Source organism: Oncorhynchus tshawytscha, unplaced genomic scaffold (genome assembly GCF_018296145.1).
Source record: "Oncorhynchus tshawytscha isolate Ot180627B unplaced genomic scaffold, Otsh_v2.0 Un_contig_3241_pilon_pilon, whole genome shotgun sequence".
Classification (NCBI taxonomy): Eukaryota; Metazoa; Chordata; class Actinopteri; order Salmoniformes; family Salmonidae; genus Oncorhynchus; species Oncorhynchus tshawytscha.
The window spans coordinates 240,344-312,432 of NW_024609699.1; the positions used below are offsets into that span (position 1 = coordinate 240,344).

Sequence of the window (72,089 nt, forward strand, 5' to 3'; positions counted from 1 at the left end):
GCTACGCTGAACACATCCCAGTCCGCGTGATCAAAACAATTTTGAAGCGTGGTTTTCAATTGGTCAGACCAGCATTGAATAGTCCTTGCCATGGGTGCTTCCTGTTTGAGTTTCTGCCTGTAGGAGGGGAGGAGCGAGATGGAATCGTGGTCCGATTTGCCGAATGGAGGGTGGGGAGGGTCTTATATGCATGCTGGAAGCATGATTGTGATTGAGGGTTTTAGCAGTGTGAGTACAACAATCAAAATGTTGATAGAATTCCGGGAGCCTTTTCCTAAAATTTGCTTTGTTAAAATCCCCAGCAACAATAAATGCAGCCTCAGGATATGTGGTTTCCAGTTTGCATAAAGTCCAGTTAAGTTCTTTGAGGGCCGTCGTGATATCGGCTTGAGGGAGTACATATAGACTGCTGTGGCTATTATTGACAAAAAGTATCTTGGGAGATAGTACGGTCGGTATTTGATTGTGAGATATTCTAGGTCGGGTGAACCGAAGTACTTGAGTTCCTGTATGTTAACAGTTGCACTGTAGGTCGTTAATCATAAAACATAAAACATATACCTCCACCAATTTTCTTCCCGGTTTATTCCTGTCGGCGCGATGTACTGAGTACCCAACTGGCTCAGTACTCAGTACATCTCGGGAGAGCCATTTCCGTGAAGCAGTGTATGTTTCAATCCCTGGTGTCTCTCTGAAAAGCAACTCTCGCCTTGAGCTCATCAACTTTGTTATCCAGAGATCGGACATTAGCGAATAAAATACTTGGGAGAGGTGGGTGGTGTGCATGCTTCCTAAGTCGGACCAGATGACCGCCCCAAGTACATCTCCTTTAAGTCTTTACTGAAGACTCATCTCTTCAGTGGGTCATATGATTGAGTGTAGTCTGGCCCAGGAGTGGGAAGGTGAACGGAAAGGCTCTGGAGCAACGAACCGCCCTTGCTGTCTCTGCCTGGCCGGTTCCCCTCTTTCCACTGGGATTCTCTGCCTCTAACCCTATTACAGGGGCTGAGTCACTGGCTTACTGGGGCTCTCTCATGCCGTCCCTGGAAGGGGTGCATCACCTGAGTGGGTTGATTCACTGATGTGGTCATCCTGTCTGGGTTGGCGCCCCCCCTTGGGCTGTGCCATGGCAGAGATCTTTGTGGGCTATACTCAGCCTTGTCTCAGGATGGTAAGTTGGTAGTTGAAGATATCCATCTAGTGGTGTGGGGGCTGTGCTTTGGCAAAGTGGGTGGGGTTATATCCTTCCTGTTTGGCCCTGTCCGGGGGTGTCCTCGGATGGGGCCACAGTGTCTCCTGACCCCTCCTGTCTCAGCCTCCAGTATTTATGCTGCAGTAGTTTATGTGTCGGGGGCTACGGTCAGTTTGTTATATCTGGAGTACTTCTGTCCTATTCGGTGTCCTGTGTGAATCTAAGTGTGCGTTCTCTAATTCTCTCCTTCTCTCTTTCTTTCTTTCTCTCGGAGGACCTGAGCCCTAGGACCATGCCCCAGGACTACCTGACATGATGACTCCTTGCTGTCCCCAGTCCACCTGGCCGTGCTGCTGCTCCAGTTTCAACTGCTCTGCCTTATTATTATTGGACCATGCTGGTCATTTATGAACATCTTGGCCATGTTCTGTTATAATCCTGGTCATAATGCTGGAAGGTCTAGTGTGTTACCGCCGCTCTAATATCCAATAGTTATTTCCGGCTGTATGTAATGACACACCTGCATTGCTTGCTGTTTGGGGTTTTAGGCTGGGTTTCTGTACAGCACTTTGAGATATCAGCTGACTTAAAAAGGGCATTATAAATACATTTTATTTAATTTTGTTTGAATTCCTGAGTTATTAACGTAAAAAATAGCACATAAACAAACAAAATACTGCAGAGTTTCCAAAGAGCTAGAGCTGCCATCTCCGTCGGCGCCATCATGCTTGTTGTATGGTCAGGTGTGGTCAGCTCCGTCAGCGCCATCATGCAGTTGTGTGGTCAGGTGTGGTCAGCACTGTCGGCGCCATCATGCAGTTGTGTGGTCAGGTGTGGTCAGCGCTGTCGGCGCCATCATGCATTTGTGTGGTCAGGTGTGGTCAGCGCTGTCGGCGCCATCATGCAGTTGTGTGGTCAGGTGTGGTCAGCTCCGTCAGCGCCATCATGCAGTTGTGTGGTCAGGTGTGGTCAGCTCCGTCGGCGCCATCATGCAGTTGTGTGGTCAGGTATGGTCAGCTCTGTCAGCGCCTTCATGCAGTTGTGTGGTCAGGTGTGGTCAGCTCCGTCAGCGCCATCATGCTTGTTGTGTGGTCAGGTGTGGTCAGCTCCGTCGGCGCCATCATAAAGTTGTGTGGTCAGGTGTGGTCAGCGCTGTCGGTGCCATCATGCTTGTTGTGTGGTCAGGTGTGGTCAGCTCCGTCTGCGCCATCATGCAGTTGTGTGATCAGGTGTGGTCAGCGCTGTCGGCGCCATCATGCAGTTGTGTGGTCAGGTGTGGTCAGCTCTGTCGGCGCCATCATGCAGTTGTGTAGTCAGGTGTGGTCAGCTCTGTCAGCGCCATCATGCAGTTGTGTGGTCAGGTGTGGTCAGCTCTGTTGGCGCCATCCTGCAGTTGTGTGGTCAGGTGTGGTCAGCTCTGTCAGCGCCATCATGCAGTTGTGTGGTCAGGTGTGGTCAGCGCTGTCGGCGCCATTATGCAGTTGTGTGGTCAGGTGTGGTCAGCTCTGTCAGCGCCATCATGCAGTTGTGTGGTCAGGTGTGGTCAGCTCTGTCAGCGCCATCATGCAGTTGTGTTTTCAGGTGTGGTCAGCGCTGTCGGCGCCATCATGCAGTTGTGTGGTCAGGTGTGGTCAGCTCTGTCGGCGCCATCATGCAGTTGTGTGGTCAGGTGTGGTCAGCTCTGTCGGCGCCATCATGCAGTTGTGTGGTCAGATGTGGTCAGCTCTGTCGGCGACTTCATGCAGTTGTGTGGTCAGGTGTGGTCAGCTCTGTCGGCGCCATCATGCAGTTGTGTGGTCAGGTGTGGTCAGCTCCGTCGGTGCCATCATGCAGTTGTGTGGTCAGGTGTGGTCAGCTCTGTCAGCGCCATCATGCAGTTGTGTGGTCAGGTGTGGTCAGCGCTGTCGGCGCCATTATGCAGTTGTGTGGTCAGGTGTGGTCAGCGCTGTCGGCGCCATTATGCAGTTGTGTGGTCAGGTGTGGTCAGCTCTGTCAGCGCCATCATGCAGTTGTGTGGTCAGGTGTGGTCAGCTCTGTCAGCGCCATCATGCAGTTGTGTGGTCAGGTGTGGTCAGCTCTGTCGGCGCCATCATGCAGTTGTGTGGTCAGATGTGGTCAGCTCTGTCGGCGCCATTATGCAGTTGTGTGGTCAGGTGTGGTCAGCTCTGTCAGCGCCATCATGCAGTTGTGTGGTCAGGTGTGGTCAGCTCCGTCGGCGCCATCATGCAGTTGTGTGGTCAGGTGTGGTCAGCTCTGTCAGCGCCATCATGCAGTTGTGTGGTCAGGTGTGGTCAGCTCCGTCAGCGCCATCATGCAGTTGTGTGGTCAGGTGTGGTCAGCGCTGTCAGCGCCATCATGCAGTTGTGTGGTCCGGTGTGGTCAGCGCTGTCAGCTCCATCATGCAGTTGTGTGGTCAGGTGTGGTCAGCTCCGTCGGCGCCATCATGCAGTTGTGTGGTCAGGTGTGGTCAGCTCCGTCGGCGCCATCATGCAGTTGTGTGGTCAGCGCTGTCGGCGCCATCATGCAGTTGTGTGGTCAGATGTGGTCAGCGCTGTTGGCGCCATCATGCAGTTGTGTGGTCAGGTGTGGTTAGTCATGTTGGCGCCATCATGCAGTTGTGTAGTCAGGTGTGGTCAGCTCTGTCAGCGCCATCATGCAGTTGTGTGGTCAGGTGTGGTCAGCTCCGTCGGCGCCATCTTGCAGTTGTGTGGTCAGGTGTGGTCAGCACTGTCGGCGCCATCATGCAGTTGTGTGGTCAGGTGTGGTTAGTCATGTTGGCGCCATCATGCTTGTTGTGTGGTCAGGTGTGGTCAGCTCCGTCGGCGCCATCATGCTTGTTGTGTGGTCAGGTGTGGTCAGCTCCGTCGGCACCATCATGCAGTTGTGTGGTCAGGTGTGGTCAGCGCTGTCAGCGCCATCATGCAGTTGTGTGGTCAGGTGTGGTCAGCGCTGTCAGCGCCATCATGCAGTTGTGTGGTCAGGTGTGGTCAGCGCTGTCAGCGCCATCATGCAGTTGTGTGGTCAGGTGCGGCAAAGAAGGACATAGGCAAATTGCGGTTTGTCCAAATCAAAGCAACACGTATTGCACATAGATATACACCTGCATTGCTTGCTGTTTGGGGTTTTAGGCTGGGTTTCTGTACAGCACTTTGAGATATCAGCTGATGTACGAAGGGCTATATAAATAAATTTGATTTGATTTGATTTGAGATATACACTGAGGGTAAATGTCAATGGCATGCATGCCAATCTCTCCTGGCTCAAAGTTGAGGAGAGACTGACTGCATCACTATTGGTCTTTGTACAAGTTGTTGATGTGTTGAAGGTACCAAACTCTCTGTTCAAACAGTTCGGACGATCATCAGTATAACACAAAACATCCAACCAGAGGCCTCTTCACAGTCCCCAGGTCCAGAACAGAGGCTGGGAAACGCACAGTATTAAATAGAACCAGGACTACATGGAACTCTCTGCCATCCCAGGTAACTCAAGCTAGCAATAATACCAAACAAAAAAAACAGGTAAAAGAACATCTTACGTCACGACAGGGATTATGAAGAGACACATAGACATTTTGTATTGTATTATGTGTGTGATACATGGTTGGGATACGACTGTGATATGTGGTTGTCTCGCTTAGCTATCTTGAGATGACTGCAGTAGCTGTGGGTCGCTCTGGATGGGAGTGTCTGCTGAATGGATAAATGGTCATGTAAATGTAGTGCTATGTATATTTATATGTATTATGTATTTTATTTGTTGTGTTGTGTCCTGTTTGGACCACAGGAAGAGTAGCCTCGGCAGCAGCTACATAATTGTGGATCCTAATAAATAGTAAATACTAAACCTTACAACACAGGCTAGGACCAGGGCTATCTCTCTGCTAACACTGCTTAGGTTAGTTATGCAACCAACCAACCACATTATGCACAGAACCTCTTTTCTACACTAAGGGCTCTTTTCAATATGTAAAGCTGAAGCATTACAGGTTCTGCAATATAAATGTAAAGGTCATTTACGACTTAGTCAGCTATTTTGTTGTTGTGTTGTTGGCTTCAGAGTTAGGGTTAGAGGTTAAGGTACGCATTTGTTGTAGCATTACTATTCATTCATGTTCTACAACTAATAAATGGTTACCCAAGTTGAGGTTGTGTTCCCAGCTATGTAGTTGTGGTGGAACAGCAGCAGCTGATATTGAACAATAGCTGTCAAAGCTCATCATACTGCAGCTTTTGGGCCCTAAGCCAACAGTACTGCACCGTATAGGGAATGGGCCCTGGCCAACAGTACTGCACTGTATAGGGAATGGGCCCTGGCCAACAGTACTGCACTGTATAGGGAATGGGCCCTGGTCAACAGTACCTCACTGTATAGGGAATGGGCCCTGGCCAACAGTACTGCACTGTATAGGGAATGGGCCCTGGCCAACAGTACTGCACTGTATAGGGAATGGGCCCTGGTCAACAGTACTGCACTGTATAGGGAATGGGCCCTGGTCAACAGTACTGCACTGTATAGGGAATGGGCCCTGCTCAACAGTACTGCACTGTATAGGGAATGGGCCCTGGTCAACAGTCCTCAAATCAAATCAAATCAAATTCATTTATATAGCTATGTGGGGTGGCCAGTCCTCTTCTGGCTGTGCCGGGTGGAGATTATAACAGAACATGGCCAAGATGTTCAAATGTTCATAAATGACCAGCATGGTCCAATAATAATAAGGCAGAACAGTTGAAACTCGAGCAGCAGCACGGCCAGGTGGACTGGGGACAGCAAGGAGTCATCATGTCAGGTAGTCCTGAGGCATGGTACTAGGGCTCAGGTCCTCCGGGAGAGAGAAAGAAAGAGAGAAAGAGAGAAAGAGAGAATTAGAGAGAGCACACTTAAATTCACACAGGACACCGAATAGGACAGGAGAAGTACTCCAGATATAACAAACTGACCCTAGCCCCCCGACACATAAACTACTGCAGCATAAATACTGGAGGCTGAGACAGGAGGGGTCAGGAGACACTGTAGCCCCATCCGAGGACACCCCCGGACAGGGCCAAACAGGAAGGATATAACCCCACCCACTTGCCAAAGCACAGCCCCCACACCACTAGAGGGATATCTTCAACCACCAACTTACCATCCTGAGACAAGGCTGAGTATAGCCCACAAAGATCTCCGCCATAGCACAACCCAAGGGGGGGCGCCAACCCAGACAGGATGACCACATCAGTGAATCAACCGACTCAGGTGACGCACCCCTTCCAGGGACGGCATGAGAGAGCCCCAGTAAGCCAGTGACTCAGCCTCTGTAATAGGGTTAGAGGCAGAGAATCCCAGTGGAAAGAGGGGAACTGGCCAGGCAGAGACAGCAAGGGTGGTTCGTTGCTCCAGAGCCTTTCCGTTCACCTTCCCACTCCTGGGCCAGACTACACTCAATCATATGACCCACTGAAGAGATGAGTCTTCAGTAAAGACTTAAAGGTTGAGACCGAGTTTGCGTCTCTGACATGGGTAGGCAGACCGTTCCATAAAAATGGAGCTCTATAGGAGAAAGCCCTGCCTCCAGCTGTTTGCTTAGAAATTCTAGGGACAATTAGGTCTCCTGCGTCTTGTGACCGTAGCGTACGTGTAGGTATGTACGGCAGGACCAAATCAGAGAGATAGGTAGGAGCAAGCCCATGTAATGCTTTGTAGGTTAGCAGTAAAACCTTGAAATCAGCCCTTGCTTTGACAGGAAGCCAGTGTAGGGAGGCTAGCACTGGAGTAATATGATCACATTTTTGGTTCTAGTCAGGATTCTAGCAGCCGTATTTAGCACTAACTGAAGTTTATTTAGTGCTTTATCCGGGTAGCCGGAAAGTAGAGCATTGCAGTAGTCTAACCTAGAAGTGACAAAAGCATGGATTAATTTTTCTGCATCATTTTTGGACAGAAAGTTTCTGATTTTTGCAATGTTACGTAGATGGAAAAAAGCTGTCCTTGAAATGGTCTTGATATGTTCTTCAAAAGAGAGATCAGGGTCCAGAGTAAAGCAGAGGTCCTTCACAGTTTTATTTGAGACGACTGTACAACCCTTAAGATTTAATTGTCAGATTCAACAGAAGATCTCTTTGTTTCTTGGGACCTAGAACAAGCATCTCTGTTTTGTCCGAGTTTAAAAGTAGAAAGTTTGCAGCCATCCACTTCCTTGTCTGAAAAACATGCTTTTAGCAAGGGCAATTTTGGGGCTTCACCATGTTTCATTGAAATGTACAGCTGTGTAAATTTAACCTTGCGTGATACTTTAGATGCAGTCACAAGAAATGATCTCCCTGGTATACAGAAAATACCCGAGCCCTGAAGCAAGCTTCCAGAAAATACCTGAGCCCTGAAGCAAGCTTCCAGAAAATACCCGAGCCCTGAAGCAGGCTTCCAGAAAATACCCGAGCCCTGAAGCAAGCTTCCAGAAAATAACCAAGCCCTGAAGCAAGCTTCCAGAAAATACCCGAGCCCTGAAGCAAGCTTCCAGAAAATAACCAAGCCCTGAAGCAAGCTTCCAGAAAATACCCGAGCCCTGAAGCAAGCTTCCCAGAAAATACCCGAGCCCTGAAGCAAGCTTCCAAAAATAGTTTTATTTTTAATTTTTATTTCACCTTTATTTAACCAGGTAGGCTAGTTGAGAACAAGTTCTCATTTGCAACTGCGACCTGGCCAAGACAACAACAAAGACAACAACACAGAGTTACACATGGAGTAAACAACAAACAATAAACAAGTCAATAACATAGTAGAAAAAAATAATCTATATACATTGTGTGCAAAAGGCATGAGGAGGTAGGCAATAAATAGGCCATAGGAGTGAATAATTACAATTTAGCAGATTAACACTGGAGTGATAAATGATCAGATGAACATGTGCAGGTAGAGATATTGGTGTGCAAAAGAGCAGAAAAGTAAATAAAATAAAAGCAGTATGGGGATGAGGTAGGTAAATTAGGTGGGCTATATAACGATGGACTATGTACAGCTGCAGCGATCGGTTAGCTGCTCAGATAGCAGATGTTTAAAGTTGGTGAGGAAGATAAAAGTCTCCAACTTCAGAGATTTTTGCAATTCGTTCCAGTCGCAGGCAGCAGAGAACTGGAAGGAAAGGCGGCCAAATTAGGTTTTGGCTTTAGGGATGATCAGTGAGATACACCTGCTGGAGTGCGTGCTACGGGTGGGTGATGCCATCGTGACCAGTGAACTGAGATAAGGCGGAGCTTTACCTAGCATGGACTTGTAGATGACCTGGAGCCAGTGGTTCTGGTGACGAACATGTAGCGAGGGCCAGCCAACTAGAGCATACAGGTCGCAGTGGTGGGTGGTATCAGGTGCTTTAGTAGCAAAACAGATGGCACTGTGATAAACTGCATCCAGTTTTCTGAGTAGAGTATTGGAAGCTATTTTGTAGATGACATCACCGAAGTCGAGGATCAGTAGGATAGTCAGTTTTACTAGGGTAAGTTTTGCAGCGTGAGTGAAGGAGGCTTTGTTGTGAAATAGAAAGCCGACTCTAGATTTGATTTTGGATTGGAGATGTTTGATATGAGTCTGGAAGGAGAGTTTGCAGTCTAGCCAGACACCTAGGTACTTATAGATTTCCACATATTCTAGGTCGGAACCATCCAGGGTGGTGATGCTAGTCGGGCGTGCGGGTGCAGGCAGCGAACGGTTGAAAAGCATGCATTTGGTTTTACTAGCGTTTAAGAGCAGTTGGAGGCCACGGAAGGAGTGTTGTATGGCATTGAAGCTCGTTTGGAGGTTAGATAGCACAGTGTCCAAGGATGGGCCGGGAGTATATAGAATGGTGTCGTCTGCGTAGAGGTGGATCAGGGAATCGCCCGCAGCAAGATCAACATCATTGATATATACAGAGAAAAGAGTAGGCCCGAGAATTGAACCCTGTGGCACCCCCATAGAGACTGCCAGAGGACCGGACAGCATGCCCTCCGATTTGACACACTGAACTCTGTCTGCAAAGTAGTTGGTGAATTGGGTGAGGCGGGTTGCAGGAGAGTATTTAGATGTTGGGGTATAGCTAAATAGTTTAAAAGATATGCAAAGAAAAATATGTAAAAAACGATATATACAAGGGACACGACAGGACAAAGACGTCTGACTGCTACGCCATCTTGGATTGATGCCTGAGCCCTGGAGCAGGCTTCCAGAAAATACCCGAGCCCTGAAGCAAGCTTCCAGAAAATTAGACTTGTGTGTAAAGACAGTACCCTCACTGCTGCTCGATCAGCCCACTTTTCCAACCTGATTAAGGTGAATAACAACAATACCCAAACTTTTTGTCATACTGTTGCAAATCTAACTGAAAAGCAGCTTTCCCCAAGTGAGGATGGCCTTCACTTCAGCAGTGATGAATTAATTAACTTCTTTAAAAAAAGATCATGACCATTAGAAAGCAAATTATGGACTCCTCTTTGAATGTGTATTTCTCCATAATTCAGTTGTCCTGAGTCTGCACAACTGCCAGGACCTCAGTTCAATGGAGACTCTCTAGTTTTTAAAATCCTTTTAATCCTGTATCTCTCAACATATTCACGAAATTAGTCATGATCTCTAAACCTTCCAGCTGCCTACTGGACCCTATTCCAACTAAACTACTGAAAGAGCTACTTCCTGCGCTTGATCCTCCTATGTTGAACATAATAAATGGCTCCCTATCCTTCGGATGTGTACCAAACTCACTAAAATTGTAATAAAGCCTCTCTTGAAAAAGCCTAAGCTTGACCTGGCAAATGTTTTAAAATATCGGCCTATATTGAATCTCCCATTCCTCTAAAAATGTTAATAAAACACTGTTGCTCAGCAACTCACTGCCTTCCTGAAGACAAATAATGTATATGAAATGCTCCAACTCACTGCCTTCCTGAAGACAAATAATGTATATGAAATGCTCCAGTCTGGTTTTAGACCCCATCATAGTACTGAGACCACACTCGTGAAGATGGTAAATTACCTTTTAATGGCATCAGACCAAGGCTCTCTGCATCTGTCTTTATGCTCCTAGAGCTTAGTGACACTTTAGACCCCATCAATCACAACATTCTTTTGGAGAGATTGGAATCCCTAATTGGTCTACACGGACATGTTCTTGCCTGGTTTAGATCTTATCTGTCGGAAAGATATCAGTTCATCTCTGTGGATGGTTTTTCCTCTGACAAATCCATTGTAAGTTTTGGTGTTCCTCAAGGTTTCATTTTAGGGCCGCTATTGTTTTCACTATATATTCTACCTCTTGGTGATGTAATTTGGAAACACAATGTCAACTTCCACTTCACTGCTATGCGGATGGAAGTCTGCATTTCAGACATAAGGACAAAAGAGGGAAGCAAATTCTATGTCCCAAGAAATAGGAATCTGCCAATTAATGTTGATGGTTGTATAGTCATCTCAAATAAAAATGTGAAGGACCTTGGCGTTACTCTGGACCATGATCTCTCTTTTGACGGGCATATCAAACATATTTCAAGGGCAGGTCATCTTCGTTGCAAAAATTATAATTTTTTTGTCCAAAAGTGAATCAGAAAAGCTAATCCATGCTTGTCACTTCAAGATTAAACTACTGCAATGCTCTACTCTTCGGCTACACAGATAAAGCACTAAATAAACTTCAGATATTGCTAAATACGGCTGCACGAATCTTTATTTTATTTCTTTATTTTTTTATTTCACCTTTATTTAACCAGGTAGGTAAGAACAAGTTCTCATTTACAATTGCGACCTGGCCAAGATAAAGCAAAGCAGTTCGACACATACAACGACACAGAGTTACACATGGAGTAAAACAAACATACAGTCAATAATACAGTATAAACAAGACTATATACGATGTGAGCAAATGAGGTGAGAGAAGCGAGATAAAGGCAAAAAAAAGGCCATGGTGGCAAAGTAAATACAATATAGCAAGTAAAACACTGGAATGGTAGATTTGCAGTGGAAGAATGTGCAAAGTAGAAATAAAAATAATGGGGTGCAAAGGAACAAAATAAATAAAATAAATACAGTTGGGAAAGAGGTAGGTGTTTGGGCTAAATTATAGGTGGGCTATGTACAGGTGCAGTAATCTGTGAGCTGCTCTGACAGTTGGTGCTTAAAGCTAGTGAGGGAGATAAGTGTTTCCAGTTTCAGAGATTTTTGTAGTTCGTTCCAGTCATTGGCAGCAGAGAACTGGAAGGAGAGGCGGCCAAAGAAAGAATTGGTTTTGGGGGTGACTAGAGAGATATATCTGCTGGAGCGTGTGCTACAGGTGGGAGATGCTATGGTGACCAGCGAGCTGAGATAAGGGGGGACTTTACCTAGCAGGGTCTTGTAGATGACATGGAGCCAGTGTGTTTGGCGACGAGTATGGAGTGAGGGCCAGCCAACGAGAGCGTACAGGTCGCAATGGTGGGTAGTATATGGGGCTTTGGTGACAAAACGGATTGCACTGTGATAGACTGCATCCAATTTGTTGAGTAGGGTATTGGAGGCTATTTTGTAAATGACATCGCTGAAGTCGAGGATAGGTAAGATGGACAGTTTTACAAGGGTATGTTTGGCAGCATGAGTGAAAGATGCTTTGTTGCGAAATAGGAAGCCAATTCTAGATTTAACTTTGGATTGGAGATGTTTGATGTGGGTCTGGAAGGAGTGCAGGGGTAGGAGAAGCCAGGTGGAAAGCATGGCCAGCCGTAGAAAAATGCTTATTGAAATTCTCAATTATGGTGGATTTATCCGTGGTGACAGTGTTTCCTATCTTCAGTGCAGTGGGCAGCTAGGAGGAGGTGTTCTTATTCTCCATGGACTTTACAGTGTCCCAGAACTTTTTTGGGTTAGTGTTGCAGGAAGCAAATTTCTGCTTGAAAAAGCTAGCCTTGGCTTTTCTAACTGCCTGTGTATAATGGTTTCTAGCTTCCCTGAACAGCTGCATATCACGGGGGCTGTTCGATGCTAATGCAGAACGCATTGTTTTTAGAAAGGTGGATTTTTAAAAGTAGAAGTTCAAATTGTTTGGGTATAGACCTGGATAGTAGGACAGAACTCTGCAGGCTATCTGTGCAGTAGATTGCAACACCGCCCCCTTTGGCAGTTCTATCTTGTCTGAAAATGTTGTCGTTTGGGATGAAAATTTCTGAATTTTTGGTGGTCTTCCTAAGCCAGGATTCAGACACAGCTAGAACATCCGGGTTGGCAGAGTGTGCTAAAGCAGTGAAAAGAACTAACTTAGGGAGGAGTCTTCTAATGTTAACATGCATGAAACCAAGGCTATTACGGTTACAGAAGTCATCAAAAGAGAGCGCCTGGGGAATAGGAGTGGAGCTAGGCACTGCAGGGCCTGGATTCACCTCTACATCGCCAGAAGAACAGAGGAGGAGTAGGATAAGGGTACGGCTAAAAGCAATAAGAATTGGTTGTCTGGAACGTCTGGAACAGAGAGTAAAAGGTGGTTTCTGGGGGCGATAAAATAGTTTCAAGGTATAATGTACAGGCAAAGGTATGGTAGGATGTGAATACAGTGGAGGTAAACCTAGGAATTGAGTGATGAAGAGAGAGATATTGTCTCTAGAAACATCATTGAAACCAGGAGATGTCATCGCATGTGTGGGTGGTGGAACTAATAGGTTGGATAAGGTATGGTGAGCAGGACTAGAGGCTCTACAGTGAAATAAGCCAATAAACACTAACCAGAACAGCAATGGACAAGGCATATTGACATTAATGAGAGGCATGCTTAGTCGAGTGATCAAAAGGGTCCAGTGAGTAGAGAGGTTGGTTGGGGTCACGGCGATTTAGACAGCTAGCCGGGCCATCGGTAGCAAGCTAGCATAGGATGGAGTTCTGTTATTAGCCACCTCGTGCGGTTTCAGTCGGTAGGATTATTGGGGTTCCGTGTGGTAGAGGGGATGAATCCAAATCAAACACAAAAAAAACAAAAAAAACAATAGATATAGTTATAGAGGCCCAAGAAAAAAAAAAGATTTAAAAAAAACAATTGTCTGATAGGTCTATTCAGATAGCAGCCGATAAGACAGCTACCGGTTAGCGGGCCACAGATGGGCGTTCAGGTAACGTTGAGACGGAGGAGCCAGCCGGATAACTCCTTCAGGTAGATAACGTCGGTAGTCCAGTTGTGAAGGCCCGGTGGGGCTCCGCGTTGGCAATAAAACGGGTCTGGATAGGTGATTGTAGCCCAGGAGTGATTGATGGAACTCTTCAGCTGGCTAGCTACGGAATAATTGATGTTTGCTCCGGAATCGACGAAAGCCGATAGTCACACGGATAGCAGCTAGCTAGCTGCGAGATCCAGGTATAAATGTCCAGAGTTAGCGGTTGAAATCCAGGGACATGGAGAGAAAAATAGGTCCTTTGTGTTCCGTTCCGAGCCGCGCCGTACAAAACTGGCGATAGATTTTCGAGCTAAAGGATAGCTGATGAACACAAACCGTGGTTAGCTGAATACTAACGATTAGCCAGTAAAGAAGCTAACTAGCTTCTGATTAGCTTCTGATTAGCTTCTGGCTAGCTTCTGGATTAGCTTCTGGCTAGCTTCTGGTTAGCTTCTATGTAGGATTACAGATTTGAGGTAAATATAAATATTTTTTTCATATAAATATAAATTGGTGAGGCGGGTTGCAGGAGAGTGTTTTCGAAGATGAGTTTATGGAAAATAAAAAAATATATATAAAAAGGTACGCGAAAAAAGTTGTAAATATATATATATATACAGGACACGACAAGACGAGGACAAAAGACATCTGAACTGCTATGCCATCTTTGAACTTTCATTCTTGAGTAGAACCTCCCAAATTATCATATTACTCCAGTGCACAGAAGAGGACTGGCCACCCCTCAGAGCCTGGTTCCTCCCTAGGTTGCTTCCAAGGTTCCAGCCTTTCTAGGGAGTTTTTCCTAGCCACCGTGCTTCTACATCTGCATTGTTTGCTATTTGGGGTTTTAGGCTGGGTTTCTGTAAAAGCACTTTGTGACATCTGCTGATGTAAATAGGCTTTATAAATCCATTTGACTGATTGAGCAAGTAATCCTGCGGTCTTTAGATCCTCTTTCCATCTAGACCTGCTGTCCAGACGATGACCTCTGACATGTGCTGATGTCCTTACAATGACCTCTGTTCTCTTTCCACTGAGGGGATTAAAGACTTCTAGGATATTAATGATAGGAAAGATATACCAACAATATGCTGAATGACTGTGTGTATGCTGTAGACTACTATGAGTTAGTGATTGTTACATGCAGTATCATACGCTGGCCACTAGGTGTCCCCAACCATTCATATGATAGTTACCAGACAGTTCAGGTCAACCTTTATTCACATACTGGTTTAAGACAATGAACAATAATAAATACATCACATCAGAACACACACATACATACAATATATACACACTTAGTAATAACTAAACACTCAGTGGCCAGTTTATTAGGTACACCACCCCGTTCAAGATAATGGTTTGCTCCTACAGACAGTTTGAGTTCATTTGGATTTTTACAGGGACAGTGCACATTAATTGATGTTTCAGTAAAAGTCTCGGTTTTAGCTATTTTTCAACCTCAGTCCCTGGGCTGGTAATTAAAAACAATTCCAATAACAATACAGACAAACAATGAGCAGTGGCCACATGCAGAGCAACATAGGACCTGCAACACGTAACAAGCAGACAGAGAAACATAGGACAAGCAACACGTAGCATGCAGATAGACAGAGCAACATAGAACAAGCCATACTTAGCATGCAGACAGACAGAGCAACATAGGACCAGCTACAGATAACATGGAGAGACAATACACACCTCACCAGCTACAGACAACATGGAGAGACAATACACACCTCACCAGCTACAGATAACATGGAGAGACAATACACACCTCACCAGCTACAGACAACATGGAGAGACAATACACACCTCACCAGCTACAGACAACATGGAGAGACAATACACACCTCACCAGCTACAGACAACATGGAGAGACAATACACACCTCACCAGCTACAGACAACATGGAGAGACAATACACACCTCACCAGCTACAGACAACATGGAGAGACAATACACACCTCACCAGCTACAGATAACATGGAGAGACAATACACACCTCACCAGCTACAGACAACATGGAGAGACAATACACACCTCACCAGCTACAGACAACATGGAGAGACAATACACACCTCACCAGCTACAGACATCATGGAGAGACAATACACACCTCACCAGCTACAGACAACATAGAAAGCTGAAATGCACAGCTATGTCTTTATGTTCACTAGTCTGATTGGCCTTTAGCCGTGTCTTTATGTTCACTAGTCTGATTGGTCTTTATGTTTACTAGTCTGATTGGTCTTTGTCCATGTCTTTATGTTCACTAGTCTGATTGGTCTTTAGTCATGTTCACTAGTCTGATTTGGCCTTTAGCTGTGTCTTTATGTTTACTAGTCTGATTGGTCTTTGTCCATGTCTTTATGTTCACTAGTCTGATTGGTCTTTTATGTTCACTAGTCTGATTTGGCCTTTAGCCGTGTCTTTATGTTTACTAGTCTGATTGGTCTTTATGTTCACTAGTCTGATTTGGCCTTTAGCCGTGTCTTTATGTTCACTAGTCTGATTGGTCGTTATGTTTACTTGTCTAATTTGCCTTTTCCCGTGTCTTCATGTTTTTTGTGAAGGTGCGATAGGTGGTACAGTTGTGTGTCTGATAGCAGTGTATTCCAGACATGGGAAGCTCTTACAGAGCTTCGGACCGAGGCTCTGCATCTGTCCTCGTGCTCCTAGACCTTAGTGCTGCTTTTGATACCATCGATCACCACATTCTTTTGGAGATATTGGAAACCCAAATTGGTCTACACGGACATGTTCTGGCCTGGTTTAGATCTTATCTGTCGGAAAGATATCAGTTTGTCTCTGTGAATGGTTTGTCCTCTGACAAATCAACTGTAAATTTCGGTGTTCCTCAAGGTTCCGTTTTAGGACCACTATTGTTTTCACTATATATTTTACCTCTTGGGGATGTTATTCGAAAACATAATGTAAACTTTCACTGCTATGCGGATGACACACAGCTGTACATTTCAATGAAACATGGTGAAGCCCCAAAATTGCCCTCGCTAGAAGCATGTGTTTCAGACATAAGGAAGTGGATGGCAGCAAACTTTCTACTATTAAACTCGGACAAAACAGAGATGCTTGTTCTAGGTCCCAAGAAACAAAGAGATCTTCTGTTGAATCTGACAATTAACCTTAATGGTTGTACAGTCGTCTCAAATAAAACTGTGAAGGACCTCGGCGTTACTCTGGACCCTGATTTCTCTTTTGAAGAACATATCAAGACCATTTCGAGGACAGCTTTTTTCCATCTACGTAACATTGCAAAAATCAGAAACTTTCTGTCCAAAAATGATGCAGAAAAATTAATCCATGCTTTTGTCACTTCTAGGTTAGACTACTGCAATGCTCTATTTTCCGGCTACCCGGATAAAGCACTAAATAAACTTCAGTTAGTGCTAAATACGGCTGCTAGAAATCTGACTAGAACCAAAAAATGTGATCATATTACTCCAGTGCTAGCCTCTCTACACTGGCTTTCTGTCAAAGCAAGGGCTGATTTCAAGGTTTTACTGCTAACCTACAAAGCATTACATGGGCTTGCTCCTACCTATCTCTCTGATTTGGTCCTGCCGTACATACCTACACGTACGCTACGGTCACAAGACGCAGGCCTCCTAATTGTCCCTAGAATTTCTAAGCAAACAGCTGGAGGCAGGGCTTTCTCCTATAGAGCTCCATTTTTATGGAACGGTCTGCCTACCCATGTCAGAGACGCAAACTCGGTCTCAACCTTTAAGTCTTTACTGAAGACTCATCTCTTCAGTGGGTCATATGATTGAGTGTAGTCTGGCTCAGGAGTGGGAAGGTGAACGGAAAGGCTCTGGAGCAACGAACCGCCCTTGCTGTCTCTGCCTGGCCGGTTCCCCTCTTTCCACTGGGATTCTCTGCCTCTAACCCTATTACAGGGGCTGAGTCACTGGCTTACTACGGCTCTCTCATGCCGTCCCTGGAGGGGGTGCGTCACCTGAGTGGGTTGATTCACTGTTGTCGTCATCCTGTCTGGGTTGGCGCCCCCCCCCCTTGGGTTGTGCCGTGGCGGAGATCTTTGGGGGCTATACTCAGCCTTGTCTCAGGATGGTAAGTTGGTGGTTGAAGATATCCCTCTAGTGGTGTGGGGGCTGTGCTTTGGCAAAGTGGGTGGGGTTATATCCTTCCTGTTTGGCCCTGTCCGGGGTGTCCTCGGATGGGGCCACAGTGTCTCCTGACCCCTCCTGTCTCAGCCTCCAGTATTTATGCTGCAGTAGTTTATGTGTCGGGGGCTGGGGTTAGTTTGTTATATCTGGAGTACTTCTCCTGTCCTATTCGGTGTCCTGTGTGAATCTAAGTGTGCATTCTCTAATTTTCTCCTTCTCTCTTTCTTTCTCTCTCTCGGAGGACCTGAGCCCTAGGACCATGCCCCAGGACTACCTGACATGATGACTCCTTGCTGTCCCCAGTCCACCTGGCCATGCTGCTGTTCCAGTTTCAACTGACCTGAGCCCTAGGACCATGCCCCAGGACTACCTGACATGATGACTCCTTGCTGTCCCCAGTCCACCTGGCCATGCTGCTGCTCCAGTTTCAACTTCCACCTGACTGTGCTGCTGCTCCAGTTTCAACTGTTCTGCCTTATTATTATTCGACCATGCTGGTCATTTATGAACATTTGAACATCTTGGCCATGTTCTGTTATAATCTCCACCCGGCACAGCCAGAAGAGGACTGGCCACCCCACATAGCCTGGTTCCTCTCTAGGTTTCTTCCTAGGTTTTGGCCTTTCTAGGGAGTTTTTCCTAGCCACCGTGCTTCTACACCTGCATTGCTTGCTGTTTGGGGTTTTAGGCTGGGTTTCTGTACAGCACTTTGAGATATCAGCTGATGTACGAAGGGCTATATAAATAAATTTGATTTGATTTGATTTACAGAGAAAGCAGATTGACTAAAGGTGCTTTTCCGTAAAGGAACTATACAGTCATCTCTCATGGCAGACCTTGGCAGATCTGCTGCCATATGTTTGGGTTTTCTGTTTAACAAAAATACTAAGTGGAGGGGGAGCCAGGCCATTTATGATCTGGAATACAAGACATGAATTGGTGTATTGCAGAGGCGCTCATGCTTTCTGAGGATATAACAGTGATGATGGCTATTGGGCTTCCTATCAAGCAACAGGCTCTCAGCCTATTTGTAGGCAGACTGAATGGGTTTTAATGTTGTACAACTAGTCAAGCCGTATGTTAAGTGAGGGAGTATCACAGCATTAAAGTACAGTTTAACTAGCTCTGTAGTCAAACATTTTCGGATGAATCGCTAGGTTGAATTTGGTTATTTGAGTTACCTTTTGTACCTGCTTTTTAAAAGACCGGTTGGAATCAAGTATGATGCCAAAATACTTATAATCGGATACCACCTGGAGCTTCTCCCCTGCCACATAAACATCTGGATCAGTAGCATCAGATACCACCTGGAGCTTCTCACCTGACACAGACATCTGACTCAGTAGCATCAGATACCACCTGGAGCTTCTCCCCTGTAACCTGGACCATTACTGGACCTTCCATAGGTCCAGAAACACAGCCCCAACAACGCCCCCTTTGTCCATCTTGGACTTCACATTTTCCAGAAGAAAGCAGTTGGCCGTTCCTGTGGAGTGTTTCGTCTGAAGCCAAACTGCATGGAGTGTAATGTGAAGGGGCTGTTGTTGAGGTGGGCAATCAGTTGTTCTGCTACAAACTTTTCAACAACCTTTGACACCACAGGACCTGTAGTTACTCACGTCAGCAGGGTCACCTGATTTAAAGATGGCCGTTCTTATGGCCGACTTCTAGACCCTTGGAAACACCCCCTGACCAATAGATATGTTGGTGACCTTACTAATGGGGCCCATGAGTGACTCTAGTTTTTAAGAAAGGTAGAGTCCAGCCCAAACACATATTTGGCTTTTGAGTTCTTTAGTGAGCTAATCACCTTGTTCACCTCTGACTCAGAAACCTCCCTGATGGTGAAGACAGGTTGAGTGTCATTCACTTGCGCTGAACCCAAGAAACCAGTGGAGGGGTTCTGTGTCAGTACCTTGACTTTTTTAGATTCTCACAGATCAATTTAGTCACATGGCCATGGCTTGCTATACAAAGTTAGTCACATGGCCGTGGCTTACTATATAAAGCAGGCAGACAGGCGATGTGGCATTCAGTTACTGTTTGATTGAACATTAGAATGTGGAAAACTAGTGACCTAAGTAACTTTGAGCGTGGTGTGATCGTCGGTGCGTCGGTTACAATTTCCCAGAAACAGCCAGCCCCCTGGGATTTTCACATACGACAGTGTCTAGGGTTTAATGAGAATAGTGTTACAAACAAATAACATCCAGTCATCGGAAATCCCGTGGGCAAAAACAGCTCGTTGATGAGAGAGGTTGAAGGAGAATGGCAAAAACCATGCAAGCTAACAGGTGGGCCACAAAAATGCAAATGCTGTACATCAAAGCAGCACGGTGCAGTACAGCAATGGTGTGCAGAACGGCGTCTTGGAAAGCACATCTCTTCAGTCCTTGTCACGGATGGGCTATTGCAGCAGATGACCAGACCAGGTTCCCCTCCAATCAGCTAAAAACAAGAAGAAGAGGCTCCAGTAGGCACACGATCATCAAAACTGGACAATTGAGGAGTGAAAAAACATTGCCTGATATGACGAATCACAGTTTCTATTGTCAGGATTTGGCATAAGCAGCATGAGTCCATGGCTCCATCCTGCCTGGTGTCAATGGTACAGGCTGGTGGCGGTGGTGTAATAGTGTGGGAAATGTTTTCCTGGCACATGTTAGGTCCCTCGATACAAACTGAGCAACATTTTAACGAGACACCTTGAAGAATCCATGTCCTGAAGAATTCCGGCTGTTCTGGAGCAAAGGCAGGTCCAACCCAGTACTAGATGAGTGTACCTAATAACCTGGCCGCTATATATTCCAGTCAAACATTTGACACATCTACTCATTCAAGGGTTTTTCTATATTTTACTGTTTTCTACATTGCAGAGTAATAGTGAAGACATCAAACCTATGAAATAACCCATGGATTCATGTAGTAACCAACGCCCCATGAAAGAATGCCAAGAGTGTGCAAAGCTGTCAAGGAAAAGGATGAATAGAAAATATATTTAACACTTTTTTTTAGTAACTTCATTATTCCATTGTTTTTTTTCACCTTTAGGCAAGTCAGTTAAGAACAAATTCTTATTTTCAATGACAGCCTAGGAACAGTGGGTTAATTGCCTTGTTCAGGGATGTATTTGCACCTTGTCAGCTCAGGGATTTGAACTTGCAACCTTTTGATTACTAGCCCAATGCTCTAACCACTAGGCTACCCTGCTGCCGCATGCTCCATGTTTAATGTGTGTGTGTGTGTGTGTGTGTACACTACAGTTCAAAACTTTTGGGTCACTTTAGAAATGTCCTTGTTTTTGTCCATTAAAATAACATCAAATTGATCAGAAATACAGTGTAGACAAAAACGGGATCCCTACAAATCAGCTGGGCTAGACAATCTGGACCATCTCTTCCTAAAATTGTCTGCTGCCATTGTTGCAACCCCTATTACTAGCCTGTTCAACCTCTCTTTTGTATCGTCTGAGATTCCTAAAGATTAGAAAGCGGCTGCGGTCATCCCCCTCTTCAAAGGGGGAGACACTCTATACCCAAACTGTTACAGACCTACATCTATCATGCCCTGCCTTTCTAAAGTCTTCGAAAGTGAACAAACACATCACCGACAATTTCGAATCCCACCATACCTTCTCCACTATGCAATCTGGTTTCCGAGCTGGTCACGGGTGCACCTCAGCCACGCTCAAGGTCCTAAATGATATCATAACCGCCATTGATAAAAGACAGTGCTGTGCAGCCGTCTTCATCGACCTGGCCAAGGCTTTCGACTCTGTCAACCACCGTATTCTTATCGCCAGACTCAACAGCCTTGGTTTCTCAAATGACTGCCTCACCTGGTTCACTAACTTCTTCTCAGACAGAGTTTAGTGTGTCAAAACGGAGGGCCTGTTGTCTGCCTCTGGCAGTCTCTATGGGTGTGCCACAGGGTTCAATTCTTGGACTGACTGTTTTCATTGTATGTAACAATAATGTCGCTCTTGCTGCGGGTGATTCTTTGATCCACCTCTACGCAGACGACACCATTCTGTATACATCTGGCCTTTCTTTGGACACTGTGTTAACAAACCTCCAGATGAGCTTCAACGCCATACAACACTCCTTCCGTGGCCTCCAACTGCTCTTAAATGCTAGTAAAATGAAATGCATGCTCTTAAACCGATTGCTGCCCGCATCCGCCCGCCCGACTAGCATCACTACTCTGGACAGTTCTGACTTAGAATATGTGGACAACTATAAATACCTAGATGTCTGGCTACTGGCTAGACTGTAAACTCTCATTCCAGACTTACAGTACATATATTCACATACATATATATACACATACATATATATATACACATACATATGTATATATATGGCTGTGCCGTGTATATGCCGTGTATATGGCTGTGCCGTATATATATATATATATATATATATATATATAATATTTAAAAAACTAGGTTTTAAGTGAGAATAGTATGAATGGTATGAATCCAAAGAAGATAGGAAATTCACATGAGCACCACATTGCCAACTCCACCCATGCTCTACCAAGGTTTTCCAGCACACAGCTTTGACCTAATACAGTAGCTATGTTAGTATTGTACGTCAAACTATGTGAAGGTAGGTTGCTTAGGATTCAAATATTCTCAAACAGACTAATTCATAGTCAGAGGTGTGCCCACAATAATGTGTTTTTTTACCTTGTGCAAGATAAAGTATTGGATTCTTCACACACCACAGTAAGACATTATCCCATTATGCTCTCTTTCCATGCTTTTTGTATTAAATGAAAGCAAGCTTTCCTTTTATACTTACAAGACCATCAGGTTTGATTTCTCTTGTAGTAATGTGGTGCCTGCCTGTATTTCCTTAAACCTTTACTTTAGCAAAACATGTCATTACATTTTTTAAATTCCTTTTTTGGTTAGTAGGTGCCCAACATAGCAGGTGGACACAGTAGCTAGTAGTGTTGGACACAGTAGCTCAGATAGATAGAGCATGTCTGCATTCCTGATTTCTATAACTGTTAGATTACCTGTGTAATATTGACAAACTCAGAACCACTTGTGTTTCAAACATGGTCCTGTTTTATCAATTGCTGTTTTGAACAATGGACAGTTTATTTCCTCTGTCAAAATAATATGTAGCTTAAAGTTGTTTGTACTTGTATTTATTTTTGCAACAAAGATGGTGATGCAACATTAACACATATTTACAATACGTGTATATCTAAAAATACATACAGCCAAATGACAGACATATATATATATCTAGTGGTGTGGGGACTGTGCTTTGGCAAAGTGGGTGGGGTTTATCTCCTTCCTGTTTGGCCCTGTCGGGGGTATCATTGGATGGGGACACAGTGTCTCCTGACCCCTCCTCTTTCAGCCTCCAGTATTTATGCTGCAGTAGTTTATGTGTCAGGGGGCTAGGGTCAGTTTGTTATATCTGGAGTACTTCTCCTGTCTTATTCGGTGTCCTGTGTGAATTTAAGTGTGCTCTCTCCAATTCTCTTTCTTTCCCTCTTTCTTTCTCTCTCTCATAGGACCTGAGCCCTAGGACCATGCCTCAGGACTACCTGGCATGATGACTCCTTGCTGTCCCCAGTATCCCTGCCGTGCTGCTGTTCAACTGTTCTGCCTGCGGCTATGGAACACTGGCCTGTTCACTGGACGTGCTGCCTGTCCCAGACCTGCTGTTTTCAACTCTCTAGAGACAGCAGGAGTGGCAGAGATACTCTGAATGATCGGCTATGAAAAGCCAACTGACATTTACTCCTGAGGTACTGACTTGCTGCACCCTCAACAACTACTGTGATTATTATTATTTGACCATGCTGGTCATTTATGAACATTTGAACATCTTGGTCATGTTCAGTTATAATCTCCACACGGCACAGCCAGAAGAGGACTGGCCACCCCTCATAGCCTCGTTCCTCTCTAGGTTTCTTGCTAGGTTTTGGCCTTTCTAGGGAGTTTTTCCAAGCCACCGTGCTTCTACACCTGCATTAGCTTGCTGTTTGGGGTTTTAGGCTGGGTTTCTGTACAGCACTTTGAGATATCAGCTGATGTCAGAAGGGCTGTATAAATAAATTAGATTTGATATACATAATTTTAATAGCAGGGTATAGTAAAGTCCATTATTTTTCTGAAGAGTATATGAGAAGTGTTGAATGAGCATGGGCGGAGTATTCATTGTGGTGCTCATGAATTTCCTTTCTTTTTCAGCTTCAAACCAATAACTATTCTCACTTAACTTCGTTTTTTTGTTTTTCATTTCTATGTTTTTTACACCGGAAGGTGATTATCCAACATTATTATACAACATTATAAAACAGCACATGCTCTCCTCACAATGTCATGCGTTTTATTGATTTGATTTATTGATAAGATCCTAGCTCATAATCCTACTGATCATTGCTCGAAGCAAATTGGCGAGAGCAAGCAAACACAAACTGAAGTGAATGTTTACTATGTGATTACACAATGTGGCTGACTAGATGACTACAGGAGAGATTACACAATGTATCTGGCTGGATGACTACAGGAGCGAGAAATATGGATGAGCTGTTCAATGGAAGAGTTCTGAAATATTCTTTCTCGCCAAGGCAAAATGTGACTGTGAGTATGTCATATTCATCAAACTCGGTGGAAATTACTTGGGCCACACAAAGGGGACAGCCCTGGTGCGTCAGATGAGAGCTGATTTGGAGGTAGTCATCAGAATGTTCTCAGAGAGAACGGTGGTCAACATCACACAGTGGAGGAGTTGGATGTTCCAGTGGGAGGAGACCAGGCTGGTACACAGCAAGTCACCAAGCAATGATTCTGATGTTTTAACCTGGTGCAGTGTGTGGAGCCCCCTGACTATGTTTACTATATTACGTCTAGTCTATGAGACCAGGCTGGTAGACAGCAAGTCACCAAGCATTGATTCTGATATTGTTATTTTAACCTGGTGCAGTGTGTGGTGTCCCCTGACTATGTTTTACTTGCGGATAGCGATTTCAGATTTTCTGTGAACACACTGAAAAGTAATTTGACACCTAAGTTGATCAGTCAGCACACATTTGGATTATAAATGTGAAGACGGCAGGAGAGGGAGTTTATGCCGGAGCTGTCATTTATTCGACAAATGTTTGAAACAGCAATGCTGTCAGTCTGGTAAGCATGCACAACTGAGGTTCGGTTTCCATGTGCATTTGGGGTTCTTAATTTTATGTAGTTCAACATCGCTAACTTACTGTATCTCAAATCAAATCAAATTTTATTTGTCACATACACATGGTTAGCAGATGTTAATGCGAGTGTAGAGAAATGCTTGTGCTTCTAGTTCTGACAGTGTCTCAACAAACCCATTTGTTTTCTTGGCAATGGTTTGTGTTGTGGTATTGGTTCTTCTTAGGAAATGTAGCATAGCTAACTGCAATGTTAGTCCTGTCTGACACATTTGATCATAGCTTGATCAGTGCAATGCAAATAAACATGATGAGTATTTTTATTTATCCGTTATTTTACCAGGTAAGATGACTCAGAACACATTCTCAGCAATGACCTGGGAAATAGTTATAGGGGAGAGGAGGGGGATGAATGAGCCAATTTAAAACTGGGGATTATTAGGTGACTGTGATGGTTTGATGGCCAGATTGGGAATGTTAGTTACGGGTCTCCTGACTTTAACATCCCATCCAAAAGACAGCACCCTACACAGGGCAGTGTCCCCAGTCACTGCCCTCAGGAATTGAGACATTTTTAGGCCAGAGGAAAGAGTGCCTCCTACTGGCACTCCAACACCACTTCCAGCAGCATCTGTCTCCCAACCAGGGACTGACCAGGACCAACCCTGCTTAGCTTCAGAAGTAAGCCAGCAGTGGTATGCAGGGTGGTATGCAGGGTGGTATGCTGCTGTCTATAAGTATGGCAGTTTCCCAAAGTTTGGTGGTTTTATACTTAACGTAACTAACATTAACTAAATAGTAATGTATTGTGTAAGAAAGTATGATATATTGTCGTGCATGAACTGGCCATACACGTTAGCTAATGTTAAGTCTTACGTTGGCTAAGGTTACTTAGCTAGCTAAAGTTAATTGGCTATAATAGCAGCCAAGGACATTAGCTAATTTATTTGTGCATCTTTGTTTGTGCTCTGGTTACATCTAAGTGTCTAGTTTACACAAGATGATTTCAGCATTATGTGAAAAATCTTATTGGCAAAATATAGCTTGCTAGCTAGCGTTCCCTACTTATTGGTTAACTACCTAGCCAATGTTAGCTCTCACTTGACTGGTATAACATTATGTTAGCTAGCTAGCTAATCAAAACAAAAGCACATTCATTGGCTAGCTACATTTATTTGCCTCTTTGTTTGCTAGCTAGCTTTCTGCTGACTGGTGATAGCTAGCTACAGAGGCTAGCAGCTGGACTTTGTACAAGCAAGCTAATGTTAGCTAGGTAGCATTAGCTATTTAGCTACCTAGGTAATCAAAATATCTCTTTAAATGTATTGATTAACCTCAGCTATATGGTGGTATCGAAGCTATCTATATACAGTAGTCTTGGTTTGTTCCATACACTTCTTATGACTGGCAGCATGGTGTTGTTAAAAGCAACTGACCCAGTGTTATAACTCTGAGTTTCAGCTAAAAAAATAGTTTAGCATTGTCCGAAATGCTACCAAAAGGTAGCACATCGTTGTTTCTTAACGGACAGAAATGTGCACGTGAGGCCGATTTGAAATTATAAATTTAACAAAAACTGTTAGTCAATCAGCCATTTTTTAAGTCCAATGGTCACTTTATGGAGGGTATAGCCTTGTTTTAATCCGCCATCTAGAATTTGACCTAGGTAGGCGCAAAAAAACACGCTTCACCATCTGGCAGTCCGACGGACGAATCTGGATTTGGCGGGTGCCAGGAGAACGCTACCTGCCCCAATGCATAGTGCCAACTGTAAAGTTTGGGGGAGGAGGAATAATTAGTTGTTTTTCATGGTTCGAGCTAGGTCACTTAGTTCCAGCGATGGAAATCTTAATGCTACAGCATACAATTACATTCTAGACAATTCTGTGCTTCCAACTTAGTTTGGGGAAGGCCATTCCCTGTTTCAGCATGACAATGCCCCAGTGCACAAAGCTAGGCCCATACAGAAATGGTTTGACGAGATCAGTGTGGAAGAACTTGACTGGCCTGCACAGAGTCCTGACCTCAACCCCATCGAACATCTTGGGGATGAATTAGAATGCAGACTGCGAGCCAGGCCTAATAGCCCAACATCAGTGCCAAATCTCACTAATGCTCTTGTGGCTGAATGGAAGCAAGCAACCAATGTTCTAGTGGAAAGATTTCCCAGAAGAGTTGAGGTCAATATTGCAGCAAAGGGGTACCAACTCCATATGCATTGTGCATAGGGGCATTGTCATGCTGAAACAGGAAAAGGCCTTCCCCAAACTGTTGCCACAAAGTTGGAACTACAGAATTGTCTAGAATGTCATTGTATGCTGTAGCGTTAAGATTTCCCTTTACTAGAACTAAGGGGCATAGCCCAAACCATGAAAAACAGAGCTTGACATTATGCATCGTGATCTTAGGCTTGTGTGCCCCTCTCACTCACTCACTCACTCACTCACTCACTCACTCACTCACTCACTCACTCACTCACTCACTCACTCACTCAAAGCGTGTTCCCCTCCCTAACGGTGGCAGTGCCCCTGTCTCTGTGGCCGGTTGTCTCTGTGTCCTGCTAGTGGACCTGAAGGTTGACAGGCGTCGTCTGAAGCCCTCTCCAGAGAAGAAGTAGAGCAAGGGGTCGAAGCAGGAGTTGGAGGCAGCCAGACAGAGTGTCACCACCACACTCTTCTGCATGTACACCAGCTCCGAACAGGAAGTGGCAGTCTGGGACAGGAAGCTGAGGTGGATGGAGCGTTGGACGTGGTACGGCATGAAGCACAGCAGGAATGCTAGCATCACTATGACAATCATTCTGATGGCCTTAGACCCCGCCCCCTTTTGGCGCTGCGCAGTGTGTTGCCGTGACAGCAGAGCCCGGATAATCCCGGCATAGCACAGCAGGATGACCAAGAAAGGAAGCACGAAGCCCACGACCAATGAGAAGTAGTTGAGCATGATGAGCTTGCTAAGCCCGCCCCCTGTTCTGCGCTCTGGAGGCTCGAAGCACTTGGTCTTATTGGTGGCTGGGTCGAGGTGCTGACCAGTCATGAGGAAGGGGGAGGAGACAGTGCAGATGAACACCCAGATACAGACACACACCAGACGGGCGCGACGCTCTGAGACCAGGCGCAGGTTCTGCACGGGAAACACGATGGCGAGGAAGCGTGTGACGGACATGGCGGTCATGAAGAACACGCTGCAGTAGAGGTTCACGTAGAGGGCATAGGACGAAACCCTGCACAGGAAGTCTCCCAGGTTCCACTGACCCTGAGGGAGAGGGTCAAAAACAACAATAATCTATTTTAATAGCATCTCAAAGACCTGGATTCATTCAAAGGTGCTTTGTCGGCAATGTGCCTTTTAAAAGGCAATTTCTCCCGAAGTAAATTATCTGTAAAAGTCAAGTGAAATGCGCTTGTCGACACCTCACCTTTGATTGAGTTCGTCCAAAACGATGTTACAGAGCACAACCCCCCAAAAAACAAGAAGTAGAAATAGTCCTACCTTATTAACGTAGTAGAGGACCCGTAGCGGCAACGTGGAGACACACAGCAGGTCGGACACGGCCAGGTTCAACATGTAGATGTGGAACGCAGAACGCTGACGGAACGTTTTAACCAGAACCAACAGGGCGAAACCATTACCGGCCAGGCCGAACACCGTGATGATAGAGTACACCGTAGAGTACACCTGGAGAGACAAACACCTGGTTACAGACAGTAGAATGCACCTGTTAAAACATAGATACCTGGTTACAGACAGAGTACACCTGGTAACACACAGATACACCTGGTTACAGACAGAACATAGAATGTGGCAGGGCTTGCAAACCATTGCAGATTACAAAGGGAAGCACAGGTGAGAGCTGCCCAGTCACACAAGCCTACCAGACAAACTAAACTAGTTCTATGCTCGCTTCGAGGCATATAACACTGAAACATGCATGAGAGCACCAGCTGTTCCGGAAGACTGTGTGATCGCGCTCTCTGCAGCCGATGTAAGACCTTTAAACAGATCAACATTCACAAGGCCAGACGGAATACCAGAATGTGAACTCCGAGCATGAGCTGACTAACTGGCAAGAATCTTTGCTAATATTTTCAACCTATCCCTGTCCGAGTCTGTAATACCAACATGTTTTATTTTACCTTTATTTAACTAGGCAAGTCAGTTAAGAATAAATTATTATAATCAATGACTGCCTAGGAACAGTGGGTTAACTGCCTGTTCAGGGGCAGAAAGATAGATTTCTACCTTGTCAGCTCGGGGATTTGGACTTGCAACTTTTCGGTTACTAGTTCAACGCTCTAACCACTAGGCTACCCTGCCGACCACCATAGTCCCTGTGCCCAAAACACTAAGGTAACCTGCCTAAATGACTACCGACCCATAGCACTCACGTCTGTAGCCATGAAGTGCTTTGAAAGGCTGGTCACGGCTCACATCAACACCATTATCTCAGAAACCCTAGACCCACTCCAATTTGCATACCGCCCAAACAGATCCACAGATAATGCAATCTCTATTGCACTCAACACTGCCCTTTCCCACCTGTACAAAAGGAATACCTATGTGAGAATGCTATTCATTGACTACAGCTCAGCGTTCAACACCATATTGCCCTCAAAGCTCATCAATAAGCTAAGGACCTTGGAACTAAACACCTCCCTCTGCAACTGGGATCCTGGACTCCCTGATGGGCCGCCCCTAGGTGGTAAGGGTAGGTAACAACACATCCGCCACGCTGATCCTCAACATAGGGGCCCTTCAGGGGTGCATGCTGTGTCCCTTTCTGTACTCCCTGTTCACTCATGACTGCACAGCCAGGCATGACTCCAATAACATCATTAAGTTTAACGATGAGACAACAGTGGTAGGCCTGATCACCGACAAGCCAGTCTATAGGGAGGTCAGAGACCTGGCCGTATGGTGCCAGGACAATAAACTCTCCCTCAACGTGATCAAGACGAAGGAGATGATTGTGGACTACAGGAAATAGAGAATTGAGCACACCCCCATTCTCATCGACTGGGCTGTAGTGGAGCAGGTTGAGAGCTTCAAGTTCCTTGGTGTCCACATCACCAACAAACTAACATTCTTTAAAAAAATACATTTTTTTTATTTAACCTTTATTTAACCAGGTAGGCTAGTTGAGAAAAAGTTGTGTGACCTGGCCAAGATAAAGCAAAGCAGTGTGACACAGACAACAACATAGAGTTACACATGGAGTAAACAATAAACAAGCCAATAACGCAATAAACAAGTCAATGACACAGTAGAAAAAAGAAAGTCTATATACAGTGTGTGCAAAAGGCATGAGGAGGTAGGCAATAAATAATCAAATCAAATTTTATTTGTCACATACACATGGTTAGCAGATGTTAATGCGAGTGTAGCGAAATGCTTGTGCTTCTAGTTCCGACAGTGCAGTAATAACCAACAAGTAATCTAACTAACAATTCCAAAACTACTGTCTTATACACAGTGTAAGGGGATAAAGAATATGTACATAAGGATATATGAATGAGTGATGGTACAGAGCAGCATAGGCAAGATACAGTAGATGGTATCGAGTACAGTATATACATATGAGATGAGTATGTAAACAAAGTGGCATAGTTAAAGTGGCTAGTGATACATGTATTACATAAGGATGCAGTCGATGATATAGAGTACAGTATATACGTATGCATATGAGATGAATAATGTAGGGTAAGTAACATTATATAAGGTAGCATTGTTTAAAGTGGCTAGTGATATATTTACATAATTTCCCATCAATTCCCATTATTAAAGTGGCTGGAGTTGAGTCAGTGTCAGTGTCAGTGTGTTGGCAGCAGCCACTCAATGTTAGGAGCGAATAATTACAATTTAGCAGATTAACACTGGAGTGATAAATGAGCAGATGATGAAGTGCAGGTAGAGATACTGGTGTGCAAAAGAGCAGAAAAGTAAATAAAACAAAAACAGTATGGGGATGAGGTAGGTAAATTGGGTGGGCTATTTACAGATGGACTATGTACAGCTGCAGCGATCGGTTAGCTGCACAGATAGTTGATGTTTAAAGTTGGTGAGGGAAATAAATGTCTCCAACTTCAGCGATTTTTTGCAATTCGTTCCAGTCAATGGCAGCAGAGAACTGGAAGGAAAGGCGGCCAAATGGGGTGTTGGCTTTGGGGATGATCAGTGAGATATACCTGCTGGAACGTGTGCTACGGATGGGTGTTGTTATCGTGACCAGTGAACTGAGATAAGGCAGAGTTTTTTGCATAGACTTATAGATGACCTGGAGCCAGTGTGTCTGGCGACGAATATGTAGCGAGGGCCAGCCGACTAGAGCATGCAGGTCGCAGTGGTGGGTGGTATAAGGGGATTTGGTAGCAAAACGGATGGCACTGTGATAGACTGCATCCAGTTTGCTGAGTAGAGTGTTGGAAGCTATTTTGTAGATGATATCACCGAAGTCGAGGATCGGTAGGATAGTCAGTTTTAGGGTTGTTGTTGCAAAATAGAAAGCCGATTCTAGATTTGATTTTGGATTGGGGATGTTTAATATGAGTCTGGAAGGAGAGTTTACAGTCTAGCCAGACACCTAGGTACTTATAGATGTCCACATATTCCAGGTCGGAACCATCCAGGGTGGTGATGCTAGTCGGGCGGGCGGGTGCAGGCAGCGAACGGTTGAAAAGCATGCATTTAGTTTTACTAGCGTTTAAGAGTACTTGGAGACCACGGAAGGAGTGTTGTATGGCATTGAAGCTCGTTTGGAGGTTAGTTAGCACAGTGTCCAAGGAAGGGCCAGAAGTATACAGAATGGTGTCGTCTGCATAGAGGTGGATCAGGGAATCGCCCGCAGCAAGTGCGACATCATTGATATATACAGAGAAAATAGTTGGCCCGAGAATTGAGCCCATTGAGTCATTTAAAAAAACAAGGCTATTGAGTCTGGTGATAAGAATATGGTGATTGACAGAGTCAAAATCCTTGGCCAGGTCGATGAAGACGGCTGCATGGTACGGTCTTTTATCGATGGCGGTTATGATATCATTTAGTACCTTGAGCGTGGCCGAGGTGCACCCGTGACCGGCTCGGAAACCGGATTGCACAGCGGAGAAGGTATGGTGGGATTCGAAATGGTCAGTGATCAGTTTATTAACTTGGCTTTCGAAGACTTTAGCTAGGCAGGGCAGGATGGATATAGGTCTGTAACAGTTTGGGTCTAGGGTGTCACTCCCTTTGAAGAGTGGGATGACCGCGGCAGCTTTCCAATCTTTAGGGATTTCGGACGATAAAAAAGAGAGGTTGAACAGGCTGGTAATAGGGGTTGCAACAATGGCGGCGGATAGTTTTAGAAAGAGAGGGTCCAGATTGTCTAGCTCAGCTGATTTGTACTCTTGCTCGGTTTTGCAGCTCTTTCAGAACATCTGCTGTCTGGATTTGGGTGAAGGAGAAGCTGGGGAGGCTTGGGCGAGTAGCTGCAGGGGAGACGGAGCTGTTGGACGGGGTTGGAGTAGCCAGGAGGAAGGCATGGCCAGCCGTTGAGAAATGCTTATTGAAATGTTTGATTATCATGGATTTATCAGTGGTGACAGTGTTACCTAGCCTCAGTGCAGTTGGCAGCTGGGAGGAGCTGCTCTTGTTCTCCATGGACTTTACAGTGTCCCAAAACGTTTTGGAGTTAGAGCCACAGGATGCGAATTTCTGCTTGAAAAAGCTAGCGTTTGCTTTACTGACTGACTTTCCAATCTTGGTTCCTGACTTCCCTGAACAGTTGCATATTTTGGGGACTATTCGATGCTATTGCAGTCTACCACAGGATGTTTTTGTGCTGGTCAAGGGCAGTCAGGTCTGGAGTGAACCAAGGGCTATATCTTTTCTTGGTTCTGCATTTTTTGAATGGGGCATTCTTATCTAAGATGGTGAGGAAATTACTTTTAAAGAATGACCAGGCATCCTCGACTGACGGGATGAGGTCAATTCAGGATACCCGGACCAGGTCGATTGGAAAGGCCTGCCCGCAGAAGTGTTTTAGGGAGCGTTTGACAGTGATGAGGGGGGATCGTTTGACCGCGGGCCCATAGCTGACACAGCCAATGAGGCAGTGATCGCTGAGATCCTGATTGAAAATAGCGGAGGTGTATTTGGAGGGCCAGTTGGTCAGGATAGTATCTATGAGGGTGCCCATGTTTACGGATTTAGGATTGTACCTGGTGGGTTCCTTGATGATTTGTGTGAGATTGAGGGCATCTAGCTTAGATTGTAGGACTGCCGGAGTGTTAAGCATATCCCAGTTTAGGTCACCTAACAGAACAAACTCTGAAGCTAGATGGGGGGTGATCAATTCACAAATGGTGACCAGGGCACAGCTGGGTGCGGAGGGGGGTCTATAACAAGCGGCAACAGTGAGAGACTTATTTCTGGAGAGGGTTAATTTTAAAAATTAGAAGTTCAAACTGTTTGGGTATAGACCTTGAAAGTATGACAGAACTTTGCAGGCTCTCTCTGCAGTATATTGCAACTCCTCCTCCTTTGGCTGTTCTATCTTGATGGAAAATGTTGTAGCTGGGTATGGAAATCTCAGAATTGTTGGTGGCCTTCCTAAGCCAGGATTCAGACACGGCAAGGACATCAGGGTTAGCAGAGTGTGCTAAAGCAGTGAGTAAAACAAACTTAGGGAGGAGGCTTCTGATGTTGACATGCATGAAACCAAGGTTTTTTTGTCAACAAATGAGGGTGCCTGGGGACACGCAGGGCCTGGGTTTACCTCCACATCACCCGAGGAACAGAGGAGGAGTAGGATGAGGGTACGGCTAAAGGCTATCAAAACTGGTCGCCTAGAGCGTTGGGGACAACAAATAAAAGGTGCAGATTTCTGGGCATGGTAGAATAGATTCAGGGAATAATGGGCAGACAGGGGTATGGTGGGGTGCGGGTACAGCAGAGGTAAGCCCAGGCACTGAGTGATGATAAGAGAGGTTGTATCTCTGGATAAGCTGGTTACAATGGGTGAGGTCACCGCATGTGTGGGAGGTGGGACAAAGGAGGTATTGGAGGTATGAAGAGTGGAACTAGGGGCTCCATTGTAAACTAAAACAATGATAACTAACCTGAACAACATTATACAAGGCATATTGACACATGAGAGAGACATACGGCGAGGCATAAAGTAACCACAGGTGTTGATTTGCAGAGCTAGCTAAGACAGCAACGGGTGAGACAACAACAGCTAATTAGCTAAAACAACAACAGGTAAAATGGGGATGAATGGGCAGAGAGGGTCGGTTAACTACACACAGAGCCTGAGTTAGCGGCTGGGGACAACAGACATAAAACCTTTTTTTTTTAAATAAATATATTTTTTAAAACATGGTCCAATCACACCAAGACAGTCTTGAAGAGGGCACAAAAAAACCTATTCACCCTCAGGAGACTGAAAAGATTTGGCATGGGTCCTCAGATCCGCAAAAGGTTCTACAGCTGCACCATCGAGAGCATCCTGCCTGACTGGTTGCATCACTGCCTGGTATGGCAACTGCTCGGCCTCCAACCACAAGGCACAACAGAGGGTAGTGCGTACGGCCCAGTACATCACTGAGGCCAAGCTTCCTCTCATCCAGGACCTCTACACCAGGCGTGGTCAGAGGAAGGCCCTAAAAATTGTCAAAGACTCCTGCCACCCTAGTCATAGACTGTTCTCTCTGCTACGGCATGGCAAGCGGTACCGGAGCGCCAAGCCTTCGAAAAAGCTTCTACCCCAGAGCAATAAGGCTCCTGAACATCTAATCAAATGGCTACCCAGACTATTTGCATTGCCTCCCCTCTTTTACACTGCTGCTACTCTCTGTTGTTATCATCTATGCATAGTCACTTTAATAACTCTACCCATATGTACATATTACCTCAACTAACTGGTGGCCCTGCACATTGACTATGTACCGGTACCCCCCTGTACAATGTTATTTTACTGCTGCTCTTTAATTACTTGATTTCTTATTCTTATTTTTTTAACTGCATTGTTGGTTAGGGGCTCGTAGGTAATAATTTCACTGTAAGCGTTTACCTGTCATATACGGCACATGTGACTAATACAATTTGGATTTGAATACACCTGGCAACACATACAGTAGATTTACCTGTTTACCTGTCCAGTACGGACTCGGGAGAGACGACGGTTGAGAGCCGTGTTTCCTCCGAAATACAACCCAACCAAGCCGCTCTGCTTCTTGACACAATGCCCACTTAACCCGGTAGCCAACCGCACCAATGTGTCAGAGGAAACACCGTACACCTGGTGACCGTGTCAGCATGCACTGCTGGGACAAGGACATCTCTTCCGGCCAAAACCTTCCCTAACCCAGACTACACTGGACCAATTGTGCGCCGCCCCATGGGTCTCCCAGGCACGACCGACTGCGACAGATCCTGTACTCGAACCCTGAACCTGAAGAACGTTAAGCGGTTGTCCTGACTCTCTGTGGTCACTAAAGATCCCATGGCACTTATTGTAAGAGAAGAGGCGTTAACCCTGGTGTACTGGCTAAATTCCCAAACTGGCCCGCATACGATCATGGCTACCTAATCATCACCAGCTTACAACGGTCTCATTCATTATCCCTCTTCTCCCTTGTAAATATTCCCCAGGTCGTTGCAGCTAAAGTGCAGCTGAAGTGCAGGTCTTTTGACGAGGGTTCATAGGGAAAACATAATAACATAATAACATAACCTTGAGAACTTGTTCTCAACTAGCCTACCTGATTAAATAAAGGTGAAGTTAAAAAATTAAAATAAATAAAATGCATACAAAGCTCTGCATTTGGAAAATCTGTCTATAGCTCTATACTCCTTATTCCCGCTCACAACCAAAGACTCAAATAGGAAGTTCTAGTGATGCGCACAATAAGGAAGTAATCTGAATAAGCGGATGCTAAGCTACAGGACTGTTTCGCTAGCAGACTTTAATATGTTCCGGGATTCATCCGAAGGCATTGAGGAGTTTACCTCTCATAAATACAAGTAGTGATGAAGTCAATCTCTCCTCCACTTTGAGCCAGGAGAGATTGACATGCATATTATTAATATTAGCTCTCTGTGTACATCCAAGGGCCAGCCTAGCTGCCCTGTTCTGAGCAAATTGCAGTTTTCCTAAGTCCCTCTTTGAGGCACCTGACCACACGACTGAACAGTAGTCCAGGTGAGACAAAACTAGTGCCTGTAGGACCTACCTTGTATATTGTGCTGTTAAGAAGGTAGAAACTAGGGCCTGTAGGACCTGCCGTGTTGATTGTGCTGTTAAGAAGGTAGAGCAACGCTTTATTATGGACAGACTTCTCCCCATTTTAGCTACTGTTGTATCAATATGTTTTGACCATGACAGTTTACAATCCAGGGTTGATCCAGGGTTACTTCAAACATGTTACCTGTTGAAATTGCTGTACAATATGATCTTGTTGCCATTTGGTGTACATTCAGATGTCATAAATCAGCACTGCAGAGCTCTCCCTGTACTATGCCGTGCCTTGACTGTAACACACTGCTTCTGTTAGATACCACTAACCAATCAATCTCTCTCATTGCACAGCTTTCCCATAGCATAGAAGTATAAAAATGAGTGGGCATCCACCCTTTGCGTGATGCATGGGTGAAAGGGGGAGCGGGGGGCAGACAGGCACGCAGACAGACAGATATGGTTACCTGGTTACGGAAGTCATCGATAGACAGACAGTTGGTAGTGTTGTCCCTCAGAGTCACGTTGTCAAACTCCGCTAGATGCATGTCTGCATGTCTGGAACACAGACAGACAGTATAAAAAGAGAGGAAGACAGACAGACAGTATAAAAAGAGAGGAAAACAGCCAGACAGTATGAGAAGAGAAGAAAAAACAGAGTTTCTACAGAGTTCAGGTACGACTCTGCACTACATGAAAGAAAACACTTTTCTACAGAGTTCAGGTACGCCTCTGCATGAAAGAAAAGAACGTTGGAGGAGTTTTCAACAACAATGACAGGAATCCCGTACTAGGGCAGAACCAGGAAACCTTCCAGTACTACAGTAATACAGAGTAGTTTTATGTTTGCTTTGATGGCAACCTACAAAACATGTGTTATCTAAGATTTGTTTGTCGTAAAGCTTTGCTGTTTATGAAGCAGATACTAATCTGATCATTTTCTGTTGATGTTCCGTCAGTTCTCAGGAGAAGAGATTCCACAGAACACCAACAGAGCCCTCCACATTGTTACAGAACTTTAGAGGCACTCGGCGATGCGGTACGGAGCTTGATTTAGCCTCAGCATGACTCCGGGGCCTTCGCAATTGCGTCACACAATCCACACGTAGCCACTGAACCTACGCTCCGGGATAAAGCATAAATTGGCTTTAACTCTCCCTGCTGCAGAGAATACCACAGAACACCCTGACCCTCCCTGCTGCAGACAATAAGATAACAGTTATTGGGTCAGGACTGTTATGTTCTGTCAGTACCAGCTATTGGGTCAGGACTGTTATATTCTGTCATTACCAGCTATTGGTTCAGAACTGTTATGTTCTGTCAATATCAGTTATTGGGTCAGGACTGTTCTGTCAGTACCAGCTATTGGGTCAGGACTGTTCTCACAGTACCAGCATTTGGGTCAGAACTGTATGTTCTGACAGTACCAGCTATTGGTTCAGGACTGTTCTGACAGTACCAGCTATTGGTCAGGACTGTTCTGACAGTACCAGCTATTGGGTCAGGACTGTTCTGACAGTACCAGTTATTGGGTAGGGACTGTTCTGACAGTACAAGGTATTGGTTCAGGACTGTTCTGAAAGTACCAGCTACTGGTTCAGGACTGTTCTGTCAGTACCAGCTATTGGTTCAGGACTGTTCTGTCAGTACCAGCTATTGGGTCAGGACTGTTCTGTCAGTACCAGGTGAAAAACATCCTGCTAGTAGCTTTGTTAAACACCTGATCTGACAGACATCCTGCTAGTAGCTATGTCAAACACATCACTTCACTTTTCAATTGATTTCACCTCTAAGATTACAGTTAAGCTTGTCACTAACTGGCTGGGAAATATAAGACACTGACAAACATCCTGTTTGTGTGTGTGTGCGCCATACGTGTGTGTCTAATATGTGTATGAACATGACGTCTCGTGACTGAAGTTTCTGCCAAAAAGGTTACCAAGTGAAGTTATGCAAATATCCAGCAGGTCAGAGAAGTGAAAGTGTTTCAAGTATTTAGATCTGCACCCTATCCCCAGCAGCATACCACCCTACATCCCACTGCTGGCTTGGTCCTGGTCAGTCTTATTGAGAATTGTCCAGACCATGTATGTTAATTATTAATTGCAGAAGAGCTAGTAAGATGGGTGCACTCTATATGTGCTCTGGGTCATTAGACACCATTAGACATGCACCTGTCTGGGGTGTGGACACGACTGTTTATTCCTGTAACGGTGTTATGGCCTAATTTGGACTGTTGCTATGGTCCTACATGCATGAAGCTGTCTTAAGGCAAGTACATGTCTGTATTTTTGAACTAATGGTGTGGCTCTACAGTTTCCATGCTCTAATATGAAACCAAACTAAAATGAATGCAAGGCAATAAGATAACGGTGGCTAAATGCCAGAGGGGAGGAGTCATTAAGAGGAGTTACTGTTGGTGTGACGTAACGAGGAAAAATGTATAACAAGTACGTGCCAAGACTGAACCAGCTCGACTTTTATTATGCTGTAATAAAAGTCTATTTGAACTCAGAGGCTCCAGTATTGGAGAAACATGATTGATGGGAGACCAGATGCTGATGGTAGTGGTGTTGGAGGGCCAGTCTCTAGATGGGAGACCAGATGCTGATGGTAGTGGTGTTGGAGGGCCAGTCTCTAGATGGGAAACCAGATGCTGATGGTAGTGGTGTTGGAGGGCCAGTCTCTAGATGGGAGACCAGATGCTGCTGGTAGTGGTGTTGGAGGGCCAGTCTCTAGATGGGAAACCAGATGCTGCTGGTAGTGGTGTTGGAGGGCCAGTCTCTAGATGGGAAACCAGATGCTGATGGTAGTGGTGTTGGAGGGCCAGTCTCTAGATGGGAGACCAGATGCTGCTGGTAGTGGTGTTGGAGGGCCAGTCTCTAGATGGGAAACCAGATGCTGCTGGTAGTGGTGTTGGAGGGCCAGTCTCTAGATGGGAAACCAGATGCTGCTGGTAGTGGTGTTGGAGGGCCAGTCTCTAGATGGGAAACCAGAAGCTGCTGGAAGTGGTGTTGGTGGGCCAGTCTCTAGATGGGAGACCAGAAGCTGCTGGAAGTGGTGTTGAAAGGCCAGTAGGAGGTACTATTTCTGGTCTAAAGAAACATATCCTAGGGCAGTGATTGGGGACATTGCCCTGTGTAGGGTGCAGTCTTTCGGATGGGACGTTAAGCGGTTGTCCTGACTCTCTGTGGTCACTAAAGATCCCATGGCACTTATTGTAAGAGAAGAGGCGTTAACCCTGGTGTACTGGCTAAATTCCCAAACTGGCCCGCATACGATCATGGCTACCTAATCATCACCAGCTTACAACGGTCTCATTCATTATCCCTCTTCTCCCTTGTAAATATTCCCCAGGTCGTTGCAGCTAAAGTGCAGCTGAAGTGCAGGTCTTTTGACGAGAGTTCATAGGGAAAACATAATAACATAATAAGATAATAAGACAAATCTTGTAAAAACTTGTACAAAGTGTACAGAGAGATCAATGATCATCTGTCCACTACATGAACTATACGTGACAGAACACTGTCAAATTCAATGTTAGCTGTAGTCCAGAGTACTGGTCTTCCGGGTAGTTTAACTACAATGTTAGCTGTAGTCCAGAACACTGGTCCTCCTGGTAGTTTAACTACAATGTTAGCTGTCGTCCAGAACACAGGTCCTCCTGGTAGTTTAACTACAATGTTAGCCGCAGTCCAGAACACTGGTCCTCCTGGTAGTTTAACTACAATGTTAGCTGTAGTCCAGAACACTGGTCCTCCTGGTAGTTTAACTACAAGGTTAGCTGTAGGCCAGAACACTGGTAGTTTAACTACAATTATAGCTGTAGTCCAGAACACTGGTCCTCCTGGTAGTTTAACTACAATGTTAGCTGTAGGCCAGAACACTGGTCCTCCTGGTAGTTTAACTACAATGTTAGCTGTAGTCCAGAACACTGGTCCTCCTGGTAGTTTAACTACAATGTTAGCTGTCACCCAGAACACTGGTACTCAAATACAATGTTAGCTGTAGTCCAGAACACTGGTCTTCCTTGTAGTTTAACTACAATGTTAGCTGTAGTCCAGAACACTGGTCCTCCTGGTAGTTTAACTACAATGTTAGCTGTAGCCCAGAATTATGGTAGTTTAACTACAATTATAGCTGTAGTCCAGAACACTGGTCCTCCTGGTAGTTTAACTACAATGTTAGCCGTAGTCCAGAACACTGGTCCTCCTGGTAGTTTAACTACAATTTTAGCTGTAGTCCAGAACACTGGTCCACCTGGTAGTTTAACTACAATGTTAGCTGTAGGCCAGAACACTGTTCCTACTGGTAGTTTAACTACAATTTTAGCTGTAGTCCAGAACACTGGTCCACCTGGTAGTTTAACTACAATGTTAGCTGTAGGCCAGAACACTGTTCCTACTGGTAGTTTAACTACAATGTTAGCAGTAGTCCAGAACACTGGTCCTCCTGGTACTTTAACTACAATGTTATCTGTAGGCCAGAACACTGGTCCTCCTGGTAGTTTAACTACAATGTTAGCTGTAGGCCAGAACACCTGTAGTTTAACTACAATGTTAGCTGTAGTCCAGAACACTGTTCCTACTGGTAATTTAACTACAATGTTAGCTGTAGGCCAGAACACTGGTCCTCCTGGTAGTTTAACTACAATGTTAGCTGTAGTCCAGAACACTGGTCCTTCTGGTAGTTTAACTACAATGTTAGCTGTAGTCCAGAACACTGGTCCTTCTGGTAGTTTAACTACAATGTTAGCTGTCACCCAGATCACTGGTCCTCAACTACAATGTTAGCTGTAGTCCAGAACACTGGTCTTCCTGGTAGTTTAACTAGAATGTTAGCTGTAGTCCAGAACACTGTTCCTACTGGTAGTTTAACTACAATGTTAGCTGTAGTCCAGAACACTGCTCCTCCTGGTAGTTTAACTACAATGTTAGCTGTAGGCCAGAATTATGGTAGTTTAACTACAATTATAACTGTAGTCCAGTACACTGGTCCTCCTGGTAGTTTAACTACAATGTTAGCTGTAGGCCAGAACACTGGTCCTCCTGGTAGTTTAACTACAATGTTAGCTGTAGTCCAGAACACTGGTCCTCCTGGTAGTTTAACTACAATGTTAGCTGTAGTCCAGAACACTGGTCCACCTGGTAGTTTAACTACAAGGTTAGCTGTAGGCCAGAACACTGGTAGTTTAACTACAATGTTAGCTGTAGGTCAGGGCACCTGTAGTTTAACTACAATGTTAGCTGTAGTCCAGAACACTGTTCCTACTGGTAATTTAACTACAATGTTAGCTGTAGGCCAGAACACTGCTCCTCCTGGTAGTTTAACTACAATGTTAGCTGTAGTCCAGAACACTGGTCCACCTGGTAGTTTAACTACAAGGTTAGCTGTAGGCCAGAACACTGGTAGTTTAACTACAATTATAGCTGTAGTCCAGAACACTGGTCCTCCTGGTAGTTTAACTACAATGTTAGCTGTAGGCCAGAACACTGTTCCTACTGGTAGTTTAACTACAATGTTAGCAGTAGTCCAGAACACTGCTCCTCCTGGTAGTTTAACTACAATGTTAGCTGTAGGCCAGAACACTGGTCCTCCTGGTAGTTTAACTACAATGTTAGCTGTAGTCCAGAACACTGGTCCTCCTGGTACTTTAACTACAATGTTATCTGTAGGCCAGAACACTGGTCCTCCTGGTAGTTTAACTACAATGTTAGCTGTAGGCCAGAACACCTGTAGTTTAACTACAATGTTAGCTGTAGTCCAGAACACTGTTCCTACTGGTAATTTAACTACAATGTTAGCTGTAGGCCAGAACACTGGTCCTCCTGGTAGTTTAACTACAATGTTAGCTGTAGTCCAGAACACTGGTCCTTCTGGTAGTTTAACTACAATGTTAGCTGTAGTCCAGAACACTGGTCCTTCTGGTAGTTTAACTACAATGTTAGCTGTCACCCAGATCACTGGTCCTCAACTACAATGTTAGCTGTAGTCCAGAACACTGGTCCTCCTGGTAGTTTAACTACAATGTTAGCCGTAGTCCAGAACACTGGTCCTCCTGGTAGTTTAACTACAAGGTTAGCTGTAGGCCAGAACACTGGTAGTTTAACTACAATTATAGCTGTAGTCCAGAACACAGGTCCTCCTGGTAGTTTAACTACAATGTTAGCTGTAGGCCAGAACACTGGTCCTCCTGGTAGTTTAACTACAATGTTAGCTGTCACCCAGAACACTGGTCCTCAACTACAATGTTAGCTGTAGTCCAGAACACTGGTCTTCCTGGTAGTTTAACTACAATGTTAGCTGTAGTCCAGAACACTGGTCCTCCTGGTAGTTTAACTACAATGTTAGCTGTAGGCCAGAACACCTGTAGTTTAACTACAATGTTAGCTGTAGGCCAGAACACCTGTAGTTTAACTACAATGTTAGCTGTAGTCCAGAACACTGGTCCTCCTGGTAGTTTAACTACAATGTTAGCTGTAGTCCAGAACACTGGTCCTCCTGGTAGTTTAACTACAATGTTAGCTGTCATCCAGAACACTGGTCCTCAACTACAATGTTAGCTGTAGTCCAGAACACTGTTCCTACTGGTAATTTAACTACAATGTTAGCTGTAGGCCAGAACACTGGTTCTCCTGGTCGTTTAACTACAATGTTAGCTGTAGTCCAGAACACTGCTGCTCCTGGTAGTTTAACTACAATGTTAGCTGTAGTCCAGAACACTGCTGCTCCTTTTAGTTTAACTACAATGTTAGCTGTAGTCCAGAACACTGGTCTTCCTGGTAGTTTAACTACAATGTTAGCTGTAGTCCAGAACACTGGTCCTCCTGGTAGTTTATCTACAATGTTAGCTGTAGGCCAGAACACTGGTCCGTCTGGTAGTTTAACTACAATGTTAGCTGTCACCCAGATCACTGGTCCTCAACTACAATGTTGGCTGTAGTCCAGAACACTGGTCTTCCTGGTAGTTTAACTACAATGTTAGCTGTAGTCCAGTACACTGGTCCTCCTGGTAGTTTAACTACAATGTTAGCTGTAGGCCAGAACACTGGTCCTCCTGGTAGTTTAACTACAATGTTAGCTGTAGTCCAGAACACTGGTCCTCCTGGTAGTTTAACTACAATGTTAGCTGTAGTCCAGAACACTGGTCCACCTGGTAGTTTAACTACAAGGTTAGCTGTAGGCCAGAACACTGGTAGTTTAACTGCAATGTTAGCTGTAGGTCAGGGCACCTGTAGTTTAACTACAATGTTAGCTGTAGTCCAGAACACTGTTCCTACTGGTAATTTAACTACAATGTTAGCTGTAGGCCAGAACACCTGTAGTTTAACAACAATGTTAGCTGTAGTCCAGAACACTGGTCCTCCTGGTAGTTTAACTACAATTATAGCTGTAGTCCAGAACACTGGTCCTCCTGGTAGTTTAACTACAATGTTAGCTGTAGGCCAGAACACTGTTCCTACTGGTAGTTTAACTACAATGTTAGCAGTAGTCCAGAACACTGCTCCTCCTGGTAGTTTAACTACAATGTTAGCTGTAGGCCAGAACACTGGTCCTCCTGGTAGTTTAACTACAATGTTAGCTGTAGTCCAGAACACTGGTCCTCCTGGTACTTTAACTACAATGTTATCTGTAGGCCAGAACACTGGTCCTCCTGGTAGTTTAACTACAATGTTAGCTGTAGGCCAGAACACCTGTAGTTTAACTACAATGTTAGCTGTAGTCCAGAACACTGTTCCTACTGGTAATTTAACTACAATGTTAGCTGTAGGCCAGAACACTGGTCCTCCTGGTAGTTTAACTACAATGTTAGCTGTAGTCCAGAACACTGGTCCTTCTGGTAGTTTAACTACAATGTTAGCTGTAGTCCAGAACACTGGTCCTTCTGGTAGTTTAACTACAATGTTAGCTGTCACCCAGATCACTGGTCCTCAACTACAATGTTAGCTGTAGTCCAGAACACTGGTCCTCCTGGTAGTTTAACTACAATGTTAGCCGTAGTCCAGAACACTGGTCCTCCTGGTAGTTTAACTACAAGGTTAGCTGTAGGCCAGAACACTGGTAGTTTAACTACAATTATAGCTCTAGTCCAGAACACAGGTCCTCCTGGTAGTTTAACTACAATGTTAGCTGTAGGCCAGAACACTGGTCCTCCTGGTAGTTTAACTACAATGTTAGCTGTCACCCAGAACACTGGTCCTCAACTACAATGTTAGCTGTAGTCCAGAACACTGGTCTTCCTGGTAGTTTAACTACAATGTTAGCTGTAGTCCAGAACACTGGTCCTCCTGGTAGTTTAACTACAATGTTAGCTGTAGGCCAGAACACCTGTAGTTTAACTACAATGTTAGCTGTAGTCCAGAACACTGGTCCTCCTGGTAGTTTAACTACAATGTTAGCTGTAGTCCAGAACACTGGTCCTCCTGGTAGTTTAACTACAATGTTAGCTGTAGTCCAGAACACTGGTCCTCCTGGTAGTTTAACTACAATGTTAGCTGTATTCCAGAACACTGGTCCTCCTGGTAGTTTAACTACAATGTTAGCTGTATTCCAGAACACTGGTCCTCCTGGTAGTTTAACTACAATGTTAGCTGTAGTCCAGAACACTGCTGCTCCTTTTAGTTTAACTACAATGTTAGCTGTAGTCCAGAACACTGGTCTTCCTGGTAGTTTAACTACAATGTTAGCTGTAGTCCAGAACACTGGTCCTCCTGGTAGTTTAACTACAATGTTAGCTGTAGGCCAGAACACTGGTCCTCCTGGTAGTTTAACTACAATGTTAGCTGTAGTCCAGAACACTGGTCCTACTGGTAGGAGCTGTAGTCCAGAACACTGGTCCTACTGGTAGGAGCTGTAGTCCAGAACACTGTTCCTCCTGGTATTTTAACTACAATGTTAGCTGTAGTCCAGACCACTGGTCCTCCTGGTAGTTTAACTACAATGTTAGCTGTAGGCCAGAACACTGGTCCAACTGGTAGTTTAACTACAATGTTAGCTATTGTCCCGAGCACTGGTCCTCCTGGTAGTTTAACTTCAATGTTAGCTGTAGTCCAGAACACTGGTCCACCTGGTAGTTTAACTACAAGGTTAGCTGTAGGCCAGAACACTGGTAGTTTAACTGCAATGTTAGCTGTAGGTCAGGGCACCTGTAGTTTAACTACAATGTTAGCTGTAGTCCAGAACACTGTTCCTACTGGTAATTTAACTACAATGTTAGCTGTAGGCCAGAACACCTGTAGTTTAACAACAATGTTAGCTGTAGTCCAGAACACTGGTCCTCCTGGTAGTTTAACTACAATTATAGCTGTAGTCCAGAACACTGGTCCTCCTGGTAGTTTAACTACAATGTTAGCTGTAGGCCAGAACACTGTTCCTACTGGTAGTTTAACTACAATGTTAGCAGTAGTCCAGAACACTGCTCCTCCTGGTAGTTTAACTACAATGTTAGCTGTAGGCCAGAACACCTGTAGTTTAACTACAATGTTAGCTGTAGTCCAGAACACTGTTCCTACTGGTAATTTAACTACAATGTTAGCTGTAGGCCAGAACACTGGTCCTCCTGGTAGTTTAACTACAATGTTAGCTGTAGTCCAGAACACTGGTCCTTCTGGTAGTTTAACTACAATGTTAGCTGTAGTCCAGAACACTGGTCCTTCTGGTAGTTTAACTACAATGTTAGCTGTCACCCAGATCACTGGTCCTCAACTACAATGTTAGCTGTAGTCCAGAACACTGGTCCTCCTGGTAGTTTAACTACAATGTTAGCCGTAGTCCAGAACACTGGTCCTCCTGGTAGTTTAACTACAAGGTTAGCTGTAGGCCAGAACACTGGTAGTTTAACTACAATTATAGCTCTAGTCCAGAACACAGGTCCTCCTGGTAGTTTAACTACAATGTTAGCTGTAGGCCAGAACACTGGTCCTCCTGGTAGTTTAACTACAATGTTAGCTGTCACCCAGAACACTGGTCCTCAACTACAATGTTAGCTGTAGTCCAGAACACTGGTCTTCCTGGTAGTTTAACTACAATGTTAGCTGTAGTCCAGAACACTGGTCCTCCTGGTAGTTTAACTACAATGTTAGCTGTAGGCCAGAACACCTGTAGTTTAACTACAATGTTAGCTGTAGTCCAGAACACTGGTCCTCCTGGTAGTTTAACTACAATGTTAGCTGTAGTCCAGAACACTGGTCCTCCTGGTAGTTTAACTACAATGTTAGCTGTAGTCCAGAACACTGGTCCTCCTGGTAGTTTAACTACAATGTTAGCTGTAGTCCAGAACACTGCTGCTCCTTTTAGTTTAACTACAATGTTAGCTGTAGTCCAGAACACTGGTCTTCCTGGTAGTTTAACTACAATGTTAGCTGTAGTCCAGAACACTGGTCCTCCTGGTAGTTTAACTACAATGTTAGCTGTAGGCCAGAACACTGGTCCTCCTGGTTGTTTTACAACAATGTTAGCTGTAGTCAGTAACACTAGTCCTCCTGGTAGTTTATCTACAATGTTAGCTGTAGGCCAGAACACTGGTCCTCCTGGTAGTTTAACTACAATGTTAGCTGTAGTCCAGAACACTGGTCCTACTGGTAGGAGCTGTAGTCCAGAACACTGGTCCTACTGGTAGGAGCTGTAGTCCAGAACACTGTTCCTCCTGGTATTTTAACTACAATGTTAGCTGTAGTCCAGACCACTGGTCCTCCTGGTAGTTTAACTACAATGTTAGCTGTAGGCCAGAACACTGGTCCAACTGGTAGTTTAACTACAATGTTAGCTGTAGGCCAGAACACCTGTAGTTTAACTACAATGTTAGCTGTAGTCCAGAACACTGTTCCTCCTGGTATTTTAACTACAATGTTAGCTGTAGTCCAGACCACTGGTCCTCCTGGTAGTTTAACTACAATGTTAGCTGTAGGCCAGAACACTGGTCCAACTGGTAGTTTAACTACAATGTTAGCTATTGTCCCGAGCACTGGTCCTCCTGGTAGTTTAACTTCAATGTTAATGTTATTTATTTTCTGCTCTGGTACCCTGGAATGTTCCTCTACAGGGAGTAGCTCCAACTTCTAAAGAGAGTGTCTTGGTTCCATCAATACCTTGTGGGCTTTTTCTATCATAAATGACCTCCAGACCTGACTGCTTGACCCCTAGCACCTTCATAAATGAACTCCAGACCTGACTGCTTGACCCCTAGCACCTTCATAAATGACCTCCAGACCTGACTGCTTGACCCCTAGCACCTTACTAGCAAAGCTAATAATTTTTCGTAACATTCTTAAAGCGCCAATCATTAGTTGAAACAATAACAAAGCCGTCTCCCCAACACTGTTTCAGTAAAAAGCAGGGGGATGGCCTGTAGAAATGGAACCACTATCAAATTCAAAGACACAGGTATGGATGCAAGGACTGACCATGATATCAACAGTATTGGTTTAACAATATGTTGAGGCTATATAGATGTGTTTACATTTGCTTTTGTTTATAAACATTGGAGTAAAACAAGCTAATATTTTGGGATCTGATGAGGTACAATTGTAGAACTAAGCTTATGTAGGGAACATTATGGCCTGAACAATGACCTACCTTTCCCGGTTGTACAAGGGATTTATATTTTCAAAACAATACTGAAGATGGTTCTTCTCCCTCCTCAAGAGAGGTCCAGTTCGAGAGGTCCAGCAGGATAAGGGAGGCTGAGAGAGAGAGAGAGAGAGAGAGAGAAAGAGAGAGGTTCGGCAGAATAAGGGAGGCTGAGAGAGGCTGAGAGAGGCTGAGAGAGAGAGGCTGAGAGAGAGAGAGGCTGAGAGAGGCTGAGAGGCAGAGAGAGAGAGAGAGAGGCAGAGAGAGAGAGAGAGAGCAGAGAGAGAGAGAGAGAGGCAGAGAGAGAGAGAGAGAGAGAGAGGCAGAGAGAGAGGAAGAGAGGCAGAGAGAGAGAGGCAGAGAGAGAGAGAGGCAGAGAGAGAGAGAGAGGCAGAGAGAGAGAGGCAGAGAGAGAGAGAGAGAGAGAGAGAGAGAGGCAGAGAGAGAGAGGCAGAGAGAGAGAGAGGCAGAGATAGAGGGAGAGAGAGAGGCAGAGAGAGAGAGAGAGAGAGAGAGGGAGAGAGAGAGAGAGGCAGAGAGAGAGACAGAGAGAGAGGCAGAGAGAGGCAGAGAGAGGCAGAGAGAGAGGCAGAGAGAGAGGCAGAGAGAGAGGCAGAGAGGGAGGCAGAGAGAGAGGCAGAGAGAGGCAGAGAGGGAGGCAGAGAGGCAGAGAGAGAGAGAGAGGCAGAGAGAGAGAGAGAGAGAGATTCAGCAGAATAAGGGAGGATAAGACAGACAGACGCATAACAAAGATCTGTCTGTCTGTCTGTCTGTCTGTCTGTCTGTCTGTCTGTCTGTCTGTCTGTCTGTCTGTCTGTCTGTCTGTCTGTCCCAGGTCAGACTCACACATCTTCCCTTTCTAATCTCACACATGTAGCCCACACGAACACCTGTTTATACAAACCTATCTGTTTACTAACACTGTGTGTGAACCAGTAAGCATTGCTCTCTAGATGTTGACACATTTATGGCCTTGAATAGACCTGTTATCTACAATGATCTGATCGCTGCTCAGACACTTTACCTGCTGCTGATGAAGAAGTTGTGTTTAAGGGTTTCCTATTGAAGTCAGCAGACCACAAGGGAGTCCTGTTCAAGAAGGGCAGCTCAATCAATGGTAAATATGAAGTAACTCATTTAATTCCATTCCGTATAAAGAGGTTTGTTCATATAAACAGAGAGTTTCTTACCGTAACCTGCAGAATATTGCCTGATAGATGACAGAACCTGCTGCTCTGCTTCAGCCTCTGAGTACTGCTGCTGTGGGATACACTCAGACTCCTCTCTCTCTCTCTCTCTCTCTCTCTCTCTCACACACTCTCTCTCTCACTCTCTCTCACACACACACACACACTCTCTCTCTCACTCTCTCTCACACACACACTCTTTTGCTCTCACACGTTTTCTCGGACTCTCTGTGTTTTTGTTGTAATAATGTTGAGTGATGATGCCTGTCAGAGGGAGGGAGACCACACAGTAACATCAATACAGTTCTTTACAGTAAATTGATGATGACCTCAGCATCTGTTATTATAGCAGATCCCATGTCAATAATCTCCTGCAAAACCCACTTCTAGAGAAGAAGAATGATAAGACAAGATGTCCGGTGTGTGAGGGCATCATCAATTTACTGTAAAGATCTTTATGGATGTCCCCTCCCTCCCTTTGCCAGCCAGTCAACCAGTCAGTCCGTCAACCAGTCAAGCAGCCAGTCAGTCAGCCAGTCAGCCATTCAAGCAACCAGTTATTCAGTCAACCAGTCTGTCAGTAAAGAAGCCAGTCAGTCTGTCAAGCAGCCAGTCATCCAGTCAGTCTCTTCACACCATATGGTAATGTATTTAAACCAGATTAACCCGTTTCTTCATTCTGTCTGTCTGTCTATCTGTCTATTGAACCGACGTCATCCATGAAACTCGAAACTGCATCTGCCCACTCAGAAAAAGCCTAGGCATTAGTTATGGCAGTTAACAGGTCTCAGGTGTGTTCTCAGCTCCACTGCCACTGCATCACCCCCTGGTAACTCTACAGGCACCACATCACCCCCTGGTAGCTCTACTGGCACCACATTACCCCCTGGTAACTCTACTGGCACCACATTACCCCCTGGTAGCTCTACTGGCACCACATTACCCCCTGGTAACTCTACTGGCACCACATTACCCCCTGGTAATTCTACTGGCACCAGATTACCCCCTGGTAATTCTACTGGCACCAGATTACCCCCTGGTAATTCTACTGGCACCAGATTACCCCCTGGTAATCCTACTGGCACCAGATTACCCCCTGGTAATCCTACTGGCACCAGATTACCCCTGGTAATCCTACTGGCACCAGATTACCCCCATGGTAATCCTACTGGCACCAGATTACCCCATGGTAATCCTACTGGCACCAGATTATCCCCATGGTAATCCTACTGGCACCAGATTACCCCCTGGTAATCCTACTGGCACCAGATTACCCCCTGGTAATTCTACTGGCACCAGATTACCCCCTGGTAACTCTACTGGCACCACATCACCCCCTGGTAACTCTACTGGCACCACATCACCCCCTGGTAACTCTACTGGCACCACATTACCCCCTGTTAATTCTACTGGCACCACATTACCCCCTGGTAGCTCTACTGGCACCAGATTACCCCCTGGTAATTCTACTGGCACCAGATTACCCCCTGGTAACTCTACTGGCACCACATCACCCCTGGTAACTACTGGCACCACATCACCCCTGGTAACTCTACGGGCACCACAGTACCCCCTGGTAGCTCTACTGCCACCACATTACCCCCTTGTAGCACCACTGTAACAACATTAACCCCTGGTAGCTCTACTGGCACCAAATTAACCCCTGGTAGCTCCGCTGCCACCACACAACCCCTTGTACCACCACTGGCACCACATTACCCCTGGTAACTCTACTGGCACCACATTGCCCCCTGGTATCACCACATTGGCCCCTGGTAGCACCACATTACCCCCTGGTAGCTCCACTGCCACCACATTGCCCCCTGGTAGCTCCACTGTCACCACATTGCCCCCTTGTAGCACCACTAGCACCACATCTCCTCCTGCCACCACATTACCCCTGGTAGTTTCATTGCAACAACATTACCCCATGGTAGCTCCAATGCCACCACATTATCCCGTTAGCTCCACTGCTACCACATTACCCCCTGGTAGCACCACATTACCCCCTGGTAGCTCCACTGCCACCACATTGCCCCCTGGTAGCTCCACTGTCACCACATTGCCCCCCTTGTAGCACCACATCTCCTCCTGCCACCACATTACCCCTGGTAGTTTCATTGCAACAACATTACCCCATGGTAGCTCCAATGCCACAACATTACCCCATGGTAGCTCCAATGCCACCACATTACCCCCTGGTAGCTACACTGCCACCACAACACACCCTGGTAGCTACACTGCCACCACAACACCCCCTGCCACCACAACACCCCCTGGCAGCTACTCAGACATTTTTACAGATGCACAATCGAGAGCATCCTGTCGGTCCTGTATCACCGCCTGGTATGGCAACTGCTCCGCCCACAACTGTAAGGCTCTCCAGACGGTAGTGAGGTCTGCACAACGCATCACCGGGGGCAAACTACCTGCCCTCCAGGTCACCTGCACCACACGATGTCACAGGAAGACCAAAAAGAGCGTCAAGTACAACAACCACCCGAGCCACTGCCTGTTCACCCCGCTATCATCCAGAAGGCAAGGTCAGTACAGGTGCATCAAAGCAGGGGCCGGGAGACTGAAAAACAGCTTCTATCTCAAGGCCATCAGACTGTTAAACAGCCATCACTAACATTGAGCCACTGACTCATCGCTAGCCACTTCAATAAGGAAAAATTGATGTAATAAATGTATCACAATGCCACTTTATATTTTGCTTACATACCCTACATTACTCATCTCATATGTATATACTGTACTCTATACCATCTACTGCATCTTGCCTATGCCGTTCGGCCATCACTCATTCATATATTTTTATGTATATTCTTATTCATTCCTTTACACTTGTGTGTATGAGGTAGTTGTTGTGAAATTGTTAGGTTAGATTACTTGTTAGATATTACTGCATGGTCGGAACTAGAAGCACAAGCATTTCACTACACTCACATTAACATCTGCTAACCATGTGTATGTGACAAATACAATTTGATTTGGTAGCTCCACTGATACCACATTACCCCTTGGTAGCTCCAATGGCACCACTTCACCTCCTGCCAGAATATCACCTCCTGTCACCACATTACCCCCTGGTAGCTCAACTGCCACTTCATTACCCCTTGGTAGCTCCACAGGCACCACATCCCCTCCTGCCACCATATTACCTCCTCGTCACTCAGCTGGCACCACATTACCCCTGGTAGCTCCATTTCCATCATATTACCCCCTGGTAGCTTCACTGGCACCACAATACCTCCTGCCACCACATCTCCTGCCACCACATTACCTCCTGCCACCACATTACCCCCTGATATCTCCACTGGCACCACATTACCTCTGGTAGCTCCATTTCCATCATATTACCCCCTGAAATCTCACTGGCACCACATTACCTCTGGTAGCTCCACTGCCACCACATTACCCCCTGATATCTCCACTGGCACCACAATACCTCCTGCCACTGCATTACCCCCTGATATCTCTACTGGCACCACATTACCTCTGGTAGCTCCATTTCCATCATATTACCCCCTGATATCTCCACTGGCACCACATTACCTCCTGCCATCACATTACCTCCTGGTAGCACAACATTACCTCCTGGTAGCACCACATTACCCACTGATAGCACCACATTACCCCCTGGTAGCACCACATTATCTCCTGGTAGCTCCACTGGCACCACATTACCTCCTGGTAGCTCCACTGTCACCACATTACCTCCTGGTAGCTCCACTGGCACCACATTACCTCCTGGTAGCACCACTGGCACCACGTTACCTCCTGGTAGCTCCACATTACCTCCTTGTAGCTCCACTGGCACCACATTACCTCCTGGTAGCGCCACTGGCACAACATTACCCCCTGGTAGCACCACATTACCTCCTGGTAGCTCCACTGACACCACATTACCTCCTGGTAGCGCCACTGGCACAACATTACCCCCTGGTAGCACCACGTTACCCCCTGGTAGCACCACATTACCCACTGGTAGCACCACATTACCTCCTGGTAGCTCCACTGGCACCACGTTTTCTCCTGGTAGCTCCACATTACCCCCTGGTAGCACCACATTACCTCCTGGTAGCTCCACTGGCACCACATTACCTCCTGGTAGCGCCACTGGCACCACATTACCTCCTGGTAGCTCCACTGGCACTGCATTACCTCCTGGTAGCTCCGCATTACCCCCTGGTAGCACCACATTACCTCCTGGTAGCTCCACTGGCACCACATTTGGCAGAGGGGTGAGAACACTCAAACATCCAGATCAGATATGGGACATAACCTCATATTGTGTTCTCATGAGTAGGTCTTTGGCATGTTGCCCTGTATGTACTCCACTTAACTTAACTACCCTACAAAGGCAATGCAGGAAATACATAAAATATTTAACTGCGAAATCTGTCCAGTCAAAGATACATTTTTTATTCTGATTGTCTGGCTTGTTTTTATGTCAGGGAACTAAATACCAACAGGACATTACAACAGATTGGCAGTTTTTGCAGCACAGTAAGGTTGTTGACATGGTGTTCTGCTCAGCCGGTATTTATCCTACTTAGCTTCTGACCTGGTCCGGGTACAACACAACCTTCTGGCTTGGGCTGGGTACAACACAACCTTCTGACCTGGTCCGAGTACAACACAACCTTCTGGCCTGGGCTGGGATTCAAGTGGTTAGAAGGACATTTCCTCTTAATGAGTTGCTGTGTGTTGGCTACAGTACTTAGAGGATGTTAGGTCATGGAGTAGCAGATACAGAGGAAATGAGAAACCAGTTTTCTGTTGTGGAAAGTGATAATTCAGTTACAACTCAGTCTTACAGAGAGACAACTGTTATACAGTTATACATCCCAGGGAGGGGGAGGTAGGGACAGAGAGCCTTAACACTCAGGCTGACTGGCACCCAGGACCAACAGCAACATTACAGTAATGAGCATTATTATACAAACATCATTAGTGTATAAGTGGTTTACTCCATCGGAAGACAGTGTGTGGTTATAGGTCTCAGTGGATCTCTAGTGGGAGCAATGGGGAGATTCTCAATTTTACAAAAGTACGTCCTCTCCTCTCTCCTCCCTGATCCAGAAATGTGGTCAAATGGTCGAGGAAAGATTCAATTAGTAGGTGAATCGAGGAGTGTTCTCACCTCCTCCCGCTAAGGAAGCATATCAGTATCCTAGCTGAGTCCTTCACGTAAGAGTTTTTGAAAACCCCCTTTGAATCAACTGTTGTGTACTTGGAAAAGAAAAGCATGTACACAACCGTTCAAAAGTTTGGGGTCACGTAGAAATGTCCTTGTTTTTGTCCATAAAAATAACATCAAATTGATCAGAAATACAGTGTAGACATTGTTAATGTTGTAAATGACTATTGTAGATGTTTTATGTAATATCTACATAGGCGTACAGATGCTCATTATCAGCAACCATCACTCCTATGTTCCAATGGCATGATGTGTTAGCTAATCTAAGTTGATCATTTTAAAAGGCTAATTGATCATTAGAAAACCGTTTTGCAATTATGTTAGCACAGCTGAAAACTGTTAGCACAGCTGAAATGAAGGCTATTCCATGCGAGAAATTGCCAAGAAACTGAAGATGTCGTACAACGCTGTGTACTACTCCCTTCACAGAAAAGCACAAACTGGCTTTAACCAGAATAGAAAGAGGAATGGGAGGCCCTGGTGCACATCTGAGCAAGAGGACAAGTACATTAGAGTGTCTAGTTTCAGAAACAGACACCTCACAAGTCCTCAACTGGCAGCTTCATTAAATAGTATGCTCAAAACACCAGTCAAGGTTTTCTAATGATCTGTTAGCCTTTTAAAATGATAAACTTGTATTAGCTAACACAACTAATATTGGAAGATATGAGTGATGGTTTCTGATAATGGGCCTCTGTACGTCTATGTAGATATTCCATAATACATCTGCCATTTCCAGCTACAATAGTGTAGACATTGTTAATGTTGTAAGTAACTGTATTTCTGATCAATTTGATGATATTTTAATGGATAATATTTTTTTAAATTCTTTCAAAAACAAGGACATTTCTAAGTGACCCCAAACTTTTGAACGGTAGTGTACCTATTAAAACAATAGGCTAATCTTTTTATCGAGATCATGTCTAGCACAGTTCATGTCTAGCTACATTTATTTTGGGATGCCATCTTTGTAAACATAATTAACGTGATGATGCACGAGAGAAGGAGATTCTAATTTCATCCCCATTTCCTCTCCTCCCTACTTCTCCTCGGTTACCTTTGACCTTTTTCAAAAGGAGTGGAGGATGGACGACGGAGGGCGTGAGCAAACCCATTTAAGAATCTGCCATGGTTATGGGGATCTGATAGACGGTTGAAGTGTGTGGTAATGAGTTTGACTCCCAATTCTATGGTTTAGTGTTGCCCCATCTCTTTATGACATTGTTTATCTACCACTTTACCACTGAATATGACCAAGCCTCTTCTAGGATTCAGTATGATTTGCGTTAGTTAAATATGTTATAGCGTGCTTGACATTAAAAGGTAATAGCCGATTGAGCTGACCTCCACAATGTTTATCGTGAATGCAATCTCCACGAACGTCAGGGAAAATGTCTTTGTGCTATGAATTGAATGCCAGTCCATGCCTCTTTTTCTTCATGTTCAGACCAGACCATCTGGTCACTAAAGAGCATTGTTTACTGGAAGTCAGTATGATTCTCCTGAAAATCTTTGTTGTCATTCCAGTAGATCTCGGAGCTTTCCTCCATATCATTCCCTGCATGAATAGAGTTGTAGCTCTCTGGTCTGTCCTCCCCATCACTCCCTGCATGAATAGAGCTGTAGCTCTCTGGTCTTTCCTCCCCATCACTGCCTGTTAGGAGAGAGTTGTAGCTCTCTGGTCCCTCCTAAAAATCACACCATGTTAGGATAGAGCTGTAGCTCTCTGGTCTCTCATAAAAATCACACCATGTTAGGATAGAGCTGTAGCTCTCTGGTCTGTCCTCCCCATCACTCCTTGTTAGGATAGAGCTCATTAATAGAGTCTAAAGATAACAGCAGAATATTAATGAGTCTAAAGACAAAATCAGAATATTACTGGAGTCAAAAACAGCAGAACATTACTCTTACATTAGTCTAAAGTCAACAGCAGAATATGACTGTATGTAGACACACAACAGCAAAATATGACTGTATATAGACACACAACAGCAGAATATGACTGTATATAGATAACAGCAGAATATGACTGGAGTCAAAAAACATCAGAATATTACTGTCTATAGGCAACATCAGAATATTACTGTCAAAAGGCAACACCAGAATATTACTGTCTAAAGACAACAGCAGAATATTACTGTCTAAAGACAACAGCAGAATATTACTGTCTAAAGACAACAGCAGAATATTACTGTCTAAAGACAACAGCAGAATATTACTGTCTAAAGACAACAGCAGAAAAAAAGACAACAGCATAGTAAATACTGTCTACAAACAACAGCATAATATTGCTGTCTGAATGGGTTAGGTTTCTAGTTTTGAGTCGGTTGATCCACTTCCATCTCTGACACGTGGAAGCCGAAGGGGGGTGCACTCCACATCATGCAACCGGCCAAAGTAGTCGACCCCATGGTTGCCCACTTGTAGATTAACCCGTTGGTTGGGTTATAGACTCTGTCTGTAGGGTTAGGGTTAGGTATAGTTTTTAGAATGGTTAAGGTTAGGGTAAGGTATAGCTTTTAGAATGCAGCTGGTCTGTATGGGTATACTCGGCGTAGGATCAGGCAAAACCGTCGAGTTGCGTACCTTGTGCAGGTCCGGACCTCAGTTGGTTGCCATGTGTCCCTGTCGAATGGTAAGTCATTGAACTGCCATAGGTTTGAGCAGACAAATACCCAGAAGGCAAGCCCTCTTCACGGCTGTCATGCATCAGCCCTTGGAGTTCCATCCTGCGTTTCGGTAGGTGTATTGGCTTTTGTATCGTACGTCTGCCAGGAGTCATAGTCGATTGCCATGTTCCTTCCCCACCATCTTGGTCGTAGGTGATTCAGTGGTTCGGGTGATAGTGACCAGTGGAGATACTCCCTTCCAGGATCGTAACGTTTCCAGAGGTATATCCCTAGACAGTGAATTTATTCGTAGTCCAGGTAAAAAGGTTGATCGGTTGTCCAGGCTTAGTGCGGCGGGGTAAGGGGTCCCCCAGTGAAAATTTGTTCTGTGTGATCCAATTCTTCGCCAGACATAATCTGGGCACCCCAGGGATTACAAGGCCGAGGCGATACTCCAGCCGCGGCGCCCGACCCAAAAGGTACCCCAACTCACTAGGCAGAGCCACGCGCTACTGAACATAATGCCCCGGAGGAGTCCGGTCCGGTCCATCCATTTCATCCAGTCTTCTTGCTTGGTGTATGGAAGAGCCTAATTACTTAGGGTGTAATCGCCGCGTCGGAGTCGCCAAGGTCGGGGTCCCAAGAGTAGTTGGAGAAAAAAGGTTCTCGTCCGTCGGGGGTGCTGGTGGGTCTCTAAAAGAAGTATATTTGGAAGGATGGTGGGTTGGTGAGGGATATTAGTTTGTAATTTTAGTAATTTATGTTCTATTTTATAGTTTCTTTTCGTCAAGGGTCCATGGTCATGGTAACCCCGAGTTCAAGAGACTTGAAAAAAAAAATATTAATATATATATATATATATTATTTCAAAAAACAATTTTTTATGTATAAGTAAAGTAACTAAAGGTAAGAATTTGAGAGTCCGTGGTCACGGTAACTCTATAGTGCTATAAAAGTAGCTAAAGTAAAGTGTTATTTAGGGCCCGTGGTCACGGTACTCTATAGGGCATATAAGGGGTCTATTGTTTTGATCTTTTGTATGGGATGTGGGGTGTGTAAGGTGCAAGTGCAGTGTGTGTTTGGACGTTCCTCCACAGTACTGATGCCTCAGTGGTGGTCCAGTCCGTAGTGGTGGTGTTGGACCTGGAGGGGTTCGGGAGGTCGGCCCTGGTCAGTGGGTCCCGGAGAGTTTATTTGGTTTCTTCACTGTGGTTTATTTTGGAGGTAGCTGCTGACCAAGGAATTTCTGAGATTTTTTTGTTTTGTTTCCTTTTGAAGGCCAGGATGGGTATGTGAAGAGGGAGTAGTTGTTTGTGCTTGAGTCTTTTTTGGATGAGAGTAGCCACTCGGTAGCTGGGTGAGTTGTAGGTTGTGATGATGGGTATGATATGGTGGTTTCCTTTAGTTAGTCCCGTTCGTGTGTGTCCCCCAGTGTTGTTTGATTTTTTTCAACTCCGAGCGGGTGTATCCTGTTTCTGGTGAGGGCTTTGGAGAGGGTGCACGTGACAATTTTGAGGTCTTCGGGTTGGGTGCATATCCTGCGGTACCTCAGAAATTGTGTTTTTTAAATCAAATCAAATTTCATTTGTCACATACACATGGTTAGCAGATGTTAATGCGAGTGTAGCGAAATGCTTGTGCTTCTAGTTCCGACAATGCAGTAATAACCAACGAGTAATCTAGCTAACAATTCCAAAACTACTACCTTATACACATAATTGTAAAGGGATAAAGAATATGTACATAAAGATATATGAATGATTGATGGTACAGAGCGGCATAGGCAAGATGCAGTAGCTGGTATCGAGTACAGTATATACATATGAGATGAGTATGTAAACAAAGTGGAATAGTTTAAAGTGGCTAGTGATACATGTATTACAAAGATGCAGTAGATGATATAGAGTGCAGTACATACATATACATATGAGATAAATAATGTAGGGTATGTAAACATTATATTAAGTAGCATTGTTTAAAGTGGCTAGTGATATATTTTACATAAATTCCCATCAATTCCCATTATTAAAGTGGCTGGAGTTGAATCAGTGTGTTGGCAGCAGCCACTCAATGTTAGTGGTGGCTGTTTAACAGTCTGATGGCCTTGAGATAAAGCTGGGACCGAGAGACTGAAAAACAGCTTCTGATGCACCTGTACTGACCTCACCTTCTGGACGATAGCGGGGTGAACAGGCAGTGGCTCGGGTGGTTGTTGTCCTTGATGATCTTTATGGCCTTCCTGTGACATCGGGTGGTGTAGGTGTCCTAGAGGGCAGGTAGTTTGCCCCCGGTGATGCGTTGTGCAGACCTCACTACCCTCTGGAGAGCCTTACGGTTGTGGGCGGAGCAGTTGCCGTACCAGGCGGTGATACAGCCCGACAGGATGCTCTCGATTGTGCATCTGTAGAAGTTTGTGAGTGCTTTTGGTGACAAGCCGAATTTCTTCAGCCTCCTGAGGTTGAAGAGGCGCCGCTGCGCCTTCTTCACGATGCTGTCTGTGTGGGTGGACCAATTCAGTTTGTCTGTGATGTGTACGCCGAGGAACTTAAAACTTACTACCCTCTCCACTACTGTTCCATCGATGTCGATAGGGGGGGGGTTCCCTCTGCGGTTTCCTGAAGTCCACAATCATCTCCTTAGTTTTGTTGAGTGTGAGGTTATTTTCCTGACACCACACTCCGAGGGCCCTCACCTCCTCCCTGTAGGCCGTCTCATCGTTGTTGGTAATCAAGCCTACCACTGTTGTGTCGTCCGCAAACTTGATGATTGAGTTGGAGGCGTGCGTGGCCACGCAGTCGTGGGTGAACAGGGAGTACAGGAGAGGGCTCAGAACGCACCCTTGTGGGGCCGCAGTGTTGAGGATCAGCGGGGTGGAGATGTTGTTACCTACCCTCACCGCCTGGGGGGCGGCCCGTCAGGAAGTCCAGTACCCAGTTGCACAGGGCGGGGTCGAGACCCAGGGTCTCGAGCTTGATGACGAGTTGAGGGTACTATGGTGTTAAATGCTGAGCTGTAGTCGATGAACAGCATTCTCACATAGGTATTCCTCTTGTCCAGATGGATTAGGGCAGTGTGCAGTGTGGTTGAGATTGCATCGTCTGTGGACCTATTTGGGCGGTAAGCAAATTGGAGTGGGTCTAGGGTATCAGGTAGGGTGGAGGTGATATGGTCCTTGACTAGTCTCTCAAAGCACTTCATGATGATGGAGGTGAGTGCTACGGGGCGGTAGTCGTTTAGCTCAGTTACCTTAGCTTTCTTGGGAACAGGAACAATGGTGGCCCTCTTGAAGCATGTGGGAACAGCAGACTGGTATAGGGATCGATAGAATATGTCCGTAAACACACCAGCCAGCTGGTCTGCGCATGCTCTGAGGGCGCGGCTGAGGATGCCGTCTGGGCCTGCAGCCTTGCGAGGGTTAACACGTTTAAATGTTTTACTCACCTCGGCTGCAGTGAAGGAGAGTCCGCATGTTTTGGTTGCGGGCTGTGTCAGTGGCACTGTATTGTCCTCAAAGCGGGCAAAAAAGTTATTTTGTCTGCCTGGGAGCAAGGCATCCTGGTCCGTGACTGGGCTGGTTTTCTTTTTGTAATCCGTGATTGACTGTAGACCCTGCCACATACCTCGTGTCTGAGCCGTTGAATTGCGATTCTACTTTGTCTCTATACTGACGCTTAGCTTGTTTGATTGCCTTGCGGAGGGAATAGCTACACTGTTTGTATTCGGTCATGTTTCCGGTCACCTTGCCCTGATTAAAAGCAGTGGTTTGCGCTTTCAGTTTCACGCGAATACTGCCATCAATCCACGGTTTCTGGTTTGGGAATGTTTTAATCGTTGCTATGGGAATGACATCTTCAACGCACGTTCTAATGAACTCGCTCACCGAATCAGTGTATTCGTCAATGTTGTTGTCTGACGCAATACGAAATATCCCAGTCCACGTGATGGAAGCAGTCTTGGAGCGTGGAATCAGATTGGTCGGACCAGCGTTGAACAGAGCTCAGCGTGGGAGCTTCTTGTTTTAGCTTCTGTCTGTAGGCAGGGAGCAACAAAATGGAGTCGTGGTCAGCTTTTCCGAAAGGAGGGCGGGGCAGGGCCTTATATGCATCGCGGAAGTTAGAATAGCAATGATCCAAGGTTTTACCAGCCCTGGTTGCGCAATCGATATGCTGATACAATTTAGGGAGTCTTGTTTTCAGATTAGCCTTGTTAAAATCCCCAGCTACAATGAATGCAGCCTCAGGATATATGGATTCCAGTTTGCAAAGAGTCAAATAAAGTTCGTTCAGAGCCATCGCAGGATTTGTGGAGTCTTTTCCCTGGAATCCATGGGATTTTCCTGTGGTACGGTGTCATTTGGAGAGAAGGAATCTCTGTCTGTAGGGGTGGGAGGGTTAGTGATTGGAGTGTTTTTCTGGTGTGGGGTGTGGGGTGGTTGAGAGGATGTTGAGTTTTTCCACATGAGATGCTGCATCCATAAGTTTTATTTTATTTCACCTTTATTTAACCAGGTAGGATAGTTGAGAACAAGTTCTCATTTTCAATTGCTACCTGGCCAAGATAAAGCAAAGCAGTTCGACACATACAACGACACAGAGTTACACATGGAGTAAAACAAACATACAGTCAATAATACAGTATAAACAAGTCTATATACGATGTGAGCAAATGAGGTGAGATAAGGGAGGTAAAGGCAAAAAAAAGGCCATGGGGGCAAAGTAAATACAATATAGCAAGTAAAACACTGGAATGGTAGATTTGCAGTGGAAGAATGTGCAAAGTAGAAATAAAAATGGGGTGCAAAGGAACAAAATAAATCAAATAAATACAGTAGGGAAAGAGGTAGTTGTTTGGGCTAAATTATAGGTGGGCTATGTACAGGTGCAGTTATCTGTGAGCTGCTCTGACAGTTGGTGCTTAAAGCTAGTGAGGGAGATAAGTGTTTCCAGTTTCAGAGATTTTTTTAGTTCGTTCCAGTCATTGGCAGCAGAGAACTGGAAGGAGAGGCGGCCAAAGAAAGAATTGGTTTTGGGGGTGACCAGAGAGATATACCTGCTGGAGCGCGTGCTACAGGTGGGTGATGCTATGGTGACCAGCGAGTTGAGATAAGGGGGACTTTACCTAGCAGGGTCTTGTAGATGACATGGAGCCAGTGGGTTTGGCGACGAGTATGAAGCGAGGGCCAGCCAACGAGAGCGTACAGGTCGCAATGGTGGGTAGTGTATGGGGCTTTGGAGACAAAACGGATTGCACTGTGATAGACTGCATCCAATTTGTTGAGTAGGTTATTGGAGGCTATTTTGTAAATGACATCGCCGAAGTCGAGGATTGGTAGGATGGTCAGTTTTACAAGGGTATGTTTGGCAGCTTGAGTGAAGGATGCTTTGTTGCGAAATAGGAAGCCAATTCTAGATTTAACTTTGGATTGGAGATGTTTGATGTGGGTCTGGAAGGAGAGTTTACAGTCTAACCAGACACCTAGGTATTTGTAGTTCTCCACGTATTCTAAGTCAGAGCCGTCCAGAGTAGTGATGTTGGACAGGCGGGCAGGTGCAGGCAGCAATCGGTTGAAGAGCATGCATTTAGTTTTACTTGTATTTAAGAGCAATTGGTGGCCACGGAAGGAGAGTTGTATGGCATTGAAGCTTGCCTGGAGGGTTGTTAACAGTGTCCAAAGAAGGGCTAGAAGTATACAGAATGGTGTCGTCTGCGTAGAGGTGGATCAGAGACTCACCAGCAGCAAGAGCGACATCATTGATGTATACAGAGAAGAGAGTCGGTCCAAGAATTGAACCCTGTGTCACCCCCATAGAGACTGCCAGAGGTCCGGACAGCAGACCCCCTGATTTGTGTGCCTCGTCCTCGATGATGTTAATCTCCAACAGGTGCTGTGGGGGTGGTGAGAGTGGTGAGAGTGGTGGTCATGAGAGTGCAGGTGGATTGGTGGTAAGCATCTGGAAGGTGCGGAGGTATTTGTCCGTAGCTGCCCATTTGTTTATGGTCTCTTTAATCCCTGCTGATTGGGGAGGATGGTTCTTGTCTTTGTGTGGTACGTGGCTAGCCGAGGATGTCTGTGGCTTAGTTGTAACCCGCTCCTGCTGATTTTCATGACATTCCTCCCTAGTTTGGGTATGGGATCTTTCGATCAGAGGCCACCTTAGCACTTTCCCTCTGCTCCTTTCCCTCAATCACCCTGGTCAGGGTATGATCTCGGGGTGGGTTAGGAGGGTTTGTGTTTCCCGTGGGGGGGGGGCCCTCCCTGTGCCTCCCTGGTCAGGGTATGGCTGGGTCTCTGGGTCTCTGGGTCCCTGGGTGTGGTGGAGGTAAGCCGCTTTTTGTAGGAAGTATCCTTGTTTTTTTGTGTTGGGTTGGGGAAATATTTTTCCCTGGAGTGGTGTGGGGTGATGATTCCCAAAGAGGGGGCGTATTAACCTCCTTTGGGGGGGTATCGTTCCGATGTAGGGCGTCTGTTGGTGTGTGGAGATGGAGAGGTCCTCCTGTTGTGCGTAGCTAGTGTGGCTGCATCATCCTCGTCCTCGCTGTAAGGTTGGCAGTGGGTAAGTGGTGGCTTGAATTTACTGTTGTCCTTTGTTAGCCAATTACCGTAGAAGTTGGGGAGTGAGTCCCTAATGTCCTGTAGGAGGCGGCCCAGGAGTGGTTCGCTGAGGAGCTTTTGGGCCCAAATGATGCTTAGGTACCAGGCTTCCTGCCAGTCGGGGCATGATGGTGTGTTGCAGAGTGCGATGTATCTTTTGCATACTTCCTCCCTGTAGTGCCGTTGTAGGATCTCAAGGCTGGTTTTTATCCAGAGTGAGGATGCCATAGAGAGTGCCTCCAGTGTGCTATCGGATGCTCCTGATGGTGTGAAGGCCGCCATGAGTGTTCTAGCCTTGTGGAGGTAACCAGGAGGTAGGTCGTTATCTGAGAGGTAGAAGCTGATAGTCTCCAGGTGGTGTCTTGCTCTAATGAGCTTGGAGAGTGTCCGTGCTGTTGTGTTAAGGCTGGAGGGGATTTGTGGTTCCCCGGTTTTGTAACTGGTTGGTGAGACCAGGTTGTCTGAGGGGTTCGGGATGGTGCCCGTAGAGGCCTGCTGTTCTGCTAGGCTCTCAGTACTCGTAGGAGTGGTGCCGAGTATAGGGGTTTCGGTTCTATGGTGCTGTGTCGGTAAAGGTATTTGTCTGGGTTGGGTATGCTGCTCAACCTGATCTGCTTGTTGGGTTCGAGCCGTAGAGTGTCTGGAGATTGGTTTAAGGCGTGTGCCCCAAATGTTAAGCGTCGGTGTTAAGCGTCGGTGTGTGATGTCCATCCCTGTATACATGGCATTTGGGAGTGTCCGGTGGATGTGATGGGGTGGAGGGTTACCTGGAGTAGGGGTAGCTCCTTGGTTTCCACCCACCGTATCTGGTCCCATAACAAGTGGGCCGGTATTCAGTTTGTCTATCCCTGTATGAAGGATTGTTTTTTAGGGTTAGGTTCGATAAATGACAGACGAATCTGATGTGCACTGGCACAGGCAACCCCTTTAGGATAAATGGTAAGACATGTATAACAAACTTTAGATGACTAAAAAAGGGCTATAAAAGAAAGCCAAAATCAAAAGTTATAATAGGGCTTAGGTTAAGAACCAGAGATTCTAAACTAAGAATAGAGGCCAGGTGCCAAGGTCAGAGCGGTGGTCTAGGAGGAAAGGTTAGGTATGAGGATCTAGGGGTTGAAACAGATGTAGGGAGTCAGGGATTCGGATTAGGTATGGTGGTCTAGGGATTTAAGGTAGGGTTGGGAATTATGGAAAAGATTTAGGAGCTAGGGGTTAAGGTTCTTTCCATCCCCTGTCATTGTGTCCTGGACCAGCTCCCGTTTGTCTCCAGACCAAAAATACTCAAACCGTCCACTGCATGTATGCCAAAATGCAAATACAGTACCGTAGTCTTATTACCTTTAGTCATATGGTATAGATGTTGTTTCAGTCTGACCTGTAGTGCATTCTTTGTGTCTCCTATGTAAATCTTTCGGCACAATTTGCACTTAATCCCATAGATCAAGTTTACAGTGGACAATTCGATCCTCTGTCTTACGAGGGACCCCAGCCCCAAGAAGGCATTAACAATATACTTTGGTCTCCCCAAATATTTATCCAATTTATTAGGTGCATCTTTCATCTGGAAGGCAGAGTGGACTAAACTGTCCACAAGGTTTTTGTTTCTTCTATACGCTGAGATTACTCTACAATCTACCAGTCCTTCCACCGCTTGTTGAGCTTCCCTGAAATTAGACCTCAAGTTCCTACTAAATCCACCCAAACTCCCAGAGTATGTTGTAACAAATGGTACCAGATTGTGTGTTTCCGCTGTTTTATTGTAACCCCCTTCCCTGCCAAATAATTCACCTACCTCTGCCTTTATCCCCCTAAGGAAACATTTGGAATATCCCTGTAGCCCCAAGGCTCTAAAAATAATGGTTATGGCCTCCTCCACATGCTCACCTAATGTACAGATTCTATTGAACTGGATCAGCTGAGATTTAATAATTCCCTCTGAAAGTATGTTTTGGATGATAACTTGCCTTATGTAGCAAGGCATGCCTATCAGTCTCCTTGAAGACAACTTTAGTGGCCAATGATTTAGTTACCCCATCAGAGGGTACAAATAGGACCGGAGTGCCCAAAAACTCTAGTTTTTCCTTTTGTATATTGTGGGAGGTTGTAATGGCAGGATGATGTGTATTGAGGGTTTCTAAGAAACCCTCAAAGTCCTGCATAGAACTCAACCAAATTCCAAAGATGTCATCCAAATACCTGAGATATAGAAAAGGAAAGATCTGGCATTTAAGAAAAGCTGTTTCTTCCCATAAACACATGTATAAATTGGCAAAGGCAGGAGCAAATGTCTTACCCATAGCAGTACCATGGATCTGAAGATAAAACACATCATTAAAATTGAAATCGTTCCTTAAGAGACTCAACTCCAACAGATCTAAGATTTCCTTGTCCGGGCGCTGAGGGTCAGGAAACCTGTCAAATGCCTGTTTTATCGCCCGCAATCCCAAAGAGGATTCAATGTTTGTATATAACGAGTTAATATCTATTGAAAATAAGAACGCCCCTAGTGGTAGTTCGAGGCCTTTAAGTTTGTCAACAAAATCATATGTATCCTTAACATAAGAAGCGTGCTTCTGGGATAACGGATTAATAAAATAATCAATATATTCAGCAATTCAATACGATTCTGATCCACAGTCACTAACAATTGGGCGGGCACTAGGGATCTGAAAGGGCACAGACCACTCTTCCAAAGGTTTATGAATTTTTGGAAGAAGATAGAATTGTCTTGGTACCTCGGGACCCAACAGGTAAGTATATTGCTTGGAAGAAATACACTTCTTTTCAAGTAATTCCACCAATATCCTCTTAATCATTTCTTGAGTTTCAGATTGAATAGTGGTCTAATGGGACATCATTTTCATTTATTCAATTACCTGTTAGCCTCCAACAAATACTGTACTCTGTCCATGATTACAATCTGTGATCCTTTATCCGCAGGTTTAATGACTATACTCTGATTGGACCAAAACGATTTAATAGTATCTAGCTCCAATTGCGTAATATTCCCCCTGGTGACTGGACCAGGTGGGAACCTCCTAAATGCATCCAGATCCTTCCTGATCAATGTTTGAATGGATGGAGATATAGATTGTACTCTAGGTTCCCAAAGCGAGGGATCTGTAAATGGCACAAAAGGAATGTCAGTTTCATAATTAAAGTGATCCAACAATTTTAATCTCCTATGGTATAGGTGTAGGTCCCTGCGAAGCTCCATCCTATCCATTATTCGGGGGGTGGGGATAAAAGACAATCCCTGTTCCAATACCTTTCTTTCCATCTCAGAAAGCCTATATGAGTGTGAGAGACTAGTAATATTTGAATGTGGAGCTGTATCAGGGCACTGTTCTCCCCTTACATGTTTAAATTATCCAGCCAATAGTTAAAGATGATATTTCCTGCTTCAGATGTCCAGTGTACTGGGTCACGTGGCAGTGTATGGAACCTAAGTTTGCTAATCTCAGGTAAGTAGTTACATTGCTCTAGGATCTTTTGATTAAGTTGATCCAAGAGTAACTTGCTTTTTTTCCAATCTATCTGAGTAGTTGATAATTGGCACGTAGAGTAATGCATTGGGAAATGTACTTTCCGCCATTTTCAAAAGTTGTTGTAGTTGCTTCCAGGAGGTCAATGTTGAAAGAACTGTTTCAGAAGGCAGTTGTTTAAACCCCCCGATAGAACCACCTTCTCCACTGTTGGGTGTTGTTCTATTTTTTCTACTACCCCTTTTAGATGGTGGAATGTGGCCCCAGGGAAGCTGTCTGCTTGCACACTGGGGTCAACAAACCTAGGTATCCGTGAGATATTAGAATCTCCAATTATAACAATTGGTTTTCTAATTGTAAATTCCCAATCCCAAATTTTCCTGATAGAATTTGGGTGCCTAATTGGTTCAAAGCAGGTGGATATAGGCTTCCTGACAGGTAGATTAATCACTGGGATGGAAGTAGGGACCTCCGGGTGCACCTCAGCTGGGGCTAATCCCACTGTTCTACTCTTACCTTGACCAAGAGGCGGAGTCCCCGAAGAGAGTAGCAGCGGGGGGACCGGAGCGGCAGCACCGCGGGACCCCCCAGGGGGCTCAGACAAGGGCGTAATCAGAGGACATTCCGTTTTGTCGCCACTTATCATCATATGTTCATCCCCCCCTCGGGTCCCAAGGGCAGTCCCCCACGGTTCCCGCTCCCCTCCAACTCCGGGGTCCTCCTGACCATAGTCAGATAAAGAGGTAATAGTATTGCTACATTGTAGGATAACATTACTGTATAAAGACCTCTTAGGACTATGAACAAGAGCAGACCTCGCCTGTGTTTGCTTCCAGATATCAGCCCCCCCTGGCGCTAACTCTGTGGTCAATGGATCTCCAGCAAGTACTTGGGGTCTAGGGGAATACGTTTCAGCCGTAACTGAAATAGTCTGCCCCACCCGTTTCACTGGATCCAGCTCTAGAGCTGATAGGCCGGGAAACCTAAGGGAGCTCCCCTTAGGTCCATGTTTAGGCCCACTACAGACTAACCCACTTGCCGGACTGCTATTTCCCACCCCTTCCACATTACTGGGAGCTGGAGACAGGACCCCTGACAAGGGTGGAAAGTCTTCCATAGTCAATTGGCCTGGGCCTACCACCTCACTGACACCAGTGCTGGCCTTGGGAAGCATAGCCTTTAATGTTGCCACTGATGACTGAGTAAACTTGTGTCTATCTGGTCTTTGCCCAAGCAACAGCTCGCTCAAAGGAATTAGTATCAAGTCTCCCCATCTCCAGTAACCCCGCTGCCAGGACTGAATCATAATGATCCACCAAGATACACATATTGGTGTCCATCCAGTGGTCCGTATTTTCCTTCACCAGTGCCAGAGTGCTTGAGTTAGGTGAGGAAGGTTTAATAAAAGCTGTAAGTCTAACAACCTGTTTCATCATGCCAGGTGGGAAAGACCTAGTCCTTTGTAATTCTGCTAAAATTTCTGCATGATAGATGGCTTGTAATAATTTAAAATACTGCTTAGTCAATTTAGGGTCGAAAGAGGTTTTAAGAGTGTCTGATTTTAAGGTGGGTGTATACTCCCCCAAAGCTATAGAATGAGCCAGAGGCCCAAACCTGTCGCTTCTGGGAAGCGTCATCCTCTGCCACCATAAACAATGACCGCAATCAGAAATGTTATCCCAGCTGAGTCTCCACTACACCATTGGCTGTTTAAAAAAAATCAAGGACATAGGGGAAGAAAAAATATTGTAACAATAACATTTCGTGAAAAATATATAAAACCAAGAAACAACAAGACATAAAAACAATTAAAATCATGAGGTTCCCATGAGTTTATCCTACACAAACATTGTCTGGTAATGATCCACTAACCAAAGGAGATTGTCCATGGAATTAGCAATGTTCAAAAGGTTAAGATCTTTCACCTTAATCCTTTTCCAGGTGTTTGTTCTCACTGGAGCTTCCTTTCGAGTGAATTTGCAGTCCAAGAGGCCTTCATGTGCTAGATTCCATAGTACTATCGTTGTATAGTTTGTTAGAGCAAAACATCTATCAAGGGAACTTTCAGAAATTAAAACAGACAACAAACAGGGACGTTTGTTGACGTTTCAGCATCATAGCATTCCTCAGAGGTAATGAGTAGTCACCAACACTTGTGTTAATATGGGGATTTGAGGGGGCGGATCCCTTCTTCCCGAGACATATGTATGGCTTAGTCCCCCGTCCATCCCCCCCATTCTCCTCCCATCAACTGTCCCAATTTGGATAGGTGTTGTTCAATCATTGTCCTACTCGACAAACAAATAAAAACAATAAACACACTAAAACAATCCAGTCAAAGAAGTCTTTTGAAACCCAAATTATGTATAAAATGCCAGGCGCTGGCTAGGTTAGGTTCAATAAATGACAGACGAATGGTTAGGGTAAGGGTTAGGTTTTGAATATAATTGTGTTTTGTTTCAACTAGTTAGTTTTACGGTGCACAGGCCTACCTCCTGTTTATCCCTCCCCTTTCTGATGATATGATATATTAGGTGTAGTATTTAAAAAGGCCCGTAGATGTCCTCCTAGGATCATAAATGAAACTGAGGTAAGTTCCAAATTGCCTCTTTCTGGGTGGCAGTGCAGAAGTCGATGTGGTGAGATTCATTCAACCATAGTGTTGTTAAATATGAACATAAATGCCATATTGTGCATTTAATTGGTTTTAATGTTTTGGGTTAGGTTTAGGGGTTAGGGGTTAGGGTTAGGTTGTTTGGTGGAGCAAACAAAGAGACACGGAGGAAGGCAGGAGAGAGAAGCTATGAGCAGCAGACCAAGACGCGACTGTGGGCTTTGTTGTAAACAGAATATCGTGCGTCTAGACCGACATTTCAAGTCTGTACATGCACTTAAGTCCGGTACTATGGAATGGATGAATGCTATGCATTTTAGCCGGTTTTCGACTGAGAGACAGCAGCCCGAATCAGGGCAGTATATGCAGCCTGACAACCGTGTTGAACCGCGGCCGGAGGACCCTGTGATTTTGCAGTGTTTTGAAAGTGAGTTGTCCGTAGAGCAGCAGCTGGTGGACGAGGGTGAGCAGCAGCTGGTGGACGAGGGTGATCAGACGGCAGGTGCGTCGGCGGCGGTGCAGCCAACCAGTCAGGTCGGTAGTGAACTGTGCTCGGAACCGAGGGAGCAAGGCTGCGTCGTGGCGACTTCCACGGAGAGCGAGAGTGATGAAGACGGCGGCGTGCCGTCCAGAATTGAGGTTTGGAGTAATGCAATTTTGACTCAATATGAACACTATATTATGGGTATACACCCTTCAGTTAAACAAATTGACAATAGTCGCACCAGTATATCCCGAGTACGGGAATTCCTCCGCATTATGTCAGAGGGCAAGGCCGATGAAGGACTGTGTATTCTGGATAACTACAGACGTGTGTCTGAGTGGTATGGTCAATGTGACGACCGTGGTTTGGCACCATCCACGTTAAAAATGTACCGAGCCGATGTTCGAGGTTTCCTGAATTATCTAATTCAGTTCCGGCCAAATGGTATGCAAGCTAAGGTCGTTGGAATTCGAAAGATGTTACTCTGCTTGGCGAAGATGGACAGGGACTCGCGGCAGAGCCAGGCAACGCATAGGGCAAAATTCCGCCAACGCTGCAGGAATGAGGTGCTCAGCGCTGCGGAGTTAAAACGCTTTGTTTAGCTAAGCAATCAAGCCATTCCTTCAGTTCTTAGTAGGCTGGAGGTCCGTGCCACGTGCTCTGACAGGCGTAGGTTTGCAGCTCTCATGTCCAGCCGGTTGGCCATATTTAATGGCACTCGACGATCCCCAGTCACCATGTTTAGTGAGAGTGATTTCACTGAAGTAACCCCGGAAGGTGGGGGTTATCAGATGTGCGTATCGAGCCACAAAACAAACTATAGCTTCGGGGAGTGCAGAATTGTTCTATGTCAGGAGGAATGCACTTGGCTTAAACGATTCCATCAAATCATGCCTCATCTGAGTGGAATGACCTCAGACACAGAACTTTTCTTTTTCACATCCTGCGGTCAACCGTACGGTAATCTGTGTGAGTATGTGGGGCAAATCTTTGCAGAGTTTGGCATTGGAAGTAAAGTGACCTTCGGTACAATTCGACGCAGTGTTGCCACATTGAACTTTAACCAAGGCTCAGTTACAGACCGAGGAACTGTGGCTGACCATATGTGTCACTCTCTAGAAACGCAGGCACGGCACTACCGGTACCATAATTTGCCCAAAAATGCCAGCCGGGCCCGGACACTAATTGAGGCACAAATCAATCCATGATTAACTGATTAAATAAAGCATATTTGTTTGAAATTCACCCTTGTATTTGTGTCATTATGCATTAAAATGATTAAAAATGTGTTTCATTTTGGGTTACCAGGTGCCTATTTTCAATCACCAGTTGCACATGAAACAGTGTTATTTTTGAAAAGTTTGGACTTAGTCAATTTTCACAACAATTTTAGAATGCTCCATAGATGTACCTTTGGCGACCTCTTGTGAATTTTCCCCAGTAGTGGGGCTCCATAGTGGGCTGTAATATTAGGAGTCCAGGTAAATGTATTTAGAACCGTAATTATATTTTTGGGTTACCAGGTGCCTATTTTCAATCACCAGTTGCACATGAAACAGTGCAATTTTTTAAAAGTTTGGACTTAGTCAATTTTCACAACAATTTTAGAATGCTCCATAGATGTACCTTTGGCGACCTCTTGTGAATTTTCCCCAGTAGTGGGGCTCCATAGTGGGATTTAATATTAGAATGCCTGGTAAATGTATTTAGAACCGTAATTATATTTTTTTGGTTACCAGGTGCCTATTTTCAATCACCAGTTGCACGGAACCGTAATTATATTTTTGGGTTACCAGGTGCCTATTTTCAATCACCAGGTGCACGGCTGTGAAAAGTGGACTCTTTTTTTCGACCAATTTCTGTAATTTTCAAAAAATGATTAAAAATACTTCCCGACGGGCTAGAGGTCCCAAATTTCGTCTCATACCCTCTCTCGTGATGGGCAACAATTACCGCATGTAAAGAACATTCCGCATCCACAGGCACCTATGTGCCCTGTAACTTTCACTTTTTTCCCAAAACTTGAAACACGATTTCCTATTAAAATGTTTTATACAAAAACGGTTTTAATTCAATGGAAATTTCGCTATATGTGCCCTCTCGTGCAAAAAAAACCCCATCCAGATTGGAGGTGTACTTTTTGATTTATTCACATTTTGGCTGTAACTGAATTTGACCCACAATGGCGGGGCGCACATAAACCCCGTGAGGTTCTGGGATTATATCGATAAATTGCCCTGTTGGTCAATGACACACTCAGTGCCGGGTCGACCAAACAGGTACCGGCGCGAAATCATAAACCTGGTTTTTGACAACAAGACTTCCATGTCCTAGAGAGACGGGGGTGGTGTCAAACTGATCAGCCCGAATAGAAAATGAGTACTGGGCACTTTTGAGGGATGTGAGCCCCTCGGAACCATGGTACTTTGAACATTTGCCGCCGGCGTCCGATTTAGTGGTTTGAACAGACCCGTCGGCGTCCGATTTGTCCTAACTTTTGATAAAT

The 72,089-nt window shown here is 45.2% G+C and overlaps 1 protein-coding gene across 1 annotated transcript; it reads right to left on the minus strand.

Annotated features, from left to right (window-relative positions):
* Window positions 1–27,062: 27,062 nt before the first annotated feature.
* Window positions 27,063–48,690, minus strand: LOC112237915 (cysteinyl leukotriene receptor 1). Its single transcript, XM_024406515.2, has 6 exons — window positions 48,594–48,690; window positions 48,428–48,492; window positions 47,410–47,633; window positions 36,303–36,393; window positions 28,116–28,301; window positions 27,063–27,878 (listed from the first exon to the last, which is right to left on the minus strand). The coding sequence occupies exons 4-6, from the start codon at window positions 36,381–36,383 to the stop codon at window positions 27,111–27,113; spliced, it is 1,035 nt and encodes a 344-aa protein (XP_024262283.1). The 5' UTR covers window positions 36,384–36,393; window positions 47,410–47,633; window positions 48,428–48,492; window positions 48,594–48,690; the 3' UTR covers window positions 27,063–27,110.
* Between the last annotated feature and the right edge of the window lie 23,399 nt (window positions 48,691–72,089).

Bases quoted from the DNA above. Each gene is read 5' to 3' on its own strand.
- LOC112237915 (XM_024406515.2), bottom strand. From the start codon at position 36,383: ATGCATCTAGCGGAGTTTGACAACGTGACTCTGAGGGACAACACTACC. The intron at 28,302-36,302 runs GTAACCATATCT...TTGTCTCTCCAG, and splicing joins TCGATGACTTCCGTAACCAG to GTGTACTCTACGGTGTACTC. The intron at 27,879-28,115 runs GTAGGACTATTT...CCTCTCCCTCAG, and splicing joins TCCTCTACTACGTTAATAAG to GGTCAGTGGAACCTGGGAGA.